Source organism: Lactuca serriola, chromosome 1 (assembly GCF_051521515.1).
Source record: "Lactuca serriola cultivar US96UC23 chromosome 1, Lser_US96UC23_V15, whole genome shotgun sequence".
Classification (NCBI taxonomy): domain Eukaryota; kingdom Viridiplantae; phylum Streptophyta; class Magnoliopsida; order Asterales; family Asteraceae; genus Lactuca; species Lactuca serriola.
The window spans coordinates 209,783,247-209,855,335 of record NC_136408.1 but is presented as its reverse complement, the minus strand read 5'-3'; the positions used below and the strand labels follow the sequence as shown (position 1 = coordinate 209,855,335).

Genomic DNA, 72,089 nt, shown 5'->3' with positions numbered 1-72,089 from the left:
TCGGTTTTTTCTTTTCTAACATGCAAATTCTGATGTCGAAAAACAGCAAGGTGGCGATGGTTGTGGTGATTTGAAAGGTTTTTTTGGAGGAGGTTTAAGGAGGGTTTTTGGAGGGTGTTTGGAGCGTATTTTGAGGTTGGAAGGAGGTTAATATAAGAGAGGTGTTTGGTGGTAAATGGTGTGATGAACAAACATAGTGAAGATGAAGAACCTTGAGTTTCAATGAAGAAGATGAAGATGGTTGATGGTGTTCTTCATTTAGCTTGTTGATGATCTTGGTGTTCTTCACTTCATTGTTGTTTGATCTTGGTGTTCTTCATTTTCTCCAGGGATTTGTCTTTGTTCTTGAAGAAAATGAAGATTGGTGATGTTCTTGGGAGTGTTTGTAGTTTGTAGGAAGTGTTACAAGATTACAAAATGAACACACACACTTACATACACAAACTCATGTATACATATATGCATGAAACAAATATCTTCTAGTGCACTTGAGTATATGGAGAGTTGGCTGCAAGTTGATGTAGAGTAGGAGGCAAAAACGTGGGGTATTCATTTGCAACTTCATTTCCTTGACTTATTGACACTTCTTTGTTGACTTTTCCAATTGTTTGACTTTTCCATATACAACATATATATATATATATATATATATATATATATATATATATATATATATATAATACATAAATACATATATAATACATAAATATACATATATATACGTATATATATATATATATATATATATATATATATATATATATATTGTTGAAACTGTTTAGTCACACAACTAATTTTCTCGTCTATGCGTTTTCGGTCATTCGCGTGTTTTCGTATTTTCCGTTTGATCACGCATTCATGCAACCTGAAATAACTGATAATATTTGTTAGATTGTATAAAAACAGTTCATCTTATTTCAGTGATGGTCACATACAAGGTTACATAAGAACATTTTTGAACAGGATCTCAGGTCCATTTCTGAAGTAATTCTTTCCCTGTGGTTGCTCAATCGGTTCTTCTAAGCGAGGCAGAGATAACGATTTCTAAAGGAATCTAAACGAAGTCTCTGGTCGTCGAGGTACATATGACGCACTCCGTCGACTTGTGGTAAGAATAAGACCGGAGCTCTCAAGGGTGAGAAGCCTAGTCTTCTAATTCTATGGTTGAGTAGTTCGTTGTGTTGTCCGGGTTGTTCTTGTATCTTCCATAGGTGTTTAGACTGAAAGCGGTCTGGTTCTAAGAGTCATACTGATTCTAAGTTTGTTCCTATGCCAATGCAATTACTCGTACTCCTGGACAGTCTCCGTCCTGAAGTTCATATTAGAATTCACGCGTGATTCAATGATCACAAGTTCGTGTATACGAGTCGTATATAATTAAGACTGAAAAGGTAGTCGAATAACTGATTCTTCCTTAATCTCACATCCCATCGAGGGAAAAGAAGTTAAAGTGGAATCATCAATTCTAAACCTGAAGAACATTGATTATATATCACTCTCATGTATACATTCTTCGGTGATAGATCATCCGTATGAATCCTGGAATTGAACTTGATGTACTGCATGAGCAATAATGTGGAGATTCCTTCGGAAAGGAAAAGAACTATAAGGTATTCCATGTATGTGTACTTCGGTGTTCTGATATGACGGCTTTGCTAAAAGATGTTCACTGAGAAAGATATGTACTTATGAAGCTGGTATTGCGAGGATCGAATTGAATCGAGTCGTATGATAAAGTCGGAAACATATGAAAACTAAAGACATTAGATTTGAACATAAGGCGTTACAGACAAAACACAACAGTGCAACCATTAACAGAGTTACTGAACTTAGGATTTACTACAAGACTGTTGCTGCGAACTAGGTATACTACAAAAGACAAGTATACGCAGCACGAGCATCCTTAAACGAACGGGATCTCACAAAAGATAAGATTCTGGTTGCACTAGTTTTGGGATGGTGCATAAGTCTGTTACAACGAAATGCCTAAGTTACATAAAATAATATGGGCGGTGGTTGGTAGTAGACTCTCGTCTGTGCCAGCAATTTCTGCCGTTGGGCAGTTCCTTTTGTAGTGACCTACCTTGCTACAACCATAGCAAACCTGGTCCACACTGGTGTTTGGCACTTGAGTGACCTGAGCTGTCGGCGTCTTGTAGTAACGGGCTGTATGCCCCTTCCTGTGGCAGTGTGAGCACTGCATCTCCTTACAATTTCCATAGTGGTGAAAACAGCATTTAATGCATTTTGGGAGAATTCCAGCATAGAGTTTGGCTAGTTTGGGGACCATTGGGACACCCAAAGGAATGGTCATAGGAGGTGCAGATGTCGTAGTTGTGTTCTTACTCGCCCCTCGAAGCGATTTGTTCTTCCTTTTGGCCTAAAACTTCCGGCTGTTACTCTTGGCCTCGGCACTCAGGGTACCGTGGTAGTTTGTTGGTCGTTGCGGGGCTGGGTTGTTACTTGGATTGGAATGATTGATAGCGATCCTGCTAACACTTGCATTGTTAGCGTTCAGGTGGGGAATAACAGCTGACACGGCAGCCTAGACTGCAGCTTGAAAGGTAGCTGCATCAATCTGAAGAGTTGGTGTTTGGTTGATGGGCTGATCGTTTTTCTTGGGATTCATGATTCTGATACACCAAAAGAAAGATGAATTTGTTAGCGAAAATGGTTGAATCTAAACGTAGTTCGATTGCTCATGTAAAGAATATAAGTATGTTCTCTAAGGTTCGACCTACATCCCTATGATGCAGTCCTAGTAAAGATCGGAAGTAAGTTCATGCAATGGTCTCAAGATGTTTGTCGTTCTTTCTGAGGTATCGGTGGTTAGTGAATAACGTGATCCAATCATTGAAAGAGACTTGGATATGTCTCCGGAGTTAAATTGCTATAGTCCGATGACTTTGACTAGGGCATGTTTCAAATAGACTCTAATGAAAGTACTATAAGAGTATCCGAATAGAGAACGACACAGAAGTTAGCCGACTGTCAAAACCTTTGATATTCATGACGTACAAGTTCGGGAAAATGACCTTATAAAAAGGTCTTACATCATAACCAGAGAAGGTAGTTCCTGGCAGTAAAAAGACTTAACTAAAGTACTTAAAGTACAAGATAGTTTCATAGAAAATGCCACATCGGGCATAGACAAAAAGACGATTCCTTTCTAACAAGGAATATAAAGTAAAGTGTCTACTATTAGCGACGGTGATCCCTCTGGTGAACTCTCAGTTCAGCCAGTTGGCGTTCTACATCAAGTAGGTGCCTTTCGTACACTCTCTGGCGTACCCGAAGTTCCATGAATTCAGCTCGTGATTCAGCCAGTGCTTGCAGCAGGGTTTCATGGTCTCTTTCAGACCTCTCACGAGCATGTTCAAGGCGACTGGTGCGAAGCATATGCATTCCTCCATTCGTATCGACTTCTGCGACGCGTTCTAGAGTTGTCATGCCCTGAATTTCGTTTCGGGCAACTCTTCGGATCAGAATTGGCATGATCCTGTCTGCTGAGCCCCCATTGCTCAGGTCATAGAAGCTTCGGTCACCGTTAAATGGCATGGGCTGATCTTGTCCTTGACTCCAAGTTTCCAAACATTCCACCCACTCAGGCGTCGGACCATGAAAAGCCGGACGAGGGCTAGGAATTGGAAAGGGAGCTGCCTGGGGTAGGTTGTCCACCTCGGGTTCGGAGATGGCATCGTCTGAAAGGTCGTCAGCATGGTGATCATTCAGAGGGATTGGATGATCATCATCTGGTTCTTCTCCAAACCATCCAGCAATCACTTCGTTCGGAAGGAACAGGTTGTCGTGGGGATGGAATCCAGCCATGTTATCTACGGGAGAAAAGGGGTGTAAGAAATAGCTAAAATAGACGAACTAACTAAGCTAATTACAGTAAGATCAAATACCCATATGGTATTTCTTTGTGTTGGTAAGTTTTTAGACTTGTTGCCATATCACAACCATTCTTGGGCATATTCTAATCACTCCTCGGACCAGCATAGTTGATCAGGCTATGCCATTCCCAAGACTAACCATATATCCCCAGGCTTACTTGTGATATTCAACAATCGTAATACTTTTGTTCTTGTCGTTGTGACACTGATTTTAATATGAATGCAGGCACGCATACTTTGTTAAATATTTTATTGTTTAAAGGTATAACTCTTAGACAGAGTGTTTTAATCCCAATGTGTTTATAGTTAGTATATCTCTTATGGGTTGATATACTTAATTCACTATGAACAATGCTCTGATACCAATCTGTCACACCCCAAAACCACGAACGGCGGAAACATTCAGGGGTGGAGGACGTCATGTACAGTATCACAACAGTGTAATATAATAAACAAGCAACAACATCATCCATTGCATTATAAGTAAAGTTTAATACATGTGTGTTCTTTCATTGTAATAAGACACCAAAAATATACAATCAAAATAAAAGACGAGACTTGTCTGCTCCGTCTTCTCAAAACCTAGCCTCCGTACCTGTCTACTGACGACCTGAGAATACAAGTTATTTTGAAAGCGAGTATCAGCTTTAAAGCTGATACTCGCTTTCAAAATAACTTGTATTCTCAGGTCGTTAGTAGACAGGTACGGAGGCCAGGTTTTGAGAAGACGGAGCAGACAAGTCTCGTCTTTTATTTTGATTGTATATTTTTGGTGTCTTATTACAATGAAAGAACACACATGTATTAAACTTTACTTATAATGCAATGGATGATGTTGTTGCTTGTTTATTATATTACACTATTGTGATACTGTACATGACGTCCTCCACCCCTGAACGTTTCCGCCGTTCGTGGTTTTGGGGTGTGACAGCTGTTAATATTCATCTTTAGCCTGATTAAATTCGGCTACCCGATACCTGTAATCGTTAATCTTGCGAGAACTAGGAAGATATGTATAGATCTATACGGGGATAGAAACCCCTACTTGCAATTTCTAGCTCCAATCCTAGTAGGATAACTTTCTTAGAAATCACTATTTCACGTCCAATGAAGCGTCAATGCAGGGTAATTACTAGTCAAACATCGTTGATTATGGGGAATCATGGTAATACATTGCAAACACATTAGAGATATGACTACCATTAAGTATGCCTTATAGTGGTAGCTAAAATATGTTAGGATTTGTTAAATTGCGTACAAAGATAGTAAAGTTCGATTAATAAAATATCCCAAAAAGATAATATGATAGGATCGTTAGATATCCGCAAAAGATAGAAACCTAGGGTTGATAAAAACTTTAATAAAGGTTTTTTCTAAAAGAACAATGATTCTTAATTTAATACAACCAAATAAAGCTATTAAATTTTATGCACTCACCGACATTGTGTTGACGTTTTCCTAAATACAAGTATGCTAAGGGAGAAGAGTGTGGAGGATCGTCATGCAGTTAAGGAGATTTTCAAGGAAGCTAGTTAGAGTTTGATTCCATTTGTTTATCATTTATAGTAATCTTTAGGATGTGTTCCTCACTTTTAAACAATGTGTTCCCAAATAATTTATAATGAATAAAAGAATTGTTTGTGATATGCTTTTTTGTTATGTTCTATATATATATATATATATATATATATATATATATATATATATATATATATATATATATATATATATATATATATATATATATATATATATATGCCTCAACCCAATTTTCCCACCTTCGCGCCGCCCGACATTTCTACCACCGGTTGGGGGTGTGACAGCATCTTCTTCCCAATCTTTGAACATTCCCTTCTCCATGGTACTTTCACTTTTCTCCAAACTATGTGTTGCATCTCTATCAAAGAGATCCACATATACATCACTGTAATTATCGTTAAAATGTACCAGGGTCTTTTATGCACACCAATCAAGTCCAGGTTCACTTTATTTTATTCATTAAAAAATCAGTCGTATTGGAGAAAGTGGGAGAAAAGTGTAACATGTACTCAAAACTACATTTAGATGTGTACACTTTGGACACTCCCAAGGCTTGCAATCATTAACACTAAGACTATCAACAACAGCTGAGTCTACTCTACGAAAAAATTTCCCAATTGCAACATGAAACCAATGTTTCTCCTTATGAGTAGTTGTGATGTTCCCAACCCACACCAAATTTGTTTTCTAGGAACAATAATAAAATCTTACACTGGCAATCATTAATAACTAATGTCAAACAATACAAATTTAATACATGTCGGAAAGAATGTCCTACATTATTAATATTAGTAATATTTCTATTAGTAGAATGGTCGCTTTTGGTTGCCCTCATAACCTATTTGGGCAATAAAAATTTAGGAGAAATAAGTTTATTAATTTAATATGGCTAAATAAATTAATCAACAATTATGTTGGAATTAACTAAATAATTTTAATTAAACAAATAGTTTGAATGCTAAGGGGTTTAATTGTTTTAGAACATTCCAGAATGATATAGATAAGGGCTTGGACAAATTTGAGTGGGATAAAGATAAGCTTTAATAGGTTTTGAGTTGCTTTAGGAGTAAACAAATAGAGCCTATAAATAGGGAGATAGGGATCAAGCCCTAGGAGCTCCTTAACTCTCCAGAAATTGTTCCCTTTCCTCCCTACCCCTTTTTAGACGAAAACTAATAACCCTCTTATGGTTATTGGAGTTTTCATAAAATCATCCTCTCTCCTAGGGTTTCTCTTTGTTGCACGTTTGTTTCTTGGGTGTCAAGCATATGAAGGATTTATATAATGGGTCCTCTCATACATGAAAGATATTTGTAACATGCATACCTTCATGCTGATCAAGAAGATCAAGAAGTTAGTTTCTATTGTTTTTCCAAGTTGGTTGCTATAATAGAATAAACCTAGATCTATTATGTTGCATGTACACATAGGGTAATTTTGATGATTCTGTTGCCTAAATAGTGTGTATAGATTGACAAAAATCTTATCAGTGCTATCTACGTCATTATGATATTGTTATATCCACTACAAATGAAACAAAAATTTGAAACCTCGAAAGATGCGACATCCCCTTCTTTAGCACGACACGTCCTATCATATTTTATTTTTCATGACCCTTTCTTGGTTGACAAGTTTCCTAACTTGTACAACAACAAATGCAAATACATTGAAATTTGGAATTTTGGATAATGCCAATTAATTTAAAATATTATTTATATATAGATCTAAATTTGAATATTTAGATTAAATTATATTTTAAATATTATTCAATAGATATTCAAATTTGAATATTTAAAATAAATCTAAATTGATAAACATCTTGAATTTAAATATTAATTCAATAAGATTTAAATTGAATTATATATTTTAGAATCAAATATATATATATATATATATATATATACAAATATATATATATATATATATATATATATATATATATATATATATATATATATATATATATATATATATATATATATATATATGAGAAAATTACAACATGTGTTCTAACATGATTCAATAAAACATTATTAGTCTTACCGCGACTAGGCTCACTTACTCTAATGCTATAATAGAGGTTTAAAAAGTATTCTCTAAATCCTAATGAGTTTGATTATAAACAACTCATATATTACAATCCTGACTGTCTCTTTGTATTTTTTGGGTGGAGTTATCGAAAGGGTTTGATAGATGATGTTCAGGTTAAAAGCATTAGCTAAAAGTATTCAAAAACTCTCATTTTATACAATAAAAATGTGGGTCATCTGCTGCCCATGAAAAACACAAATTTCCTTTATAATATATTAAGGGACCACGTGCAGTTAGCATGCATATCAATTTGAGTATTGTAGTTCGAAATCATGTGAAACTCACGAACTCAAGCATAAATTAAGTCAAGCATCATGTGTTTTTTGCATCGTTAATTCACTGTTTGTTATATGATCTACGACATCCCCATCAAAGAATTGAGATGAGCATAACCTTAGATGAACATGACATTGATAGTCAATGAATCTCAACAGACATAGAAGGGTTATAGTGATTGAAAATGGTGAATATTATTGCCTAAATAAATTGCTTTGTGTGTATGTGAGTGTGTATGAAGGGGGGGGGGGGGGGGGTTAGTATTGGAATAGTGTCTAAGGCTGCAACTATATTAGGCAAGTAATTGACCCGGTTGTGCATGGTCCTTTTGGGTTGCCTTCACCATAGCAACATAATAGGATGATTTATTAAGAGAGAGTAAATATTATTAGTATATTATGAGAATAATATAAAGAATAATATATTGTTATTTGATTAATATAAGTTATAGAATTAATTGGAATTAATTTGGTGACTTAAAGAGATTAATTAAATAAGAGGGTATAAACTGTCAATTGTTTGATAGTTAAACTTTAGACTGTAAATCCATATAGATATGGATTGGACGGATTCTAGAAGCTAAAGGATAGCTTGAATCATCCATTGCTTATCTAAGGAATGGATTTGGATAGCCTTAAGAGAAGATTATCCAATTAGGGTTTAGGTTGTAACCCTTAAGGAGTCTACAAGTATAAATAGACCCTATGGCAAAGGGAAATCGGAACTTCAACAAAAGTAAGAAAACCCTGGCCGATTTCCTCCCCTCTCCTCTCTCCCAAATCATCCTCCTTGCTATTTGGTGTTTGTAAGCCATTAAAGGAGTGACAATTGTGAATCTAGAAGCTCCAAGACAACAAGATCAACAAGGAATTCAAAGGTATGATTCTAGATCTGTTTCAATATTGTTATTACACCTAAATAGTTATTAGAAGTCTTGGATTCAAAGCATGTTTAATTAGAAAGCCTAGATCCAAGCATTAGGGTTTTGCATGCGCACATAGGAAAGTTCTTATGGCTAAAACCGATCAGTTACAACATCCCTCTTCAAATCATGGAGTGAATTATGCATCATATCCTTATTTAAATAAATTAAGTAATTATTAATAATAATAAATAAGAAAAACCAAAACAAAAATAATATTTAATGAGGTCTATAATTTTGTCCACAAAAATCAACTGCTATAAAACCTCTGAAAGGATTAGAGGACATGATGATCAATATTCTCCAAATTCATCATTTGAGAATAATTCACCTAAACGAAAAGAAACATCATGCCTTAGATAAAAGCGCTTCTTGAGGTTCCTCCAACCACTACATTCTAAACTACAAGAAAGAGCAATTATGAAATATACATTGTATATTGACATATTGAAGTGAAAGGGAATTTCATTACGTTAGAAGTTAACTATGATTATAGTTATCAACTAGCTGACAAGTACATATAATCAGTTTTCTTTATTTTTCATATGAACAACTTGGAATATGCATGAAGGAGTTGGACGGCATGTTGGGGGCTTTCAGAACTAACATATCCATTTATATAAACTCAATCATCAAATGCTCCTACATTCGCTATCATGAATGAAAGTGTAAAGAAGAATAACACCAATTGCCCATAGGTAAAAGGGTGATTGGTGTTGCATACCTATTTCCATGGCAAATGATTATGTCAAAAAGAATCTTATTCAGAGACATATTCTGATATTCTATTTATCCCCAGAACAAGAAAAAGGACTAAGAAATCATACATGCCCAATATATATCTAAAAGGGAGAAAAATATTGAAACATATGGAAGATAATTTGATCATGGATAACGAGTCGCTACTACTATGCATATAATGAATAGACAACTCGTGCTCCTTTGGATATTTTACTAAGGATAAATTACTGCCATTCGCTAGAATGTGTAGTGAGAAAAAGAAGTAATACGAATGTAAGTCCCCAAATCTGCTTGTGTATCAATCAGATCCGTTTGATGGTGCGGAATCCCAATCAAACGGATGATGCCAGATCAAAATTGAAGAGAAGGAGAAGAAGAATAAGATGAATCTAATGTATTGATGATATGAATGAAGATCCTTACAAGAGATTCACATACACACTATTCTTCTCTCTAGTTTCTCTCTATACAATATGCTCTCCTTCTCTAGCCCCTTGCTCTTAAGCACTCCTTACCTTATATATATGAGACAGTTGGTCGTACACGGGTTTACGGCCGTAAACCTGTGTACGGCCGTACACACAACCGTAATCACATCTTAGAATACAGAAAAGTATAGTTGTTTAGAAAAGCAAAGGATAAACCATAATTTTAGACCCAACAACGAATTAAACAAGAAGAAGATACTTGATCATGAATACGATTAGTTTCTACTATTCATAGGATCAAATGAAAACTCTTTCTCCATAAATGTTTTTATGGTCTTATGATTCAAATTCTTTATACAATGTTTCATGAGATTGTTCTAGTTTATTTAAAGGTTTAAAATGTTTATAAGAAATTCATGAAATTTGTGAAACTAGTATAGTAAAAATAGTTCATAGATGATTATAATATTTAACTAAAATGTATTATTGTGGAATCATCTTCTTGGACATGAGAATTGCATTACCATATATCCACTTGGATAGGATTTTGGAATTCATCTAACCACAAGCCTTATGATAAATGCAACTCTTATTCGTCAAAGTAGCTGAAATAAGCATTGTGATAATGTGAATATATGTTGAAGTTAGTTTAACTAATGGGTTGTTTAGATTAACCACAATACATACTGATTTAAATACATCAAAATTTTTTAGGTCAAATGTATTTATGGAATCATATTCTTGGACACATAAACAAGAAAATACATTAACAAGTATATAATTGGAACAAATTATGGATATCATTTGACCGCAAGTCTTATGAGAAATCTAAATCTTGTTTATCAGGGATACAAGATGAATACATCACTTACTAAGGTGAATATTTGTTAGAATTTGTTCACACTAGTTGATTGTTCAGATTGACCACAATACATGGTAAGCACAAATTCTTATGAACATGTTTATAAACATAAGTGCGGAACCTTTCAAGTGTTCAAAGCTCTCATAAAATGAAGTTAAGAATCGACTAGGCAATAAAATGACATAGTTAGATACAATCGGGATAATGGGTATCTCAGTCAAAACTTTATCTATCATCTAAGGTATAGTGAAAGACTTTCAGGATCTGTCTCCACTGAAAACACTGCCAAAAACAATGTTAGGTGGAAATAGAAAATAAATAATAGTTTGATTTGGTACTGGATGATTTTTAGTATGTTTATCAATAGTTCATAGATTATAACATAAATAGTGTTACAAGAATCCTTAGTCTTGCACCAACTAAAAAGGTTTTGAGACACTCTTTGAGATATGCAGTAGGGTTGATCCGATATTATCACATATAAAAGTCTACTATTATGATGCTTACACTTGTCGTGAAGAGCTTGACAATGTACAACTTAGAACAAATATATGTTATCTCGTTGTAATTCCCAACAAGGCTTTTGCGTAATTGTTTAAACAAACTCTCTTAGAACAAAGTGTCTATTTCTGGATGGTAAGTCTTCCAAGAAAGGGATCTTGTATCCAAAAGGGATGATGAGAGTCATATTGACCTTGATAAGTTTCAATAGTCAAACAATGAAGAACCTAAACTTAGCCCAAACATTCAATGTGAAGTTAAAAGAACTATTAGGGAAACCGACTGTGACAACCCGAAACTTTTATTTTGTACACTTAGCCAATTCTATCAATGTTAAACTCGATTCAACTATCTTTTAGCATTGTTTTGAGTTGTTTGGATGATCCAAAGCCTTGTACAACCATAGCTTGAATTAGGGATGGGTTGGTTTAAGATTTAGGGTTGCAAATAGGCCAAACACTCCATCAAAAGGAGTGTGTGGCCGCACACCCGAGTGTATGGCTGCACACATGAGTGTGTGGCCGCACACTCGAGTGTATGGTCGCACACATGAGTTTGTGGCCGCTCATCCGAGTGTGTGGCCGCGCACCCACTATCTATATATAGATGAGGCTCATTTTCACTTCATTTCCCCTCTCCTCAGCCGTACACACCTTTCTCTCTCTCTCTCTCTCTCTCTCTACTTGAATCAACCACAAACTCTTCTAAGGCTTCAAAAACATAAGTATTCCATCCGTTTTAGCATGCTATACTTGAAAGACGTCATGATTTGAGCCTTGATTCACCTTAAAGTCGACCACACACTCTGACCACACACTCCGACCACACACTCTTTTGTCTGGCCTTACACTCCCTTCATATAATCATATGTGATTGTAACACTTGTCCCAAGTGTTTCCTAGTCCCGTAGGGTGTCGCTTATCATGACTAGTTGTATTATACACTAATTATGTCCATACATCGTTATATGTTAAATAGGGTCCGTTTGTGCTCGAGGTTGTACTTGACACTCAACACCCCTAACAATCTTACATTCGAATCACACGTCAAACGGTGAGTTCATACCCCTATGATTTTCCGAGCTTTTCATGTTTTCAGGGGGGAATACAAGCAAAAGTACAAGGAAACTTGTGCTCAAAATATTATTTTGATTAAGTTAATAATATTTTTAGTATGCTTTTAACATTAAAAACGTTTTTACCAAACGATTAAGAAATTAACTCGTAGAAACGGTTTTCAAAACTAGGATAATGAACTTGTGAATCATGAATTAAAATGTATTATTTTATAAAGGATTCATTCAAATCATAAATAGGATTTTCAGTATTATTACTTGTAAATTTGTTAGGCTAAGTTGGAGACATGTCCTTGGTAACACTCCCACAAAATCAGAGTGTAGGACTAGAACTTGTAACCAGAATCTATTGTAGGGAGAGTGTGACTATTGTGTATACATCTATACAGGACTGACAATCCTGCACCTCGCTGCTAGCTACAGCCGGACCAGCAGGTCTACGGGTGACAAAGTCATTAAGGATACCGGACGTTGCGGGCCATATCCAGTCAGTCATGGTTATAAAACTCACAACCTAGATAACAAATATTTACTATTGTAATAATGAATCAAGTGAACTAACCTCAAAGTAATAACCGATTTGATTACCAGAGGGTATTAATAGTACCTTCAAGATTTAGTTCAAAACATTTTCTTTTATTAGTTTTGTTTATAAAATAGGGCTAATATACCTCACTGGAAGTAAACAGGGTTTTTAAAAGAAAACTACGTTTACCGATATAAGTATGGTAGATACTTGTACACCTCAGTTTAGAACGGATAACTAACCATCAACTTTATGGAAAATATAGGATCTTCTCAGGATAACGCGTCTATTCATAAACGGATTGTTTTTACATATAACTAACGGATATTCATATTCATTCCACGACTCCTTGGATTGTAAATACCTTGTATGAATATGGATGTCATGGAAGGAATGGTTTTTCAAACATGCCTTTCGTAAGAAAATATAGGATTTTCTTGAGGAACACTTTTCAAAAGGATTCAAGGAAACATTTTACATCAAAACTAAAAGCTTATAAACTCACCAGCTTTATGTTCATATTCTTTCAAAACTACTTGTATTCTCATGGATTAGTAGACAGGTACTTCCAGGACTTTTGGAGAAGTCGACGCGTTAGAGTCATGTCTTTCGATTTTAATTTTGTCATGAACAAAACTATGTACTAAGACAATGTAAACATTATTCATATATGTATTCAATGTTTGGTTGTGTTTACTATGCTTGCTATGATACAACTATTGTGATACTACGCATGACGTCAACCACCCCCGAATGTTTCCGCCGTTCCGGTTTTGGGGTGTGACAGATTGGTATCAAAGCTCTTGTTTATAGGGAACTAAGTGTACCAAACCATATATGGTATACAACTATAAACACTAAGGGGCCTAAGTGCTCTAAACTAGAAGTATACATTCAAAAGTATAAGTATTTTTATAAAAAGTATACAAGTATACCTAAGTACTCGAACCATTGTCATAAGTAGAACAAAACAAAAGTATTTGGATGTTGGGCATCGTGGTTAAACCTGGGCAATTATGTAATCATATCTAGGGTCAATATAGCCTGATCAACTATATTCATTCGATACATGACCAACATGTGCTTGGGAGTGACTGTGGTTTCGCAACAATTCTAAAACTTACCTAGGTACAAGAAAAGTTCTAGAGTCAAACATAAGGGTTAAAATACTATAGGAGTGTTTTAGGATGCTATAACGACCGAACCGGAAACTTACCCAGGAATCCATCCCTCGAGAATCAGTCATGAAACTATAATACATTGGATGTATTATTAAAATCGATGCCTAATAACTATCCCTTTACCCTTTACCTCGCGTATATAGCATGGCCAGATTCCATCTCCCTGGCGGCCCGTACTTTCCCAACCAAGGAGATGATGGATGGATTGAACCAGCGCCAGAAGAGAACCATGATATCCCTTTGGATGATGACTTCGCCAACCCATTTCCGGAAGAGACTGACTCAGAACCCGAAGTCGAGAACCTACCTCAAGTATCCCCAATACCAATTCCTAACCCCCAACCTGAGTTTGAAGGCCCAACGCCTATGTGGGTCGGAAGCCTGGATAGGTGAAGTCACGAACAAGGCCAACCCCGCCCGTACAATGGGGATCGCCACTTCTACAATGTGAATGAGGGAGGCGCCGTAGACAGAGCCCTTCCAATCATAGTCCGCCGAGTGGCCCGCAACGTTGAACTAATCGTGGTGGCCATTCAGACTCGGATGCCAACATAAACCGCATTTGCAATCTTGAAGTTGCTCACGGGAGTACTATGAGGGATAATGAAACTCTGCAATAAGAGCTACCTACCACTCGAGCTAAGGTCGTAGAGCTCCGAGCACGCCATACAGTATACAAGAGTCGCCTGCTTGACATGGAGTGCCAGCTGGCTAACTTAAGGATCCGTCAGAAGAGTGCCCGTCGCCGATAGGAGAATACTCTACTCATCCTTCCTTTTCAGTCTAAGGAATAACTTGCATATCTATGTGTTGAGTAGTTCTTTTCTGTAAACATCTCTGTCTTTTATGTTACCAAGATTTTTCTCTTTATTAGTATGACTTAGACCTACTTTTAGGTCAAGAGTCCTGAAAAATGTGTAATATCAGTTTCAGTTATAGTGGCAACAAGCATATATCAGTTAAAGATCATCATTGTCAAAAGTATGTCTTAGATCAATAGCATGCAATTAAGCAACTTTATGAAGGTCCTATCACTGTTTTGTACTCAAAACATGCATTCTAGGATGTACTTAGACCATCATCACTCTCCAAGAAAAGCCTCGATGTCATAATCGGCATGAGATGGTTGAGCCCCAAATCGTGCTAATGTCCTTTGCACTCGAAAGGGCGACTCGTCTCATTCTTTTCCCCTGACAAATCCCTCACTGGTTATAGTTGTAACACCGTAAATTTCAAAACAATTTTTCTTTTGAAAACATATATTTCTCAATGCATATTTCATAAAAACATCATTTATTAAAATCACAAAACATAGCTCCTTGTTTAATTAAATGGTAATCCAGGATCCTTAAAGCATAATTCTTCTCTGGTGTGTACAATCAAGTCGGTGTCGTCCCGCGATCCTAAGAAAAACCTGAAATGCATAACTCATAACATGGTAAGCACGAAGCTTAGTGAGTTCCCCAAAATACCATATACAACATATATCAGACACTCGAGGCTACAACTCTGTGGACCCTCTGGTCCTAACTCTATGGACCTTCCGGTCCTAACTCTGTGGACCCTCTGGTACTAACTTTGTGGACTTTCTGGTCATAAGCTCGTTGGACCCTCCGGTCTGGTCTGTTGGAGCCTTCTGGCCTCATGAATCGTTGGACCCTCTGGTCCGGTCTATAACTCCACATAGCATAAATTACAAAGACATAATGCATAGCATGTCATATACAACATGATAACATAATACTCAATGTAAGCACATAAGACCTTTCGGTCACACATAACTACCACTCAAGGTAAAGTATAGTGAGAAGACTCACCTCGGCTAGCAGGTGAGCAAATAACCTCGCGCTCGGATCTCGAACTAGCCTCCTCCTAACACAAAGGATGAATATATCATATTAATACTCTTTGAACGAATTAGATAATCAAAGGCGGTTCTTTCTCTAATTAACTCTTTTCAAGTGGATAAAAGACCATTTTACCTCTCCATGGTCCTTACTACTCATGTTGACCAAAACCCCAAAGTTAGCAGAAGTCAAACTCGAGTCAACAGTCCAATTTTGACCAGACTCGTCGAGTGCACTCTTGTGACTCGTCGAGTCCCCTCGTATTCTCATAAGTCTCAAAATTCGAGTTCAACTCGTCGAGTTTACCTCCAACTCGCCGAGTTATTGCACAATCAATCCATTGGGACAAACCCCTGCCGACTCGTCGAGTCAGGACATGGACTCGGCGTGTCCCTTTGATCTGATTTCTCATTCAGACGATTTCAACCAGATCTATCACTCTAAACTATAGACCTATCTTCCCAAGGCTTAATAATTACGTAAAGCTTCGAACTTTACGTTCACACATGATGCTATAGCTTCAAAATGCCAATACAGGCTCTTCATGAAGGTTTTTTCTCATCAACACTTATTTAGACCACTAAAGTTGAGGCACCTAGCCTCTAAAGACCTCACAAGGTTTAGATCATAGGTTTCCCATCTCAGATCATGTCTCACCTAGCTCATAAGCACTCTCACCTAGCTCATAAGCACTAAAGAAAGGGAGTTAAACCCTAAAACTCCCAAGATCATGAGGTCCAACCAAAATATAGAAAAGATGCAAGATTATACCTCCTACAGTAGTCCCACATGAAGAAATGCTAGATCCACAGCCCCCATCTCGCTTCTTGATTGAATCATGCTCTTTTCCTTCCATAAAACCCACCAAAATACTTGATTTCATCATCAGAACTCTCCCACGTCTCCAATGGCGATTTAGGGTTTCTCACAGGAGATATGAGGCGCATCCAAGGTCATAAGTTCCTTTAAATAGGCTCCAACCCCAGAACATAGGGTTTTCTCTGCCCAGTACCTACTCGGCGAGTCCCTACTTGGACTCCTCGAGTCCGCTCATTAAATCCATGTGATCACTCGACGTGACTCGGCGAGTCAGACCTTCGACTCGTCAAGCCTCTCCTAAATCTTCAAAAAAATGAAACTCTAACTATCATACCCGAAATTCCAGATGTTACAATAGTGATAAGATTTGTTCGAACCTTCATATCATTTCCTGCGCCAAGGCCCAGAAGTATCTGCGAAAGGGATGCCATGCATTCCTGGCTCATGTGGTTGATGAGACGCAAAAAGTTAAAGACCTCGAGAGCATCCCCGAAGTCTGCATCTTTCCTGATGTCTTCCCCAAAGACATTCCAGGGAATTCTTCTAAGTGTCAAGTTGAATCCCGTATCAACTTGATCCCCGGAACTACCCTTATAGCTAGATCTCCATAGCATCTAGAGCCGATGAAAATGTGAGAGTTATCCAGCCAGTGCAATAAGCTGAACACATCATGGGGATGTGGGTCGAATCAATGAGACATGTGAACTTGATTGCATTCAAAAATTTCTATTCTTGATAAGACCACATCATGGGGATGTGGGTCAAATCAATGAGAGTCAGATAGCAAAACGGGAAATCCAAATGCATAGATAAACATTTAAGATACATCCAGAGGCAACCATAGTTGCTCACAAGCTTCTTTTCTTGACATGTAGCAGAATCATGCCTCCGAAGGAACGTAACCAACCCACCAGTAAGATACCAGTCCTCCAGATGGACTCAGCTACGTTCCAAGCTATTGTCTCAGCAGCTGTAGCAGCCGCCCTAGCTGTTCTTAATGCTAACAACCCAAATGGGAATGGGAACAGTGTCCACACCTCGAAGCGTAGCAACTCACCAGGAAACCAACAAGGGCTTATCCAGTAGGACACTCGAACTCCCAATCCTAAGAGCGGCAAATGAAAATTTTGGAGCAAGATGAAGTACAAATCGTCTCAGAAACTTGTCAAGGGACGACAATCCGAGATAACTCCTATAGCCACCACATCCACCCAACCAGTGCCAACGCCAGTGCAGCCATATGCTGGAAAAATTCCAAATTGCGAAAAATTCAACTTCCACCACGTAGGAAAGTGCTGCAAACTTCGATGTAAGAACTGCAACAAGCAAGGACACACCACATGGACTTGCAGGATACCTGCACAGCCAAAGACCTCGATTTCTGGTGTAAAGATGGGTCAGGTTTGCTACAATTATGGTGAACCCTGACATTTCGAAAGAAATTGTCCAAGGGTTAAGGATGGCCAGGAAGCTTGTTTCGCAAAGACCCCGACTCAACACATCACTTCCACTACCGATGCTAGCATAGTTCAAGTGTGTTGCACGTGTGGAGAAATGGGACATTTCAAAACAGACTGCCCAACAGAGAAGAACAATGAGGAAAAAGGAGGAGTCTAAGCTCAGGGAATGAGGAAGCATCAAAGAACCCTACTATGTTTTGGTACGTTTTCGAAAACCCCTATAATTAAATCACGAAATCCTTATAAGATTTAAAGCCCCAATGAGTAAGTTATGACACCTTAATGAATACATTAATTTCAGTTGTAATTATACATGGCTTGTGTACACCAAACAATCATAGAGAGATCTTGTAAGAACCATTTCATGAAATTCATAGTTTCAAGACATCAGAACCCTCGTGTTAGTTGTACCTGTTAACTTCGAATCAAACAAAGCAAACAGCGGATCTTCAATGTGCTAACGAAACGATCTTTCCGGAAGAACATAACGCGCAATTCTACGACGTCATATTGTTTAGTCCGACTGAGTCTATGTTATACCAAACCCATTTATCTTAGATCGTTCGATCACAAAACTCCCGTTACTCGTAACGAAAATTGGATGTGAACTTCGAAAATTCATCTCTCTTCGAAACCCGAAGGTATTCATGCGAAGAGTATGAATCAGAACATGCAGATACGACAGTGAAGATCCGCTGAAACATCCAGCGAGAGCCCGAGTACAAAAAGGAGAGAATCTCCTATGTATACCTTTGAGAAGCAATCCGTTTTCATGGGATACCTATAATCATTGCTTCCGACCGGGTTAGCAAGGTTACCTCGAGAACTAAGCAACGCACATCCCGTCTTTCATGTGTCAAACCTAAATAAGTGTATGTCCGATGAGACACTTGAGATTCCCCTCGACAATATCGAGTTAAATGAGAGTCTACACTTCATGTAGGAATCATTTTAACTCATGGACCAGGAAGTCCAGTGCACAAGACGAACGTTGTATCCAGATAGTGAAAGTTCACTAGGATACCAAACGAGAACTTGAATTCACTTAGGAGCAAGAGAATCCAAGGAAACAAAAGTACCCCATCTTTTCCAAGTCCACGAGTTAAAAATTTATTCTTGAATTTCGGGACGAAATTCCCTCTAACGGGGGGATGATGTGACAACCCGAAACTTTTATCTTGTAAACTTAGCCAATTCTATCAATGTTAAACTCGTTTCAGCTATCTTTTAGCATTGTTTTCAGCCTGTTTGGATGATCCAAAGCCTTGTACAACCATAGTTTGATTTAGGGTTGAAAATATGCCAAACACTCCATCAAAAGGAGTGTGTGGCCACACACATGAGTGTGTGGTTGCACACCCGAGTGTATGGCCGCACACATGAGTGTGTGGCCGCACACCCGAGTGTATGGCCGCACACATGAGTGTGTGGCTGCACACCCGAGTGTATGGCCACACACATGAGTGTGTGGCATCACACCCAAGTGTATGACTGCACACATGAGTGTGTGGCCGCACACACAAGTGTATGGTCGCACACATGAGTGTGTAGCCACACACTCGAGTGTATGGTCGCACACATGAGTGTGTGGCCGTACACCCATTATCTATATATAGATGAGGCTCATTTTCACTTCATTTCCTCTCTCCTCAATTATACACACCTCTCTCTCTCTCTCTCTACTTGAATCAACCACAAACACTTCTAAGGCTTCAAAAACGTAAGTATTCCATCCTTTTTAGCTTGCTATACTTGATAGGCTTCATTATTTGAGCCTTGATTCACCTTAAAGTCGACCACACACTCTGACCATACACTCCGACCACACACTCTGACCACACACTCCGACCACACACTCTGACCACACACTCCGACCACACACTCTTTTGTGTGGCCTTACACTCCCATCATACAATCATATGTGATTGTAACACTTGTCCCAAGTGTTTCCTAGTCCCGTAGGGTGTCGCTTATCATGATGAGTTGTATTATACACTAATTATGTCCATACATCGTTATATGTTAAATAGGGTCCATTTGTGCTCGAGGTTGCACTTGACACTCAACATCCCTAACGATCTTACATTCGAATCACACGTCAAATGGTGAGTTCATACCCCTATGCTTTTCCGAGTTTTTCATGTTTTCAGGGGGGGATACAAGCAAAAGTAAAATGAAACTTGTGCTCAAAATATATTATTTTTTTTAAGTTAATAATATTTAGTCTTATATTAAGTATAGATTTTTATCATTTATTAACTAATTAATTGCATATCATGGACAAAAGATACCTAAAAGTGTTTGAATTATGTTTTCAGTCTAAAAGCGAAGTCGGCTCAAGAAAGGAAGTAGGAGAAGCGGTTGGGAGCTTGGGAGTTGAGCAAAGAAGAAAAATGCTAAAAACACAAGGTAGTCGGCTAGTCGGGTCGGCTACTCGGCGAGTCGCATCGAAGATTCGAGAAGATAAAGACTCCTTGACTTACCGTGTACGGGAATTAAGGGATGGACTCGACGAGTCAGTCATGGACTCGGCGAGTCGGGGCGAATCTAAAAAACGACTTTTTAGATCGACACAAATTATTCTAGAACCCTTGGGAGAAGCAAGCTGCGATTTAAAGTCAGAAGAGATCTGGAGAATGAAGATACAACCCTAAACCTAATCCTGAAGGAGAATTGAGGCAAATTTTCATCATTCTTACTTCAATCTATTGTTCTTCATCATGTTTGGACTTTTAGATTTCGTTTTTGTGCTGTTAATTACCTCAATCATGAGCTAAAACCTTTTAACTTCTGTTTGGGGAGACAATATTAAGACTATGGTTTGATTTATGGTAGGATTGATTTAATATTGGTGATTTTGTTGATTTTAGCTGGTTAAAGAACCTTATGTGTGAATGATAACTATTGTTATGTTAATAGGAAGATAATTAAGCTGCATGAACATCTCTTAATTGTTTACCTCATATGATTTATGTGAACACTTTATTATATGACTAGGATTAGCGAATGTGAAACTAGAATTAATAATAAAAATAGGTAAATTCATGTGTGAGCTTGTGTGATGACCATCAACAAGAGCTTAACTAAAGGACCAATTTAGTTAACCGTTACAAGTCTTAATAAACCCGAATAAATAATCTAGTGAATTGAATTAAATTAGACAACCGGCCATTGTTTGAGTTAGTTTGTTCTCTAAGGATTACTGCAGCGAACGTGAATCTAATCACTTGAATCGGTAGCCAATAGAAAAATCAATGCATTGCACTATTGCCATAATATCAACCGTAGGATCAATTGAGTTGAACTAAATAGAAGTTCCTTTCATTATTGAATTTAGTTGAATCTTTGCTTATCTAGTTTTTAGTTAATTAGTCTAAGTATTAGTTGGTAAGTTTCTAGTCTTGTAAAACTAGAGAAAACCCCTTTATTACTTAATTTTAGATAAAATTAGTTTTTAGTTTTAATTCTCCACTCCCTATGTTCGATACCCTAGTTATTTATCTTTCCAACAATTGATAGCTCCACTGCCTTTGTGTGTTTATTTTATAATTAAAAGTATGATTAAAACTAGTTGAGTCACACACATCAAGTTTTTGGCGACGTTGCCGGGGAACGGTTCAAAAATTCAATCTAATTCCTAATTTTATCAATCCTTTATGTGAGTTTTTCTTGCGCAAAGTTATTTTTAGTAAGTAGGTTAGGTTTTACTATTTATTTGTTTTTAATCATTTTATTTAATTCTGTCTAAATTTTAATGTTTCATACAGCCTACTCGCCGAGTGCACTCGAAGCTACTCGGCGAGTTCACTGCTGTTTGACAGTTTTAGTTTTTATTTTATTTTTGTTCTTTTTACGTGTTTTTCTTGTTTTGTTTGTAGTTGTTTCATGACCAGAGGATCTAACACTCCACTGGTTCCTCCACTTGATGATCCGGAGTCTGCTTTAAAGAAGAACAAAGGAAAAATCGTTGGCGAGACCACTTCTTCAAGAAGCTCGCCTTTGAAGAATCATAAAGCCGTTTTCAACAAGAAGAAGAGCAGCAAATCAGGAGCTTCCAACGCCTCTATAGCAATAGAAGACCCGATCAAAGAGGACACCGAATACTAAACCGAAGAAGAGGAAGAACCTACATTCGGGCACGAATCCGATTCCGGCGACGAATTAGCCATTATCATGGCTAACATCGATGAAGTCCCCATGGGGGAATGGAAGAAGAAGTTGCATGACGATACCGGCCCGGGACTTGTGCAACCCGCAATTCCCGCTACTGCTACTTTCGAACTAAAGGGTCACATACTTGCTCAACTAAAGGAGATTCCCTTCTATGGGAAACACCACGAAGATGCCTATAAACACTTGGATGAAGTCAATGATGTAGCTGATTACTTTAATGTTCCAAATGTGCCTCGCGAGAACCAACTACTTCGCATGCTTCCAGTTACATTCAAGGGTGCTGCAAAAGATTGGCTCAAGTCACTCCCCCTCCCGGATCCATCACCACATGGGCTAAGATGAAAGAAGAATTCATTGACCCTTTTTGCACACCTTCTAAAATAGCCAAGCTGAAGAAAGCTATTGCTAACTTTGAACAACAATCCAGAGAGTCCCTTTATGAGGCATGGGAAAGGTACAAAAGTCTACAAAAGTCTACTTGACTCGCAAGGCCCACTCACAAACAAGGCACCCCCGGTGATCAAAGAATTAATTGAAGAGTTCTCTAAACATTCTAGAGAATACCATAACCCGCGAAATGAAGTAAGTAGGGGGTAGTGAACATGGTTAACGATGGCATGGCGGCAATGATGGCTAAAGTAGACAGTTTAGATAGGAGAATGACAAAGATGGATCAAACAATCCATGCTATTCGGGTAGGATATGAAAATTGTAGGGGACTTCACCTAACTAAAGATTGTGACTTGGATGAGAATGGAAACAAGAAGGCGCAAGTATTCTATTCAAGTGGCGACAGATACGATGAAAGTTGGCGGAAACCCAAGAAGGAATGGCTCCTATATGAAGAATACAAAAAGTCAAAGGAAGAGAAATACAAGCAAAAAGAGAGGGGTTTTTATGAAAAGGAAGAACCGGCTGTGGAAAGGAAAGTTGATTTGGAAGAAATGTTTACTAGATTTCTAGCTGCGTCCGAGAAGAGACACAATGACCATGATGCTGCCATACAAGAGACCAGAACAATACTTAGGAATCAGCAAGCATCTATTCTCAACATTGAGAAACAGCTAGGGCACCATGCACAACAAGTGAACGAGAGAAGATCGGGTGAACTTCCAAGTAAAACCAAGAATAATCCACGAATGGAGAACGTGAAGGCCATAACAACTAGTTTTGGGGAAATTATCACTCCTCTGACCCCTGCACAAAAGGTCTCAACTAAGGTGCATGCAGAAAAGACAGAAGATTCAAGATTAGCTAAACCCGACACGGCTCGCTGAGTCTCTCTAATGGACTCGACGAGTCCAAGGTCTGATGGCAAAACTGTTGTTTCCTTAAAGCCTTATAGGCCACCTTTGTCATTCCCAATTCGAGCCATACCTGACGAAAAGGCTAAAGCGTACAGAACTTTCATGGAACATGTTAAAGCCCTTCAAGTCAACATCCCATTTGCTGAAACGATGCTTCAAATACCTAAATATTTAAACTTGCTTAAGGGTCTCTTTGCTGCTAGAAAAGATACGGCTGAAGTAGTGGAGTTAGTATTAGATGAGCTACCAGAAAAGAAGGGCGATCCAGGAAGCATCTCGATTCCTTGTCAATTTGAAAATATACTTGCTACTCAGGCATTGATCAATTCGGGTGCAAGTATTAATCTAATGTCATACTTTTTCTTCAAGAAGCTGAATTTACCGGAGCCAAAGTCGATTAATATGAAGATCCATCTAGCAGATAAGACAATCATTCATCCAAGAGGTGTTTGTGAAGATCTTCTCATAAAAGTTGACAAATTTGTATTCCTCGTGGACTTTGTAGTGCTTGACATGGAAGAAGACCCCAAAATTCCAATTATTGTGGGAGACCATTTTTTAAATACCGCATGTACATTGATAGATGTATGCGAGTCCACACTAACATTGAGGGTAGGAGATGAATCGGCGGTGTTTAAGGCTATACAAGAGATTAAGCAAGAAGAAACAAGAAAAGAAGAAGTTTCCTCTATTGATTTTGGTGATGAATTGCTACAAAAAGAACTTGCACTCTTACAAGAAGAAGATCCAAATAAATTTCTACTGCCTTCTGGAGAAAATTTTGATGCTGAAAAAGACTTAGAAGAAATAGAGAAGTTGTTAGAGGGAACTGATCCAAAAGAATCAATGGAATGTGTGGAATACGCATCGACTCGTCGAGTCGCATCGACAGACTCGACGAGTCCAGTCGAAAAGTTCAAAAGTGTGGGCAACCTTGACCTGCTATTTACAAGTTCTTTCCCTGTTCTTGACATGAAGATTTTTCCAGATCCTTTGGAAGGTCCAGCAGCAAAAGTTGAAAGTGTTAAAAATTATTGTAACTTCCAAAATGTTCAAGTAGCTTGCCATGATACGATGATACAAAGAGATGATGAAAGGCGACTTGATAAGGAGGCAAGCTTGGGAGAAAAGGAGAATGCAAAGGCTGGGAGTGATGATGCTAATAACTCATCCAATGAGGCACATGCAACCAAACCTCGAGCCCGAGTCTTTTCCAAATATGAAGTAATTACGTTTGAAGAAGGAGAAGTACAAAAGATGGGGCCAAAGAATGGGGTGAAGAAAAAGAAGGCTGGGAAGCGGATCAAGCAGGCAATTGAAGAAGATGCCACAAGAAAAAGGAGAGAAGAATTGAGACGGGCATATAAGAGGAAGATACACGCCTACAAGACAAAGTATAAACCGCAAAAGATTAGGCGTGCATTCCCGATGCAGGAAAATGAAGAAACGTAGATGGGAGGGAGTCCAGCTAAAGACTCCTCAAAAAGAAGCGCTTGGCGGGAGGCAACCCGTTATGAGAGTTTGCTTTCTTTTATCTTTCTCGTTTTAGTTTTTGTTTGATTTTCTTAGGACTTTTCTGTTTTCATCTTATAATTCATCAAAAATGTTTGCTTGAGGGTACACATGGTCTGAGTGTGGGGTGGATGGAACATTTTTATTAATAGATGACAAAATGATGTAATTTTTGAAATGTTTGCAAGTGACTCTGCGAGTTGGTACCCTGACTCGACGAGTCTATTCAGAATCCAGATAACCTTCATTCGCGACTCGACTCACCGAGTCTGACCCTGACTCTACGAGTCGACTTTATTTACTGAAAAAATAATAATTATTATATTTTTTACATATGGTAAAACTAGGTTTTTTACCCTAATTTGAACATATCTCATCCATACTCACCGTGCGCCTCTTCTTGTTCTCTCTAAAGCACTCATCAAGTTCTTCCAATTTTCTTCAAATTTCTCAAATTTCATCAAGCAAGGTACTTAAATTCTTCAATATTACTGTTAAAGTCATGATTTTTAGATGATTAGAATAGTCGATTTAATAGAACACCCATTTTTGAAATTTTGTGAATTTTTAGGGTTTTGATTTTGGTTTAATTATGGTGTTTTGGATGGATGTTCTTGCACTAATACACCTTATGCACATTCCTGGACAAACCATTGGACCAATTTTGATTTTTTATGGGTGAAATTTCACCGACCCGTCGACTGACTCACGCAGTTCATCAGACTCGCCGAGTCGGTCATGAACTCGACGAGTCCAGTCGGGAACCCAGATAGATTCTGTTTTAAAGTGTTTCTGTGTTTTCTGGATTGTTTGTTATTTGTTTTGCAGAAACATGTTTTGACGGGGTCAAAGCTCTCGAGGAAGTCAAGGAGATTTTCCTTGGTTGCATTTTCCACGAATCGACTCAAATTCAACAAGGATTAAGTGGAAGAAGAAGCTTGCGGAACTTCAGAAAAAAGAGATTTGTGCTCCCAATATAATTGATTGGGAATGGTTGGGGAGAGTTCGTTATGAAGAGGAGTTGGCTCCTTATATAATCAAGATGTTTGTACACAATGGAGTATCCATTACGTGTGATGGATGGCGTCGCGTCTTCCGTATTCAGGAACCGGTCTATCGTGAGATGTGCTTAGAATTCTTTTCCACAATACATTTCCAGGGTGTGAATGATTATTATAACCCCGGAAGTATTACTTTTTGTCTTGGGGGCGAGGTTCGTCATTGTTCTATGGTTGAATTGGCTTGGAGATTGGGAATATATGACCAACAAGTGGTCAACACGGGTGCATTTCGTACCTTTTTGGAGCATTACCATAAAGCATTTCCGGATGGGATCACAAGTTCAAGTTGGTGGAACACCATTGCCAAGAAGGTTTACATTCCGAAGTCGGCTCAAGAAGGGAGCATACGATCACCTACGCACCGCCTTATTCACCGTCTTATTTCAACCACCATTAACCAAAGGAAAGATGATGACAAGGTTTCTAACCTTGATGTTTTCTTTCTTTGGAGCATCATTACACCTAATACTTTTTGCAACATTCCATGGTGCATAGCTTCGTACTTGGCGGAGGGAGCGGTCAAGGACCGCAAAACTGCAAAAATAAATGGTGGCATGTTCGTGACACGCTTAGCCCATTCTTATGGGTTAATGACTAGTGGTGCTTGGAACTTGATGAAGGAGATCCCGACATCTCCCTTTAATCCTGTTCTTTTTCGTAGGGCTCGCATTATTGAGGATTATGGAGGGGTTCATTACGTTATCCCACATGACGATGCCGTGATCGGACCCGAGGAACCAGGAAGGCGCGTTCGACTAAGACACGACCAAGCACGCCATGATCCCCCGATTATTCCGGTCGAGGACAATGTTCCCCAGGAGTGGTATAATGAGGAAGGGAGGAGATACTTGGATGATTTGGCTCGGACTTCAAATTTTACAAACCAATCTTTCATCCAATTATTTGAACATTTCCACATTCAACATGTGGACGGGGGACAATTTCCGTATGTTCCAAGTTGGGATGAAAGGACAAGCACAAGGCAAGGAGGAGCCGGTGGAAGTGGAGCTATGCATGATGGCAATGATGAGGAAGCAGATGAAGACTAGTTTCTTTTTATTTGTGTTTTGAACAATATTTTTTTTTTATTTTGTTTGTTTGGTGTGTTTTAAACTTTTAATTAGGACTTAAACTTATGTGCTCAATGTTCTATTTGCCTTGGTTTCTTTCAGAATTTGGGTTAGGAAATGCTTGCATAAGGAGTCTAGAGAATGTGAGAAAAACATGGAAATGAGTCAAGAAAGGTCGACGTATTGAGGCTAAGTGTCGAGTCCGATCCTAGAGGGTTTATGAGTGAATCGTTACTGAAGAAATGGGAAGTTTTTGAAGTCCACTAAAAGTTGGATTCAGGATAGAGTTTATTAATTTTCCACCCAACAATGACTCGCCGAGTGCAGTTGTCCTACTCGACGAGTCGCAGTATATTTTCACGATTTCAATATTATCACGCTATGACTCGACGAGTCGTTCATATGACTCGACGATTTTTCATTTATCGCCCACAAGGGCTGCTGATTTGATGTTGTTAGCTACACCATTTGACCACTTTATCTTTCTAATCAATTCCTGAAGATTTTACAGTATCTTTTTGCACATTTGGAGCTACCCACATTCGATTTGATGCCCAAGACATGGATGAGCTGTTCCCATGTCTAAAGTCGATTGAAGTAGGAGCTTAATACGAGATGATCAGTCTAGCGAATGCTACCCCATGGCAGTTTGTTCTAATTCCCTCTATATTTTATTTTTATTTTTCTTTTCATGCATTACATGAAATGAGGACATTGCATGAATTAAGTGTGGGGTAGGGGGTTGGTTACATCTTAGTAAATTTAGAATCCTAATATCCTAATTTAGGTATATTTTGAAAAAATTCTGCATACCAAAAAAGTTGCTTAGGACTTAATTTAGAAATTTTGGTAAAAGTAATTAGTACTCCATGTTGGAATTATGTTGATAATTGCATGAAGACCCAAATATTTAGTTGAGCCTATATACGTTCTAGTGCATTTGTGGCTTCCTTATTCCAGTGAAATCATGGGATAAAAAAAGACCTCGCTTAGCCCGAAGGATGCAATATGTTTAGCATCGTGTACCAGAAATGTATCGAGGAAAATTATTATCTTTAGCCAATAAAGGTTGAAGTTGAGCGCCCTTGCTTAAGTACGTAGGTTTTGAGTGAAAAAAAAGAGTGAGTTACATGTGAAAAAAAAAAAGAAAAAAAAGAAAGAAAGAGAGAATTACAAGAAAAGTTGTGAGAATTTTGGAGCAATCAAGGTGAAGATCGAAAGATCAAATTTCCAAAAGTTCAAAAGTACAAGATACCAAAAATCAAATCAAAGAAGGTGGTGAATTCAAAGAAATCAAGATCAAATTATCAAAGAAGTTAAGAATTCCAATAGCTCCATAGTGGTATCGAAAAGTTGTAATTTTCTAGATTATGTATGCTTGCGTTGCTCAACCAAAAATACCTTGAGGATAGGAGGTTTTATGCGGATGGATTCGGAGGGATGCACAAAATGAGCATTGTTCGGGATAAGTGGGTGAATGTTTATGATGATTGTAAGTATTTGGAATATTGGCAGGTTTTAGGGAAATTTTAGACACAAATGCACGCGTTGCGGTTTTGGCGTAATGTATGGGTTTGATTGGAGTTGTCCTATGTGATTCTAATGTACTAAAATTCAGTTTTGCTTGGGGGCAAGCAAAAGTCAAGTGTGAGGTATTTTGATATTTTCATATTATAGTAAGTATAGATTTTTATCATTTATTAACTAATTAATTGCATATCATGGAAAAAAGATACCTAAAAGTGTTTGAATTGTGTTTTCAGTCTAAAAGCGAAGTCGGCTCAAGAAAGGAAGCAGGAGAAGCGGTTGGGAGCTTGGGAGTTGAGCAAAGAAGAAAAATGCTAAAAACACAAGGTAATCGGCGAGTCGCATCAAATATTTAAGAAGATAAAGACTCCTTGACTTACTGTGTACAGGAATTAAGGGATGGAATCGATGAGTCAGTCATGGACTCAGCGAGTCGGGGCGAATCTATAAAGACGACTTTTCAGATCGACACAAATTATTTTGGAACCCTTGGGAGAAGCAAGTTTCGATTTAGAGTCAAAAGAGATCTGGAGAACGCAGATACAACCCTAAACCTAATCCCGAAGAAGAATTGAGCCAAATTTTCATCATTCTTACTTCAATCTATTGTTCTTCATCATGTTTGGACTTTTAGATTTCGTTTTTGTGCTGTTAATTACCTCAATCATGAGCTAAAACCTTTTAATTTCTATTTGGGGAGACAATATTGAGACAATGGTTTGAGTTATGGTAGGATTGATTTAATATTGGTGATTTTGTTGATTTTAGCTTGTTAAAGAACCTTATGTGTGAATGATAACTACTTTTCTATTAATAGGAAGATAATTAAGCCGCATGAACATCTCTTAATTGTTTACCTCATATGTTTTATGTTAATACTTTATTATATGACTAGGATTAGCGAATGTGAAACTAGAATTAATAAGAAAAATAGGTAAATTCATGTGTAAGCTTGTGTGATGACCATCAACAAGAGCTTAACTAAAGGACCAATTTAGTTGACCATTACAAGTCTTAATTAACCCGAATAAATAATCTAGTGAATTGAATTAAATTAGATAACTGGCCACTGTTTGAGTTAGTTTGTTCTCTAAAGATTACTACATCGAATGTGAATCTAATCGCTTGAATCGGTAGCCAATAGAAAAATCAATCCATTGCACTATTGCCATAATAACAACCATAGGATCAATTGAGTTGAACTAAACAGAAGTTCCTTTCATTATTGAATTTAGTTGAATCTTTTCTTATCTAGTTTTTAGTTAATTAGTCTATGTATTAGTTTAGTCTTGTAAAACTAGAGAAAACCCCTTTATTACTTAATTTTAGATAAAATTAGTTTTTAGTTTTAATTATCCGTTCCCTATGTTCGATACCCTACTTATTTAGCTTTACCACAATTGATAGGTCCACTGCGTTTGTGTGTTTATTTTATAATTAAAAGTAGGATTAAAACTAGTAGAGTCACACACATCAAGTTTTTACCAAACGATTAAGAAATCAACTCATAAACAGTTTTCAAAACTAGGATAACGAAGTTGTGAATCATTAAGTAAAATGTATTATTTTATAAAGGATTCATGCAAATCATAAACAATATTTTCAGTATTATTACTTGTAAATTTCTTAGGCTAAGTTGGAGACACGTCTGTGGTAACACTCCCACAGAATCAGAGTGTAGGACTAGCACTTGTAACAAGAATCTCTTGTAGGGAGAGTGTGATTGTTGTGTATAGATCTATATGGGACTGACAACCCCGCACCTCACTACTAGCTATAGTCGGACCAGCAGGTCTATAGTTGACAAAGCCATTAAGGATACCGGCCGTTGCGGGCCATATCCAGTCAGTTATGGTTATAAAACTCACAACCTACATAACAGATATTTACTTTTGTAATAATGAATCCAGTGAACTAACCTCAAAATAATAACTGATTTGATTACTAGAGGGTATTAATAGTACCTTCAGGATTTAGTTCAAAACGTTTTCTTTTACTAGTTTTATTTATAAAATAGGGCTAATATACCTCACTGGGAGTAACCAGGGTTTTTAAAAGAAAACTACGTTTACCGATATAAGTATGGTAGATACTTGTACACCTCAGTTTAGAACGGATAACCAACCATCAACTTTTAGGGAAATATAGGATTTTCCTGGGATAACTCGGCTATTCATAAACGGATTGGTTTTACATATAACTAACATATGTTCATCTTCATTCCATGACTCCTTGGATTGCACATACCTTGTATGAATTTGGATGTCATGGAAGGAATGGTTTTTCAAACATGCTTTTCATAAGAAAATATAGGATTTTCTTGAGGAACGCTTTTCAAAATGATTCAAGGAAACATTTTCCATCAAAACTAAATGCTTATGAACTCACCAGCTTTATGCTGTGACAACCCGAAATTTCCATTCTGTACGAACATTATCAAGTCAATAGAAGTTAGACCAGTTGCAGTGAATTTCAGACTATTCCGAATAAGTTTGAGTATTTCACGGTTTCATTTAAGGAGATATCAGGAGAGTGGATGCACATAGGTTTGCGCAACTCGGGTATTTCAAAACCTTATGATATTAGAGTTCATTTCTTGAATAAAAATATTTTCTGCCAAAAATCCCAGGACTATATATATGATTCTTAACCAAATTATTTCATTAGTTACATTTCCAACTAGAGAAAAGCCATTTTCTCTCTTTCGGATCATCGGTTTTTCATCCTAAATCGTGAGTACCTCTCTCTAGTTGTATTTTATGGCTTATAATGTGCTTAATAACATAAATTTCATAGCAAAACATCAAGATTCGAGAGTTTACCGCCCAAGAACATCTTGGGGAGTAAACTCTTTTATAAGGGTAAATTGATGTCTAGTCCCTTCCCCTTGTTAAGTAACGACCTTAGACTTGTATGTAGGTGTATTTAAGACTAGAAATCATCCAATAACACCAAGATTTAGGTGTTCACGGCCCAAGACGTTCTTGGACCGTGAACTCCAAACTCAAAGGCCAAAGAGTGCCTTAATCACTCCTAAAGCCTTGGAACAATAGCCTTGATTTACATCTAGTTAGTTAGGGACTTTAAAACATCAAAAACCCATCCCCATGAAAGATTACGGCTGTAATCTCTAAGGGAAATGGTCCCAGGGCCGTGAACTCCTCAAAGGAGTCTTTAATGCCCTAAACTCTTCCAAGGATTAAACCACCAAGTAGAATTGCTTCTAGGGATCATGTAACACTTCAAAACACAAAATGCCATTACGGTTGGGAGCTTACGGCCGTAAACTCAAGGGTTTATGACCATAACTCCTTGTGTGGGGTTTATTGAAGAGTAAACTCATGTATAGGGTCCTTTGGAACCCTAAACCCATTAGCCTTGTCCCACAACAACCTAGATGCAACCCTTAAAACTTATAACACTTATACAAAGTGTTTTCATGTTCAAGAGTGTCCTAACTTAAATTATTAGTTATAATTTGGCTAATTAGTTATATAAATGTTCATTATATGATAACTAGGCTCGTGCGTGTGTACCAGTCTCCATTTGCCACCTAGCACCGTATCCGACACTTCAATCCAATCCACTAACTACAAGTGAGTTCATACCCCTTAACTAACCCTTGAAATACTTTTAAATGTTTTAAATGCTTTAATGGGGGGGGGGAATACAAGTTGAATACTTATAGTTATTACATCAATCACATGTGATTAATAACTACAAAACCAATGATTTTATTACTGTTCAAACTGTTTATCAAACTGGTTTACAAACTCTTTTACTTATCAAATACTTTTACTTAAACTTTGTTATACTTATTATAAATTACATGCCCGTATATGTATAGTTATATAAGCAATGTTTAAAAGGCATAGGAAGGCCATCCGCCCTATTTCCTTTTCGCGCTTGAGATGTGGTCTGGTGGGATATCGGGTAGCCGTCAGAAGGTCGTTTCAATATTAATTATATACCATGTATACATATATAGTCATAAAAGTTCTTCCATATTCATGCGTACTAGTTACATCATTAGTAAGTTACCATCAAGGTAGCACCGGATCACACTTATACTATTGTTAGATCAATGAGTCAGTTCATTCATGAGTCAGTACTTATTACTATGAGAACATATACATTACATTACTATGAGAACATGTAGAAATATACTAGAAGGAGAACATATAAAACTATACTAGAAGGAGAACATATACAACTATACTAGAAGAAGAACATATACAACTATACTAGAAAGAGAACATATACAACGATACTAGAACGAGTAACAATACATTACATATACATGAATATGTTGACAAAATTGTGATCCACTGTATCGGAGCATGCCTTAAATGTCATGGCCCGAGTTGTAGCCAGAGTCTCTTGGAGGGAGAGCATGAGTTTGCGTATAGATCTATACTAGATTGACTATCCTACACCTTGCTGCTAGCTATAGCCGGACCTGCAGGTCTGCGGGTGCCAAACGTCATACCTTTTTCCGACCTACATTTTTTGTTGTTACCTAGTCGATAGTATGGTACAATTAATCACATGATACCTTAATATAAATCCGGTTTAAGGTAGTTAGTACAGCAGTAGTTCCTATAATACAACACTACAGTACTACAATAATTTACCCTTTACATACATTTAGTGATCATTTCACTTAAACATTAATGTACAAACTATATTTTGTTAATGATAGTTACACTTGGGAAAATTACACACTTTCACGATAAACGAACATACAAAACAGTTACGCCTTGGTAGAAGGCTACTTTTAAATAGAAAATATAGGTTTTTCTGAGAGATTTAAACTTTTACAAACACTTACAAACATTTACATACTTTTATCACCAATGTTTACAAACTCATGCTTAAAACTACGTTGAAACGTTTTAATACAAACACTGACACTAAAATACTTATGAACTCACTAGCTTAATGTTGATACTCAGGTCGTCAGTAGACAGGTACCGAGGCCAGCTTTGGAGAAGATGGAGCGCATCCAAGACTCATCTTATTATTTTGATTGACTTTTTGGTGTCTATAACTATACAAAACACGCTTTTATTAAAATTATATATTTAATGCAATGGATGATGTTGTTTGCTTATTTACTGTTATACTGTGTTGTGATACTTTACATGACGTCCTCCGCCCCAGAACGTTTCCGCCGTTCTCGGTTTTGGGGTGTGACAGATTGGTATCAGAGCATTGTTTATAGTGAATTGAGTATATCAACCCATAAAAGATATACTAACTATAAACCCATTTGGGATTAAAACACTCTGACCAAGAGTCTATACTTTAAATATTAAAATATTTAATTAAGTATACTAGTCTGCATTCATACTAAACTCAGTGTCACAATGACAAGAACAAAAGTATTACGATTGTTAAATATCACAAGTGAGCTCGGGGATGTATGGTCAGTCCTAGGAATGGCATAGCCTAATCAACTATGCTGGTCCGAGGAGTGATTAGCATATTCCCTAGAATGGTTGTGATATGTTAACAAGTCTAAAAACTTACCAACAATACCGGAAGGAGAACAGTAGAACCTAAACTTAAAATACCATAGGGGTATTTTGTGCTACTACAAGCCATTTAAACACTAGATTCTTATACCTCTCTTTTCGCGTAGATTTAAATGGCTGGATTCCATCATAGTGACCCGTACTTCCCAAATGAAGGCAACGGTGGGTGGATCGAAGAAGAGCCTGAAGATGAGCATCCAATCCCTTTGGATGATCACCTCGCAGAAGGCTTTTCTGATAGATCTGACTCTGAGCCTGAAGTCAACAACCTACCGCCAGTAGGTCAAGCCCCAAACAACAATCCCCAACCAGCATTCCCAGGCCCCACTCCCTTGTGGGCAACCAACTTGAATCACTGGAGTGACGAACAGGGTCAACCCTTACCTTACTTTGGGGATCGAAGCTTTTACAATGTCAGCGAAGGTGGCTCTGCGGATCGAGCTCTGCCCATCATTATCTGCAGAATAGCTTGTAATGTTGAGAAAGGTTGAGCAACCATTGACCGGGTCATGGAGATTGATGCCAACTCCGGTCTCAACACAGTCCGCATCTGTCGTCTTGAAGAAGAAATGAAACGGACCAGGAAAACCAATGAAACCCTGCAGCAACAGTTGGCTGCCTCCCGAGCCGAAGTCCTGGAACTTCGAGCCCGTCAGAGGGCTCATGAGCGACACCTTCAAGAAGTGTTTCGTCAAGTGGCAGATCTTAGGGTTCGCCCGAGGAATTCCCATCACCGCTAGAAGATGGCTAGCACATCTTTGTCTTTTGGTTAAGGAATAGCCTTTCGTATATGTGCTCTAAGTAGCACTTTCCTGTAAAATATTCCTAACTTTCAGTACTCTAACTATGAATCTAGGAACTCTCAAACTTTCCGCATGGTATGATGTAGGACCTACTGTTAGGTCGATTCCCTGAACTTATTATGTCAGTAATACCAGTATTATTGACAACTACCTAATCTGTGGGAAAAATATGTACACTTGTGTTTTCCTACTAATCTTCTTTGTTGTGATCTCAAACACTCATTCAATTGTTGGGCTATGGTTGGTTAGTCCATGTGTCACTCCCACCCCACTTACAATTGATTCTTACCATTGTGTTTATCTTTATAAACTTATAGCTGAAAGATGTCTCCTCGCAAATCTCCTAGGAATAACCCTGCACCTCCACCACCTCCTCCTCCTCCGGTCATCGATACTGCAGCCCTAAATGCTGCCGTAGCTGCAACAGTGGCAACTGTCATGGCTCAGTATCACTCTACTGAGGCCAGCAGAGGTGGAACCCCTGTTGACTCCATTCCTGCTGAAATCCCTGTGAGCTCGAGAGAGTGCTCCTACAAGGATTTCATCAACTGCAAGCCGAAGTCCTTTCAGGGAACCGGCGGAGTCATTGCCCTCTCGCAATGGTTCGAGAAGACTGAATCAGTCTTCGAAATTTGTTCGTGCCCTGCTGCGAGCAAAGTCAAATATGCCGCATGCACCTTTGAAGAAAAAGCCCTGATGTGGTGGAACAGCCACGTTAAAGTGCTAACTCTCGTAGTGGAGAATGACATGGGGTGGGAAACCATGAAGGACCTCATGATAGAGGAATACTGCCCAAGGGGCGAAATTCAGAAATTGAAACAGGATCTATGGAGCCTAACCATGAAGGGATCCGACGTAGTCTCATATACCGCCAGGTTCAGCGAACTGGTGGCCCTCTGCCCCAATATGGTTCCCACTGAAGGGAAAAAGATCGAGAGGTACATATGGGGGCTAGTGCCTCCGTATCAGGGGAATGTCCTATCATCAAACCCTGTTACCTTCGACAGTGCCAAGCGACTGGCACAGTGACTCATTGACCATGGAGTCAAAGCCCCAACAGCAACAACAACCCTAGCCATCTCGGAACCCTCCAAGCCCGTTGACACTGAGCGGATGTTCTGGGAGGAGAAGAAGAAGAAACAACGAGCTGCCAAAAAGCAGCAAATTGTGGCAGTGCATGCCGCAATAACCCCTGTTGCTGCTATTGCTCCGATAGGGCAGTATGCTGGAAGTTTGCCTAAGTGCAACAAATGCAACTACCACCACAACGGCCCCTTCCGTGAAATGCAGTGCTCTAACTACAACAGGAAAGGACACACAGTTCGTTTCTGTAAATCTCCGGCGAGGCCGATCGCCCAAGTCCCCGGCTCTGGCGTGAGCCCGACCTGCTATGGATGTGGTGAAGCAGGCCACTATAAGAGGGACTGCCCAAATCGAAGAATGCTGGTGGAGCAGGGAGGGTACTAGCAATAGGCCATGGGGAAGCAGTTGCTGACCCGACAGTGGTGACTGGTACATTCCTCCTCGATAACTCCTATGAATGCATTTTGTTCGATACTGGAGCGGAGCAAAGCTTCGTGAACCACAAATTTGCTCACATGCTTAAACAACAACCTTACACACTTAAAGAACAATTCATAGTAGAAATGGCTAATGGAAAAACTGAAAGCACGAATAGCATATACTTAGGATATACCCTAACTCTAGATAACCATTCATTCCCAATCGACCTTATGCCGGTCTCGATTAAAAGCCTCGACGTTATCATCGGCATGGATTGGTTAAGTCTTCATCGTGCCGACATCATGTGCTACGAGAAAGCAGTCTGTCTAAACCTCCTGTCTAACAAAACTCTTATCGTCTACGAAGACAAACCCGGTGCAAGCCTTCGTATTATATTAAGTATTCAAGCACAGAAGTATCTACGTAAAGAATACCATGCATTCCTTGCTCACGTTGTCGATACAAGCCTCGAAACGAAAGAACTAAAGAACATACCAGTAGTGAGCGACTTTCCCGACATCTTCCCAGAAGAGCTACTAGGATTACCTCTGCAATGACAGGTCGAGTTCAGAATCGACTTAGTCCCAGGAGCTACCCTAGTAGCCAAGTCGCCCTACCGATTAGCACCAGCAGAGATGTAGGAACTATCTGGTCAACTTAACGAAATGCTCAGCAAGGGCTTTATAAGACCAAGTTTCTCGCCTTGGGGAACACCGGTCTTGTTCGTTAAGAAGAAAGACAGATCATTCTGTATGTGTATCGACTACAGAGAACTCAAAAAACTAACGGTAAACAATCAATACCCTCCGCCTCGCATAGACGATCTATTTGATCAACTGCAAGGGGCGAACTACTTTTCCAAAATTGATCTAAGATCCGGATATCACCAGTTACGAGTGCTAGAGGAGGATGTTCCGAAGACAGCCTTCTGAACTCATTACGGACACTACGAGCGCGTGGTGATGCCGTTCGGATTGACCAATGCGGCCGCAGTTTTCATGGATCTGATGAATAGAGTATGCCGACCTTACTTGGATCAGTTCGTTATTGTCTTCATCGATGACATCCTGATCTACTCCCGAAGTAAGAAAGAGCATGGCGATCACCTGCGACAAGTTCTAGGAACTTTATGAACGGAGAAGCTCTATGCGAAGTTCTCTAAATGTGAATTTTGGATCCGAAGAGTCGAATTCTTCGGATACGTAGTAAGCGAAGAAGGAATCCACGCGGACAAATCCAAAATTAAGGCCATTGAGAACTGGTAAGCACCAAAGACGCCTACTGAAATTCGTCAATTTCTAGGTCTCGCTGGCTACTACCGCAGGTTCATACAGAACTTCTCCCGGATTGCAAAACCTCTTAAAACACTAACCCAGAAAGGCGTTGCCTTTGACTGGGAAGAGAAACAGGAGAGAGCATTCCAAACGCTCAAGCAAGCCTTGTGCACCGCACCAATACTATCCCTCCCCGAAGGGATAGAAGGCTTCGTTGTCTATTGCGACGCATCAAATCAAGGGCTCGGATGTGTTCTGATGCAACGGGGTAAGGTCATCGCCTATGCCTCGAGACAGCTGAAGACACACGAAGTTAACTACACCACACACGATCTTGAGCTAGGAGCAGTTCTGTTTGCTCTAAAGATCTGGAGACATTACTTGTACGGAACGAAAAGCACTATCTTTACCGACCACAAGAGTTTACAACACATATTCGATCAGAAGGCGCTCAACATGAGACAACGACGGTGGGTCGAGTTACTTAGTGACTACGAATGCGATATTCGTTATCATCCTTGTAAAGCCAACGTAGTAGCAGACGCCCTAAGTGGGAAGGAATATTCTGGTCGAAGGGTCAAGTCGTTGACAATGACTATCCATTCACACTTTTCTAAGCAAATTCAGGCGGCCCAGCTTGAAGCCATGAAACCTGAAAATGTGACGAGTGAATCCCTTAGAGGAATGGATAAAAATTTAGAAGCCAAGGGGGGCGGAGCCTTATATTTCATGAACCGGATCTCGACACCGAAACACGGTGGTTTCCGAGACTTGGTCATGACCGAGGCGCACAACACTCGATATTCCGTCCACCCAGGTTCAGATAAGATGTATCTGGATCTTAAAAAGTTATACTGGTGCCTAATATGAAAGCAGAGATTGCTACCTTCGTAAGTAAATGCCTTACTTGCGCAAAGGTTAAGGTCGAGTACCAGAAGCCCTCCGGTTTACTACAACAACCAGAGATTCCAGAATGGAAGTGGGAGCGGATCACTATTGTTTAGTGCTCGTTTATCGATCACTAAATGAACTAAAAAGCTTATTTTTGTCCCCGGAGTTTACAATTTACATCATTTTTTTGAGCTTAAAAAGATAAATTTATGTTAATGAATATAATAGACCTAATATTTCCCGGTTGGTATTTTTGTGCCTATTCAGTTGGGTTTTTGACCTGTCTTGCATGGGTTCCCCTCCTCCTATTCTACAGGTTGGTGGGAGATGGTTTTCTTGCACGAAATCCATAATATAGCACCACGTGCTTCTCATTTGAATTGACAGCTTTCATCACCACTTGTCATCACAAGTGCAACTCGAGTTTCTAGAGTTCCCCTCCTCCTATTCTACAGGTTGGTGGGAGATGGTTTTCTTGCACGAAATCCATAATATAGCACATTGTGCTTTGCATCGGAATTGACGGTATTTATTTTACTTGTTAATGCAAGTGCAACCTGTGTTTCATGGGTTCCCTACCGCCTAGTCTACGGGTCATGGTGGGAGTTTGACTTCCTCTTATGAAGTTCAAAAATCTAAAAGGAATTAACGAATTTTATCTTGTAAATACAAGATTGCCTAAGCTTCTTAGGCCCCCACCACTTATTCAATGAGTTTTGGTGGGAGTTAGACTCATATTATAATGTCCAAATGGTTTCTGCAAGGAATTGACGGATTTGAAAGAAGGTAAATTCATCACGAGAAAATAAGGCGAATAAAAGATGTTTGGCAGATTGACCAAGTCTCAGTGTTTTCATCATATCCGGCTCCTCGGGACTCCGACTTAGGCGATTCAGGATGTTTCGGAAACTAGACACAATTATCTACAAGTTTCGTGTTTTGAGTTTTCACTAATTCAGTCGTTTTCCAGTTCAAAACCGACTTGGAAGTTGAAGTTAGTTTGCTGGACGAAAATCAAAAGCTAAAGTAAATTTTGAAATAAAGTTGAAAGATAAAGGGCTAAAGTTGTAACATGCTGAAAGTTGAAAGCAAAGGGATAAAGTTGTGCAATGCTTGAAGGTTGGAGGACCATTCATGTAATTATGATCTATATAATAATTCTTAGGCGATCAAATGGGGGTGGCACGAATAAAAAAAATATGCACGGAAAATACCTACGAAGATAAGATGGCCGCCATTCCTTCAGCCCCCACGATTGTTGCGATTGAAGAGGACATATGATTTCGTTCTTAAGGCTGCATATGCAGCAATCATATATACCAAATAAATCAATTTGGTCCTCTATTTGACTTTCTAGTTATTTTGTTTATTTATTTACTTTTGTTTCTCTTGCTACGTAACTTGCTTTTGGTTCATAACTTGCTTTTCATTGTGTTAGTTTTATGGTTGTTTTAAATATGATGTTTAAACTTTGTTTATCCACTGTTATATATTTTAATTTTATGGAGTAATAATCTTTAGGGTTTGGTTGACTAGGGTGAGATGATAATTTTAATGTAGTTGATTTTGTTTGAACCAATTTTGTTGAAATCGAATAGCATATTCAAATGTGTTCTTATTTTAAAAATATAAATTTTGATGGGTAACTTTGATTTTGGCTAACACTTGATCAACGTTAGTTAGGGTTAATTTTTTTGGTTTAAATTTAATATTTACATGCTTATATTGACTTCGACAGAGGCTTTATTTGTGATGTCGTTTGAATATGAATGTGCGGTTTCGTTATCTCGCTTAAACTTAACATAGACATGTGTTAGGGAATTTTTAACAAAACCATTGGATTTAATGTTTTTTTTTTAAATCATAAACTACATAGAGATATGAGTGAATGTTTTTTTTTTAAATCGAATCATGAGACCGAGAGGTAATTGATAACTTTTGTTGGTGTTAAGTTATTCGTTTCTATATAATTGGTTTGACAAATTAATTGCATTAGAAGAATCATTGAACCCGTATAAGTCAACCGAATCCCGTTTTTCTCATAATTGTTAAATTGTTCAATTGTTTTCTTTGTTTGTTCGATTATTTTAGTTTTCATTTTTACCTTTGTAAATTTAGTTTAATTTTATTTTAATTATTTCTTTAGTTTAATAAAATCAATCACTTTTGCAATCAATTGCCTGATTCACTCTTCCTTAGAATAGGATAGTCCATGTGGGTTCGATATCTGGTCTTACGACTATATTACTTGCACGACCTCGTATACTTGCGAGTACGCGTTTTCGTTAACAAGTTTTTGGCGCCGTTGCCGGGGACTATTTTTATTTTTAAGTTATAACATTAGGTAGTCGTTAGACTCTTAAACATCTTGAGGGTATTTTACTCTGGCCGGTCGAAGATTCAGACCACCTGAATTTGCGCTTGATTGGGAGATTGAAAGAACTTTGAGAGGGTTGAGGAGACTTCAGAATCAAGAAGAGACGGGAGATAACGGAAACGAAAACAATAATGGAAATAGAGGTTTCGAAGGAACAAACCCGCCAATTGTTGGTGTAACAATTAATGCTGACAATTTTGAATTCAAACCTGTGATGTTTTAGATGATCAATAACAATGGTCTCTTTGGAGGTATGCCTAGTGATGAGCCCTTGTCCCGTCTGCGTTCCTTTAACCAGATGTGCGATAATTTCAAACAAAGAGGCATGACGTCTGATGCATTTAGGCTAAGATTATTTCCCTACACACTACAAGGGAAAGCTAGAGACTGGTTTGAGTCTTTGCCTTCTGATTCCATCACCACTTGGGAGGAATTAAGAGAAAAATTCCTAAAAAGATTTTTCCCACCCACGCGAAATGCAAATCTAAGAAATGCCATCACATCATTCCGACAAATGGATGGTGAATCGTTATGGGAAGTGTGGGAGAGATGGAACAATTTGCTGAGACAATGTCCGACACATCGACTCCCTGATGATGTGAAACTTGAGACATTTTACCAAGGTTTGGATGCTCAAAGACGCATACTAGTAGATACATCAGCTGGAGTAGCTTTGCTCACAAAGAGCTATGAGGAGAGCGTGGAGATATAGGATAGAATAGCAACCAATAATTTCCAGTGGCCCACAGATAGGGTACATGCAAGTGGTTCGAAAGGAAGTACACTGGCTGAAGTTCGTCTTGCAGCTCAAAATGATGCATTAGCAGCAGAGTTGGCCACAATCAAGAGCATGATGAAGAATATGATGTCAAGCAATGGGATGAAAGAGAAGAAGGTTGACCTCTGTGCGGTTTGTCAAGGTGTCCATGATTATAGTGAGTGCCCACAGAATCTTGAATTTGTATTTTTCATGGGAAGTCAAAATTTCCCACGACAAAACAATCCATACTCTGAAACATACAATCCAGGAGGGAGAAATCATCCTAATTTCTCATGGGGTGGACAACAACAACAAATGCATCCTCAGCAAGAGCAGTTTCAGCAAAGCCCTCAAAACCCACCGGGGTTTTATCAAATGCCAAATCAGCAAGTGAGACCACAAGGAGGTGCATTCCACCAGGCATCAGGAAGTAGTTCAAAACCAGCAGCGCCTTCATCAAATCAAGAGATGTCACCTTTCTAGAAAACAATGATGGAGTTTATGATCAAACAAGATCAAAAGACCGAGGCACGTGAAAAGAATCAAGCAATTGCTATGAGAAATTTAGAAAATCAATTAGGGAAATTAGCACAAGCATTGAACTCACGAGAACCTGGAACGTTGCCAAGTAACACCCAAAATCCAATTAATGTCAATGATAAGAGGCAATGTAATACCATCACACTTAGATCGGGAAAGGAGTTAGCTCTAAAGAATCATGACTTACCAGTCACCGATGATGAGCAACACCCGGTAAGTGTTGAGACTCATAAGAAGAAGCAAGAATAGAAAGATGATGAAAAAGAGTATGTCGAGATTGAGGACATAACCGATGAGGAGTACGGGCAGAAGAAACTAAACAACGAAGGTCTAACAAGTTCAAGTCCAAGTATTGGAAATGAAAAGAAAGCCCAAGAAAAAGAAGCTCGAACTGGTGCGACAGTTGCACCAACAACCTTACCTTTCCCACCTAGGAAAAGTAAATCCAACGAAGATGATGGGCAATTTAAAGAAGTTTCTAGAGATCCTTTCTCAACTTCATATTAACATCCCTTTTGTTGAAGCTTTAAAACAAATGCCCATATATGCAAAGTTCATGAAGGAAGTTCTTACAAGGAAAAGAGTTTGGAGAGAGTTTGAGACTGTTACAATGACAAAAAGTTGCACATCAATAATCAAAAACAGATTACCTGTGAAGAAGGATGATCCAGGTAGTTTCATTCTACCGTGCAAAATTGGAAAATTTGACAAGATAGGTTTGTGTGACCTGGGTGCAAGTATCAATTTAATGCCTTTGTCAATTTTTCGAAAATTAGGACTTGGAGAAGCAAGACCGACCACAGTTTCACTCCAGCTAGCAGACCGATCTATGGTATATCCAGAAGGTAAAATAGAGGATATCATTATAAAGGTTGATAATCTTTTCATTCCAGCTGATTTTATCATTTCGGATTATGAAGCTGAAGATGATTGTGGAATAATTTTAGGGAGGCCATTTTTGGCAACTACTGAAGCTTTAATTGATGTCAAAAAGGGAGAGGTTACATTGAGAGTAAATGACGACCAAAAGACTTTTAATATGTTTAAGGCTATCAAAAAACCTTCTAATGTGGAAGAATGCTCATTCATACGAGTTACAAATGGATTGGTAGATTAAAAGGAGGCTCACTTGAACAAGGTGACCCGTATCTTTGAGGAAAATAGAGAGTCAACAGTTAAAAGCGTAGTGATTTGGGTCAAGGAGAAGCATGACTTGAATGATAGTGTGACAACCCAAATTTATTTCCGTTACATAACCCCTTTTCATTAACGAAATTCATCGTTATATATATATTTTCGTAATATGTGGAGTCGTCAATAAATAAATAACTATTCATTTATATTTTCTTGACATTATCATTTTATTATAAGTAAATATAACTTGAAAGTGTTAACCCCCGTTGAACAAAATAAAGTTATATTACTTTTCAACAACTTCACCCGGGTAAAAAGTTTAAACCCCATTAAACTTGAGCATCGGGTAGTCGGGTACCGGGTGCAATACCCGAGGCATATTTAAGGAAATTGAATGCCACTCTACACCCTTTTACCACACCAAACATACACTCTCTCACTACTTTCTCTCTCTAGACCCAATTCCGACTCCAAAACCGCGAATTTCGGCTTCCAAACGTAAGAGTTCCTTCCCTAACTTGTTCTAAACATGCATCAATGTGTTTATTGCTCAAAAATCATGTGAATGCGTCATGATCAAGGAGTTTACGGCCTAAGAAGCTCCTTAGGCTGTAAACACCCTAAAGATGGCCAAAAGTCCCCATTTTTCTTCTTTTAATCTTGGATACTAGTTAGGGTTATACCTAGGAGCCTTTGATCATAAAAACCATAAGTTTTAGGGCACTAAAAGGGGTTTACAGCCCAAGCACATGCTTAGGCCGTAAACACCCTTTTTCCATGTTAAAAGTCCCAAAAACCCTTCCAAAGCATGTTTGGACTTACGATGCAACCTAGGGGACTTCCAATTCGAGTTTAGGCCAAGTAAAACACCATGTTTGAGGGGTAAACTAGAGTTTACGGTCCAAGCATATGCTTAGACCGTAAACTCCCCCAAACCTACCCAAAATGATGGTTTAAGCCCCTAAACACCCTTATACCTTCACTAGAAATCAATGGAAATGGAATAAGGGCCTTAACATCATGAAATGGGGAGTGAACAAGAGTTCACGGCCAAGCCATGAGGCTTATGGCTGTAAACTCCCAAGGAGTGGCCTTTGGGCCGTAAACTCCAAGGGAGTAAACTCATGAGCCCCTTGTTACCCCCTTTGGCCTTGTAAAATGCCCTAGAACCACCACCTCTTGCATGTGAGACTAGATAGCATTCAAAAATACCCCTCCCATGAGTTTACGGTCGTAAACTCATGGGGGATAAGGCCTCCCAACCGTAAACTCACATAGGGTGGGTTTTAGGAGAGTAAACTCCATTGTGAGGTCACACACTCGTTCCCTACAACTCATTGACCTTCTAATACTCAACCATTAGGCCTTTAATCAAGCTTGAATGTTTAAATGCTTTAAATAGAATATAAGTCACTAATTACTTTCAAAACACTTATCCTACATGTTAATAGGGTCTTAAAGGGTGTACAAGTCCTTAATTGACATCAAACGCTCAACCGACACTTTCACCCGATTTACCTGATTTACTCGGTTTCAGGTGAGTTCATACCCCTTAAATGAACCGTTCAAATGTTTTTATATGTTTTAGGGGGGGATACAAGTCAAATATACATGTTTATGAGAATTAGTCACATGTGATTCACTACTCGTAGTTCAAATCACATGTGATTTACCACTATGCCTTATAAAAGAACTTTGCGTTTTCAAAACTACTTTGGATAAATAAACTATTTTCTAAATGTTTTCTTTGGATAAGATTTTTATTAAATAAGTTTTCTTATAAAATTTAACCACACTAATATATTTATATAAGTAAGACTTGAAGGACTTAGGACTGATATCTCGCCTTATTTCCTGTTCTTGTTTGATTGTGGGCTTAGGGTCGTTGTTATCCATCCGACTGTCGTTGATTTCTTAGTTATACATCATGTATATTAGTGTTGGATATGAGCTTTTTCATTCCATTCGATGCCTACATTACTTAATGGTCAAGAATCATACACACTAGAATTAACTATAATAGGTATAGTTAAGGCCACTACTACTCGTTACTACCACTACTTTACATACTATAAATACATACTATTATAAGACGAAACACTAATAAGAGAACACACTACGAGTTATACAAAAGACTACTACACTATAATACAAGAGAAAGCACTAATCAGGAGATAATGCACTAACTCACTATGAGATACGTTATTCGCTACATACTATGCCCAGAGTTTTCTGACAGGAAGACGACGCTACATGTATAGATCTATACATGAGGAGTCAGACGATGAGCACCTGATCCCTTTAGAAGATCATCATGATGAGGGCTTCTCGGATAGCTCCAACTCCGAACCAGAAGTTAACAACCAACCTCCTGAAGCTCCGAACCCCAACCCCCGTCCGGCATTTCAGGGTCCCACTCCTATGTGGGCCATATCCTTGCACCGATGGTGCGAGAAGCAGGGCCAGCCTTTACCTTACAATGGAGACCGAAGCTTCTACAACATAAGCGAAGGAGGATCAGCGGATCGGGTTCTGCCCATCATGACCCGAAGGATTGCCAGGAATGTCGAGCAAGGTCAAGCAGCTATTGGTCGAGTTGTAGAAGTGGATGCCAACTCGACTCTCAACACTGTTCGCATCCGCCAACTCGAAGAAGCTATGGACAGAACGAGGAGGACCAACGAGGCTCTGCAGCATCAGCTAGCTGCATCCCGAGCCGAAGTTAGGGAACTTCGAGCACGTCAGAGGACTCATGATCGACACCTTCAGGAAGTTATGCGACAGATAGCGGATCTGAGGGTTCGCCCAACAAGTAACCCTCGCCAGTAGAAGACGTCTAGTACCTCACTCTTTTGTTTAAAGGACTAGCCTTTCCTCTCTATGTTCCGTAGATCTCTTGTCTGTAAACATTCCTAGCTTAAAAGTACCTTAACTAGACCTCTAAACTTCCAACATTTTCCTGATGGTTGATGTAAGACCTACTGTTAGGTTAATTTTCATGAACTTGTATTACATCATTTATACCAGTATATTGGTAGTTGACTACTCTATTGCTATAACTCTCATTCTGATCTTGGATTATGTTGATTTGGTCTATGAAACACTCTATTCATATTCGCAATAGACTCTTACTATTGCTATCATTTCTATGGTCTTCCATTGAAAGATGCCTCCTCAAAAGCGTCCAAGTCGAGGAAGTCCAGCAACTCAAACCCCTCCTCCACCACCTCCTTCTCCACAGTTCGATCCAGTGCTGTTCCAAACGACTGTGACTGCGGCTGTAACAGCAGCCATGGCTCAAATGAACTCCAGTGATGCAAGCGGTGGTAACTCTAGATTTGGTGAAGTCCACCAAAGAGTGCAGGGATGCACTTATAAGGACTTCATGAACTGTAAACCCACCTTCATCGATGGTACCGGAGGAATTCTGGCATTGTCCCAATCGTTCGAAAGAACCGAAGCCGTATTTGAAATGTGCTCTTGCCCCGAAGAGAGCAAAATCAAGTTCGCTACTGCCACCCTCACTAACAGAGCCTTGACATGGTGGAACGGCCATGTCAGTGCACTCTCCTTGGTAACAGCCAATGCCATGGGCTGGGACACTCTGAAAGACCTCATGAGAGGGGAGTACTGCCCTAGGGGCAAAGTTCAGAAACTTGAGGAGGAACTCTGGAACCTCAAGATGAAAGGGACTGACATAACAGCTTACACGGCTAAGTTCTGCGACTTGGCGGCTATGTGTCCCAACATGATCCCATCCGAAAGCAAGAAGATTGAACGATACATCCGGGGTTTAGTGCCCCCATATCAAGGAAATGTTCTAGCCTCACGCCCTACCACCTTCGACAGCACCAAGGAATTGGCCCAGAGTCTGATCAACCATGAAGTCTCTTCCACCCCAGCAACAGCAACCCCAACCACCACTGCACCACCCGATTCATCTGACAGAAAGAGGAAGCGATGGGATAAGAAGAAAGGCAAGACAACTCAAACCTCCTCCAAGGACCAGCAAATTGTGGTGGTCCATGCTGCCACTACTCCAGCCACTCCTGCACCACCAAAAGCTTATAGTAGGAATCTGCCCAAGTGTCCCAAGTGCCCTTTCTACCACAACGGCCCCTTCCGTGAATTGCAGTGTTCCAAATGTGGCCGGAAGGGCCATACTGTCCGATTTTGCAGAGCCCCACCCAAACCTATCACACAGGTTCCCGGTACGGGAGTGACCTCGACTTGTTATGGTTGTGGTAAAGCTGGTCATTTCAAGAAGAACTGTCCGAAGGCTACAAATGCTGGGGTAACTGGAAGGTTACTCGCTATCGGTCACATTGAAGCGGTAGCGGATCCACAGTAGTCACGGGTACGTTTCTTCTCAACAACTCTTATACCTGTGTCTTATTCGATAGTGGTGCAGAAAGAAGCTTCATAAATCAAAACTTTAAACACTTACTCAAACAATCCCCTCAACCACTAAAAGAAACATTCTTCGTAGAGATGGCTAACGGGAAGACCGAAAGCTCTAACAAAATCTACATAGGTTGTACCCTCACATTAGACGATCACTCATTTCCAATCGATCTCATACCAGACTCTATCAAGAGTTTCGATGTCATTGTCGGTATGGACTGGTTGAGTCTTCATCGTGCTGATATCCTACGCTACGACAAAGCCATTCGCCTAAATCTTCCGAACCACGAAACTCTGTTGATCTATGGAGATAAACCCGGTACGAGCCTTCGTATCATCTCTAGTATCCAGGCTCAGAAATACTTGCGCAAGGAATATCGCGCCTTTCTTTCTCACGTTTTTGACACTAGCCAGAAAGCGAAGGATCCGAAGGACATCCCTGTTGTATGCAATTTCCCCGATGTCTTTCCGGAGGACCTTCCGGATCTACCTCCCAAACGTCAGGTTGAGTTTAGAATCGACCTAGTCCCAGGAGCTACGCCCGTAGCAAAGTCTCCTTATCGTATAGCGCCTGCCGAGATGCAAGAACTATCTGGTCAACTCAACGAGCTGCTCAGCAAGGACTTTATAAGACCGGGCTTCTCACATTGGGGAGCTCCGGTCTTGTTCGTGAAGAAGAAAGACGGATCGTTCCGTATGTGCATCGATTATAGGGAACTCAATAAACTCATGGTCAAAAATCGCTACCCTCTCCCTCGTATCGACAACCTATTCGACCAATTACAAGGAGCAAGTTACTTCTCCAAGATTGATCTTAGGTCCGAGTATCACCAGTTACGAGTACTTGAGGAAGATGTTCCGAAAACAGCTTTCCGAACCCGATACGGGCACTTCGAGTTCGTAGTGATGCCCTTTGGACTGACTAATGCCCCCGCAGTATTCATGGACTTGATGAATAGGGTATGTCGTCCATATCTAGATCATTTCGTCATCGTCTTTATTGACGATATACTCGTCTACTCTCAAAGCGAGGAAGAACACAAGGATCACCTGAGACGAGTCCTGGAAATGCTGCGATCAGAGAAGTTATATGCGAAGTTCTCTAAGTGCGAGTTTTGGATCCGAAGAGTTGAATTCTTAGGACACGTGGTTAGTGAAGAAGGAATCCACGTGGATCCCTCCAAAATTAAAGCTATTGAGAACTGGTCAGCATCGAAGACGCCTACAGAGATTCGTCAATTTCTAGGCCTTGCTGGCTACTACCGCAGATTCTTCCAAAACTTCTCTCGGATTGCGAAGCCTCTCACCATGTTGACACAGAAGGGTGTATCATTCGACTGGGAAGAGAAACAGGAGAAGGCATTCCAGACCCAGGAGCTACGCCCGTAGCAAAGTCTCCTTGTCGTCTAGCTCCTGCCGAGATGCAAGAACTATCTGGTCAACTCAACGATCTGCTCAGCAAGGGCTTTATAAGACCGAGCTTCTCACATTGGGGAGCTCCGGTCTTGTTCGTGAAGAAGAAAGACGGATCGTTCCGTATGTGCATCGATTATAGGGAACTCAATAAACTCATGGTCAAAAATCGCTACCCTCTCCCTCGTATCGACAACCTATTCGACCAATTACAAGGAGCAAGTTACTTCTCCAAGATTGATCTTAGGTCCGAGTATCACCAGTTACGAGTACTTGAGGAAGATGTTCCGAAAACAGCTTTCCGAACCCGATACGGGCACTTCGAGTTCGTAGTGATGCCCTTTGGACTGACTAATGCCCCCGCAGTATTCATGGACTTGATGAATAGGGTATGTCGTCCATATCTAGATCATTTCGTCATCGTCTTTATTGACGATATACTCATCTACTCTCGAAGCGAGGAAGAACACAAGGATCACCTGAGACGAGTCCTGGAAATGCTGCGATCAGAGAAGTTATATGCGAAGTTCTCTAAGTGCGAGTTTTGGATCCGAAGAGTTGAATTCTTAGGACACGTGGTTAGTGAAGAAGGAATCCACGTGGATCCCTCCAAAATTAAAGCTATTGAGAACTGGTCAGCACCGAAGACGCCTACGGAGATTCGTCAATTTCTAGGCCTTGCTGGCTACTACCGTAGATTCTTCCAAAACTTCTCTCGGATTGCGAAGCCTCTCACCATGTTGACACAGAAGGGTGTATCATTCGACTAGGAAGAGAAACAGGAGAAGGCATTCCAGACCCTGAAGCGAGCCCTATGCACCGCACCGGTATTATCTCTTCCCGAAGGGACAGAAGATTTTGTGATATACTGCGATGCATCAAATCAGGGGCTCGGTTGTGTCTTGATGCAACGAGGTAAGGTCATCGCCTACGCCTCAAGAGAGCTAAAGACGCATGAGGTGAACTAAAATACTCACGACCTCGAGTTAGGAGCGGTCGTCTTCGCACTAAAAATCTGGAGACACTACTTGTATGGGACGAAGAGCATGGTATACACTGATCACAAAAGCCTCCAACACATACTGAACCAGAAAGAGCTCAATATGAGACAACGCCGATGGGTCAAACTACTTAACGATTACGATTGCGAAATTTGATATCACCCGGGGAAAGCCAACGTGGTAACAGACGCCCTGAGTAGGAAGGAGTATTCTGGTCGGAGAACCAAGTCATTGACAATAACTATCAATTCGCATCTATCCACGCAGATCAAGGAGGCTCAGCTGGAAGCCTTAAAGCCCGAGAATGTGACGGGAGAATCCCTACGAGGAATGGAGAAAATTTTGGAGGTCAAGGGTGACGGAGCTTACTATCTCATGGACCAAATCTGGACTCCGCGCCATGGAGGTTTCAGAGATCTGATCATGAAGGAAGCACACAACACTCGATACTCCATCCACCAGGGTTCGGATAAGATGTATCTGGATCTCAAAAAGCTATACTGGTGGCCTAACATGAAAGAGGAGATCGCTACCTTTGTGAGTAAGTGCCTTACTTGCGCGAAGGTCAAGGTCGAATATCAAAAGCCATCGGGACTCCTCCAACAACCGGAGATACCGGAATGGAAGTGGTTACGGATCACAATGGATTTCATAACCAAGCTGCCCAAGACAGCGGGTGGGTTAAATACCATTTGGGTCATCGTCGACAGATTGACCAAGTCTGCACACTTCCTGCCCATCAAAGAAACGGATAAGATGGAGAAACTCACAAGAACATACATAAAGGAAATAGTGTGGCTGCATGGCGTCCCCGTATCTATTATCTCGGATAGAGATATTAGGTTTACTTCGAGATTTTGGCAATCACTACAAAAAGCATTGGGGACGAGGCTGGACATGAGTACAGCCTACCATCCATAGACTGACGGACAAAGTGAGAGGACGATCCAAACTCTAGAAGATATGTTGGGAGCTTGTGTCATCGACTTCGGTAAATCGTGGGATACACACTTGCCCCTTGTGGAATTTTCCTACAACAATATTTATCATACTACCATCAAGGCAGCTCCATTCGAAGCCCTCTACGGCAGGAAGTGCAGATTCCCTCTGTGCTGGGCTGAGGTGGGTAACACTCAGTTAGCTAAAGGACGAGTCCCTGACAGCGCCCTCACTGGTCCGAAGATCATTCGAGAAACGACCGAGAAGATTGTACAGATTCGTGAACGACTGAAAGCCACTAGGGATCGACAGAAAAGCTATGCCGACAAACGAAGAAAACCCTTGGAATTCCAGGTGGGAGACCGGGTTCTGTTAAAGGTCTCGCCCTGGAAGGGCACGATACACTTCGGAAAGCGTGGAAAGCTGAACCCAAGGTACATAGGGCCTTTTGAGATTCTCGCCAGAATCGGCCCTGTAGCTTACAAACTCAACTTACCCCACGAGCTAAGTAACATACATCCTACCTTCCACGTCTCAAACTTGAAGAAATGCATGTCCGACAAGACTCTCGTGATTCCCCACGACGAGATCAAGGTCAATGAGAGCCTCAACTTCGTGGAAGATCCTGCGGAGATTATGGATCGGGAAGTAAAACAAACGAAACAAAGCTGCATCCCAATTGTGAAGGTTCGGTGGAACGCCAAGCGGGGACCGGAATTCACTTGGGAGCGCGAGGATCAAATGAAACTCAAATATCCCCATCTCTGCGCTCAGTAGTGTTGTAATACTTATATGTATGAATTCTACATTTCGGGACGAAATTCCCCTAATGGGGGGATGATGTGACAACCCAAATTTATTTCCGTTACATAACCCTGTTTTCACTAACGGAATTCATCGTTATATATATATATTTTCATAATATTTGGAGTCGTCAATAAATAAATAACTATTCATTTATATTTTCTTGACATTATCATTTTAGTATAAGTAAATATAACTTGTAAGTGTTAACCCCCGTTGAACAAAATAAAGTTATATTACTTTTCAACCACTTCACCCGGGTAAAAAGTTTAAACCCCATTAAACTTGAGCATCGGGTAGTCGGGTACCGAGTGCAATACCCGAGGCATATTTAAGGAAATTGAATGCCACTCTACACCCTTTTACCACCCCAAACATACACTCTTTCACTACTTTCTCTCTCTAGACCCGATTCCGACTCCAAAACTGCGAATTCCGGCTTCCAAACGTAAGAGTTCCTTCCCTAACTTGTTCTAAACATGCATTAATGTGTTTATAGCTCAAAAATCATGTGAATGAGTCATGATCAATGAGTTTACGGCCTAAGAAGCTCCTTAGGCTGTAAACACCCTAAAGATGGCCAAAAGTCCCCATTTTTCTTCTTTTAATCTTGGATACTAGTTAGGGGTTATACCTAGGAGCCTTTGATCATCAAAACCATAAGTTTTACGGCACTAAAAAGGGTTTACAGCCCAGCACATGCTTAGGCCGTAAACACCCTTTTTCCATTTTAAAAGTCCCAAAAACCCTTCCAAAGCATGTTTGGACTTAAGATGCAACCTAGGGGACTTCCAATTCAAGTTTAGGCCAAGTAAAACACCATGTTTGAGGGGTAAACTAGAGTTTACGGTCCAAGCATATGCTTAGACCGTAAACTCCCCCAAACCTACCCAAAATGATGGTTTAAGCCCCTAAACACCCTTATACCTTCACTAGAAATCAATGGAAATGGAATAAGGGCCTTAACATCATGAAATGGGGAGTGAACAAGAGTTCACGGCCAAGCCATGAGGCTTACGGCTGTAAACTCCCAAGGAGTGGCCTTTGGGCCGTAAACTCCAAGTGAGTAAACTCATGAGCCCCTTGTTACCCCCTTTGGCCTTGTAAAATGCCCTAGAACCACCACCTCTTGCATGTGAGACTAGATAGCATTCAAAAATACCCCTCCCGTGAGTTTACGGCCGTAAACTCATGGGGGATAAGGCCTCCCAACCGTAAACTCACATAGGGTGGGTTTTAGGAGATTAAACTCCAATGTGAGGTCACACACTCCTTCCCTACAACTCATTGACCTTCTAATACTCAACCATTAGGCCTTTAATCAAGCTTGAATGTTTAAATGCTTTAAATAGAATATAAGTCTCTAATTACTTTCAAAACACTTATCCCACATGTTAATAGGGTCTTAAAGGGTGTACAAGTCCTTAATTGACACCAAACGCTCAACCGACACTTTCACCCGATTTACCCGATTTACTCGGTTTCAGGTGAGTTCATACCCCTTAAATGAACCTTTCAAATGTTTTTATATGTTTTAGGGGGGGGGGGGGGGGATACAAGTCAAATATACATGTTTATGAGAATTAATCACATGTGATTCACTACTCGTAGTTCAAATCACATGTGATTTACCACTATGCCTTATAAAAGAACTTTGCGTTTTTCAAAACTACTTTGGATAAATAAACTATTTTCTAAATGTTTTCTTTGGATAAGATTTTTATTAAATAAGTTTTCTTATAAAATGTAACCACACTAATATACTTATATAAGTAAGACTTGAAGGACTTAGGACTGATAGCTCGCCTTATTTCCTGTTCTTGTTTGATTGTGGGCTTAGGGTAGTTGTTATCCGTCCGACTATTATTGATTTCTTAGTTATATGTCATGTATATTAGTGTTGGATACAATCTTTTTCATTCCATTCGATGCCTACATTACTTAATGGTCAAGAATCGTACACACTAGAATTAACTATAATAGGTATAGTTAAGGCCACTACTACTCGTTACTGCCACTACTTTACATACTATAAATACACACTATTATAAGACGACACACTAATAAGAGAACACACTACGAGTTATACAAAAGACTACTACACTATAATACAAGAGAAATCACTTATCAGGAGATAACGCACTAACTCACTACGAGATACGCTATTCGCTACATACTATGCCCAGAGTTTTCCGACAGGAAGACGACGCTACATGTATAGATCTATACGGGGCAGACACTATTACATCCCGACTGTCAACTTCAGTCCGAGCCGTGCAGGCCCAGGGATGCCACTACTTCACTACACTATGCATGACCGGGAAGGTCATGGGGTCCTCTATTACTCACACTATCAGTAGCATATAAGGAATACACTACATCCATACTAAAATACTAACACTAAAGAATAAGTTAATATCCTGAAGTAAATAAGTATCTATTACTAATGGGAGTTTGCACCACTATTACTGATATCCGACATAACTTTTCTTATTAAACTACCTATTGGAGACTCACTAATATACCTTTACTATAAATGGTTTTCAATGATGATAATCACATGCAACTTAAAGGTTTTTACTTACAATGTATTTTCTGGAAAATATAGGATTTTCTAGAGTTTTCTACTACTTACAAATGTATACTGCAACTTTTCACACTATCTGTACTAATGCATTTTATACTAAAACTCACACTAAATTCCTTTGAACTCACCAGCTTTATGCTGATACTCGTTTTGAAAATAACTTGTATCCTCAGGTCAAAGATAGACAGGTACAGGTGCAGCATTTTGGAGAAGGTGGAGCTTGCAAGATCTATCTCTTATTTTTGTAATACTTTTGGTGTTTGTTGAACATTACAGAACACACTTGTAATTAAACTCACTATGTAAATGAAATGGTTGCATGTTTCTTGTTTTTACTATTATCCAATTGTGATGATACTGTACATGACATCCTCCACCCCGAAACGTAATCCGCCGTTATCGGTTTTGGGGTGTGACATGAGGCATAAAGAGTTCAAAATACAAAGTCATGAATTTACCAAAATTCAAAAGTTTGGGAATGAGAAATGGCAAGGCAAGGAGATGTTGAAAAGAGACAACGAGAGAAAGGATTTGGGTGATCAAACAACGAGAAAAATACCATTTTGGATAATGAAAAGAGGAAGTGATGGTGCTTCATTTGAAGCAGGTTAAAGAGTAATTTGTTTGATTTATTTTTTATTTTTTATTTTCATTTTTTTAATTTTTATTATTATTAGTTTTAGTATTATTATTTTTGTTTTATTTTTGCTTTTGTTTTTTTTTTTGTTTATTTCAATTATTTTTCATTTTTGCATTGTTGCTTATTTCATTTCTTATTATTTGTTTTATTCTAATAAATTTGTCGAGTGTGTAGACCTTGTTTGCTATCCAGGTAGTTGGTGATGAAGTCAGAGTCGTGGAAAACAAAAGGTTTAAGCTATACTTAGAGATCAGCCGTCACAATATACGTTCTTGGTTTATCCTATCATGTGAGATGACATGCCATCAGGGAGTATTTTTTTTATTCTATTTTTATTGCTCGGGACGAGCAATGTTTAAAGTTTGGGGATGTGTTTAGTGCTCGTTTTTCGATCACTAAATGAACTAAAAAGCTTATTTTTGTCCCCAGAGTTTACAATTTACATCATTTTTTTTAGCTTAAAAAGATAAATTTATGTTAACGAATATAATAGACCTAATATTTCCCGGTTGGTATTTTCGTGCCTATTCAGTTGGGTTTTTGACCTTTCTTGCATGGGTTCCCCTCCTCCTATTCTACAGGTTGGTGGGAGATGGTTTTCTTGCACGAAATCCATAATATAGCACCACGTGCTTCTCATTTGAATTGACGGCCTTCATCACCACTTGTCATCACAAGTGCAACTCGAGTTTCTTGAGTTCCCCTCCTCCTATTCTACATGTTGGTGGGAGATGGTTTTGTTGCACGAAATCCATAATATAGCACATTGTGCTTTGCATCAGAATTGACGGTATTTATTTTACTTGTTAATGCAAGTGCAACCTGTGTTTCATGGGTTCCCCACCGCCTAGTCTACGGGTCATGGTGGGAGTTTGACTTCCTCTTATGAAGTTCAAAAATCTAAACAGAATTAACGAATTTTATGTTGTAAATACAAGATTGCCTAAGCTTCTTAGGCCCCCACCACTTATTCAACGAGTTTTGGTGGGAGTTGGACTCATATTATAATGTCCAAATGGTTTCTGCAAGGAATTGACGGATTTGAAAGAAGATAAATTCATCACGAGAAAATAAGGCGAATAAAAGATGTTTGGCAGATTGACCAAGTCTCAGTGTTTTCATCATATCCGGCTCCTCGGGACTCCGACTTAGGCAATTCAAGATGTTTCGGAAACTAGACACAATTATCTACAAGTTTCGTGTTTTGAGTTTTCACTAATTCAAACGTTTTCTAGTTCAAAACCGACTTGGAAGTTGAAGTTAGTTTGTTGGACGAAAATCGAAAGCTAAAATAAATTTTGAAATAAAGTTGAAAGATAATGGGCTAAAGTTGTAACATGCTGAAAGTTGAAAGCAAAGGATAAAGTTGTGCAATGCTTGAAGGTTGGAGGATCATTCATGTAATTATGATCTATATAATAATTCTTAGGCGATCAAATGGGGGTGGCACGAATAAAAAAAAATACGCACGGAAAATACCTACGAAGATAAGATGGCCGCCATTCCTTCAGCCACCACGATTGTTGCGATTGAAGAGGACATATGACTTCGTTCTTGAGGCTACGTATGCAGCAATCATATATACGAAGTAAATCAATTTGGTCCTCTGTTTGACTTTCTAGTTATTTTGTTTATTTATTTACTTTTGTTTCTCTTGCTACGTAACTTGCTTTTGGTTCATAACTTGATTTTCATTGTGTGTTAGTTTTATGGTTGTTTTAAATATGATGTTTAAACTTTGTTTATCCACTTTTATCAATTTTAATTTTATGGAGTAATAATCTTTAGGGTTTGGTTGACTAGGGTGAGATGATAATTTTAATGTAGTTGATTTTGTTTGAACCAATTTTGTTGAAATCGAATAGCATATTCAAATATGTTCTTATTTTAAAAATATAAATTTTGATGGGTAACTTTGATTTTGGCTAACACTTGATCAATGTTAGTTAGGGTTAATTTTCTTGCTTTAAATTTAATATTTACATGCTTATATTGACTTCGAGAGAAGCTTTATTTGTGACGTCGTTTGAATATGAATGTGCGGTTTCGTTATCTCGCTTAAACTTAACATAGACGTGTGTTAGGGCATTTTTAACAAAACCATTGGATTAAATGTTTTTTTTTTAATCATAAACTACATAGAGATATGAGTTAATGTTTTTTTCAAATCGAATCATGAGACCGAGATGTAATTGATAACTTTTGTTGGTGTTAAGTTATTCGTTTCTCTATAATTGGTTTGACAAATTACTTCCATTAGAAGAATCATTGAACCCGTATAAGTCAACCGAATCCCGTTTTTCTCATAATTGTTAAATTGTTCAATTGTTTTCTTTGTTTGTTCGATTATTTTAGTTTTCATTTTTACCTTGGTAAATTTAGTTTAATTTTATTTTAATTATTTCTTTAGTTTAATAAAATCAATCACTTTTGCAATCAATTGCCTAATTCACTCTTCCTTAGAATAGGATAGTCCATGTGGGTTCGATATCTGGTCTTACGAATATATTACTTGCACGACCTCGTATACTTGCGAGTATGCGTTTTCGTTAACAACTATGGATTTCATAACCAAGTTGCCCAAGACAACGGGTGGACTTGATACCATATGGGTCATCGTCAATAGATTGACCAAGTCTGCACACTTCCTGTCTATCAAAGAAACTAACAAGATGGAGAAGCTTACGAGAACATACATAACGGAAATCGTACGACTGCATGGTGTACCTATATCCATTATCTCCGATAGAGATAGTAGGTTCACCTCAAGATTCTGGCAATCGCTACAACATTCCCTGGGAACAAGGCTGGACATGAGAACAACCTACCATCCACAGATCGACGGACAAAGTGAGAGGACCATCCAAACACTGGAAGATATGTTGAGAGCCTGTGTGATTGACTTTGGAAAGGCATGGGATACTCATTTACCCCTTGTCGAATTTTCCTACAATAACAATTATCACACAAGCATTAAGGCTGCTCCATTTGAAGCCCTCTATGGCCGAAAGTGCAGATTCCCTATGTGCTGGGCTGAAGTGGGTGATAGCCAATTAGCTAGGGGCAAGTCTCTGACAGTACTCTCACAGGCCCGAAAATCATTCGGGAAACGACATAGAAGATCGTTCAAATCCGTAAACGATTGAAAGCCTCTAGAGACCGATAGAAGAGCTACGCTGATAAGCGAAGGAAACCTTTGGAATTCCAGGTGGGAGACTGAGTCCTTCTTAAAGTCTCACCCTGGAAGGGCTTAATACGCTTCGGTAAGTATGGGAAGCTTAATCCGAGACATATAGGGCCCTTTGAGATTCTCGCAAGAATCGGCCCTGTAGCTTACAAACTCAATCTACCCGACAAACTTCATAACATACATTCTACATTCCACGTATCTAACTTGAAAAAGTGTATGTCCAACGAGACTCTCGTAATCCAACTTGACGAGATCGAGATCAACGAGAGCCTCAACTTCATGGAAGAACTAGTAGAGATCATGGAACGAGAAGTCAAGCAGACGAAGCAAAGCCGTATCCAGATTGTGAAGGTTTGCTGGAACGCCAAGCGAGGACCAGAATTCACTTGGGAGCGTGAGGATCAGATGAAACTAAAATATCCTCGTCTTTTTACTTAGTTATTTGTAACTATTTATTTGCTGAAATTCTAATTTCGGGACGAAATTCCTTCTAAAGAGGGGATGATGTGACAACCCAAAATTTCCATTATGTACAAACATTATCAAGTCAATAGAAGTTAGACCAGTTGCAGTGAATTTCAGACTTTTCCGAATAAGTTTTAGTATTTCAGGGTTTACATTTAAGGAGATATTAGGAGAGTGGATGCACATCGGTTTGTGTAACTCGGGTATTTCAAAACCTTATGATATTAGAGTTCATTTCTTGAATAAAAATATTTTCTGCCAAAAATCCCAGGACTATATATATGATTCTTAACCAAATTATTTTGTTAGTTACATTTCCAACTAGAGAAAAGCCATTTTCTCTCTCTCGGATCATCGGGTTTTCATCCTAAATCGTGAGTACCTCTATCTAGTTGTATTATATGGCTTACATTGTGCTTAACATAAATTTCATAGCAAAACATCAAGATTCGAGAGTTTACAGCCCAAGAACATCTTGGGGAGTAAACTCTTTTATAAGGGTAAATTGATGCCTAGTCCCTTCTTCTTGTTAAGTAACGACCTTAGACTTGTATGTAGGTGTATTTAAGACTAGAAATCATCCAATAACACCAAGATTTAGGTGTTCACGGCCCAAGAAGTTCTTGGACCGTGAACTCCAAACTCAAAGGCCAAAGAGTGCCTTAATCACTCATAAAGCCTTGGAACAATAGCCTTGATTTACTTCTAGTTAGTTAAGAACTTTAAAACATCAAAAACCCATCCCCATGAAAGATTACGGCCGTAATCTCTAAGGGAAATGGTCCCAGGGCCGTGAACTCCTCAAAGGAGTGTATTAATGCCCTAAACTCTTCCAAGGATTAAACCACCAAGTAGAATTGCTTCTAGGGATCATGTAACACTTCAAAACACAAAATGTCATTAAGCTTGGGAGCTTAAGGCCGTAAACTCAAGGGTTTATGACCATAACTCCTTGTGTGGGGTTTATTGAAGAGTAAACTCATGTATAGGGTCCTTTGGAACCCTAAACCCATTAGCCTTGTCCCACAACAACCTAGATGCAACCCTAAAGACTTATAACACTTATACAAAGTTTTTTCATGTTCAAGAGTGTCCTAACTTAAATTATTAGTTATAATTTGGCTAATTAGTTATATAAATGTTCATTATATGATAACTAGGCTCGTGCCTGTGTACAAGTCTCCATTTGCCACCTAGCACCGTATCCGACACTTCAATCCAATCCACTCACTACAATTGAGTTCATACCCCTTTAATTAACCTTTGAAATACTTCTAAATGTTTTAAATGCTTTAATGGGGGGAATACAAGTTGAATACTTATAGTTATTACATCAATCACATGTGATTAATAACTACAAAACCAATGATTTTATTACTGTTCAAACTGTTTATCAAACTGCTTTACAAACTCTTTTACTTATCAAATACTTTTACTTAAACTTTGTTATACTTATTATAAGTTGCATGCCCGTAAATGTATAGTTATATAAGCTGTCACACCCCCAAACCAGAACGGCGGAAACGTTCGGGGGCAGAGGACGTCATATTCAGTATCATAACAGTTCATAGAAAGGAAAGTACACACCACCATACATATATAAAGATTTTAAAAATGTTTACATCATTGTATTCATTACATGCTCAAAAGATAAATGCATAAACATCTTTCAAAAGAAATAATTAACGCCAGCGTGTTAATCCCCAAAAGTTGATTTCCAAATCTGCTTAACGGTTCCCTGAGAATACAAGTTATTTCAAAAAGAAAAAGTGTCAACAATTAAGTTGGTGAGTTCATAAGTGATTTAGAAACACTGAATGCCATTCCAAAATGAGTGTATATTTTCCAAGAAAATCCCTTATTTTCTTATAAAAGTGTGAAATGCATGAGAATATATGTATTGCATAATATAGCTAGTTGAATCAAGAAAATCCCTTATTTTCCTATTAGTCGTTTGTTTTGCATACAAGGAAAATCTCATATTTTCCTAAAGTAATAGTTAGCCTAATGTCCCAGACTAAAAACCGAAAGCAAAAGACATGCTTTAGAAAGTTGAAGCATAGATTTATATAATAAAACATATTAGAAGATTTCAGTTTATTAGATGAATAATAGTTTTAATAACTACTCATTCATAAATCAGAAGTACTATAATAATTGTATATCCGATGAGTTTTATAACCATACTAAACATAATATGCCTGTAGCGACGTTCTTCAGGCGTCGTAGCGTTATGACAAACTGTCACCCCAAAGGAAGGACTGTAGCTAACAGTCAGGGCGCCGGATCATGACTTCCCATATAGATCTATACACATTTGACACGTTCTCCGAACGGGAGACTCTGGTTATAGACAGGACTTGTAGCGATACCTTCTAATAAAAAGGCAGTATTTGAAGATGTACACGTCTCATGGATTCTCAACTAAGTCTGTATTAAAGTAATAGTTTTGTGTGCAGAGTTTATCCTTTTTCACAATGTTTGACAAAGCATAAATCATTAGTTTTTTAGAATGTATAAAACGGTTTAGCAACGAAGGATACTTTGGAATTACTAAATACTTTGTATAAATCTAGTGCATGCAAAGTATGACAAGAGTTTTCACATAGTAGAACTAAATCACAAGTGATTCATTTGATAAAAACAAGTAAAGTGAAATTTTATGAAATACACGATAATAACCGTATGTTTACTTGTATTCCCCCCCCCCCCCTAAAAGAGTATAAAAGCATTTAAAATGTATTTAAAGGATGTTTGAAGGGGGTATGAACTCACTTGAAAGTTTGAAGATAGCGAGATGGAAAACCGGGCAGAGTTTCGTCTCGGGAAATCTCGGGAGTAAAATCGACCTTCGGGACTTGAGCAAAATGATCAGGGCTTCGGGGTAGTGTGGGCACGGAAATCGAGGCAATATCGTGAGAGAAATGAGAGAAATGGGGTGAATTTTCCGGAACCCTCGCATCTCTATTTATAGTGGTCTGGGAAGCCTCGGTACGCGGGGCGTACTCGTGCGTCACCCGTGACCGAGTCCTCGACTGCTTCGCTTCGGATGGGACGGATCGCATAGACTCGCATAGGGGCGACGTGGACGGACCGAGACCAAGGCCTTCGTGTACGCAGGGCGTACGAGGCTACGCAGCGCGTAACTCGGATGAGGACGCTGACTCCTCCTTCGGATATTACCAGATTTTTTATTTAAATTTATATATAATTTATTTAATAAACTTCAAAAAATCATATCTTCTTCATACGAACTCCGTTTTCGATGGTCTTTATATCCACGCGTAGGTGAGACTATGATCTACAACTTTCGTTTAGACTCCGTTGGCAAATTATGAAATTATTTTTATTATTTATTTATAAAATGTCGTGATTAAGGAATTTCTTTAAAAATTCATAACTTCTTTATCTGACGTCGGTTTTTGCCAGACTTTTTACCGCTGAAATACCATTGTTGAGACCTTCGATTCTCGTTTAGGTCATTCCGGCCAAAAGTCGCTCGATCTCCGATTCGAGTTTTTAGCTGTCCGCTGCTAAGCCGAACTTGGAAAATCTTAACTTCAATATACGAAGCCGGATTTGGGCATTCTTTTTACGTACGATCCCAGTTTAATGATATTAAACATAGTAGGAATTTAAATAGATACTTTTTGGGCATTTTATTATCAAAGTTAATTTTATTAACTCCAAGGTGGTTACAATACTTGACTTTTTAGGTCATTACAAAGAGTTGAAATATCGGGTTGTTACATAAGCAATGTTTAAAATGCCTTGGAAGGCCGTCCGCCCTATTTCCATTTCGCGCTTGAGATGTGGTCTGGTGGGATATCGGGTAGCCATTTGAAGGTCGTTTCAATATTAATTATATATCATGTATACATATATAGTCATAAAAGTTATTCCATATTCATGCGTACTAGTTACATCATTAGTAAGTTACCATCGGGGTAGCAGCGGATCATACATATACTATTGCTAGATTAATGATTCAGTTCATTCAGTACTTATTACTATGAGAACATATACATTACATTACTATGAGAACATATACAACTATACTAGAAGAAGAATGTGACAACCCAAAATTTCCATTCTGTGCAAACCATTTGTAGCCAATAGAAGTAGAACAGTTACAGTGAACTTCCAGACTTTTGAGTATAAGTTTGACAGTTTTTCAAGATTTACACTTAAGGAGATATCAGGAGAATGGATGCACTTGGGTTTTGTGCAACACTGTTATTCCAAAACTCTAGGATATTAGGGTTCAATTCCGGAATAAAAATATTTTCTTCCAAAAAAATCCCAGGACTATATATAGAAATCTGAACCAAAATAATTCATTAGTTACATTTCCAATTAGAGAAAATCCAAATTCTCTCTCACGGATCTTCGGGTTTTCGTCCCAAATCGTGAGTACTCCTATCTAGTTGTATTATATAGCTTAGAGTGTGTTTAATAACATCAAAATCGGATCAAAACCCCAAGATTTGAGAGTTTACCGCCCAAGAACACTTGGAGAGTAAACTCTTTTATAAGGGCCAAAATGTGCCTAATGTCCCTCCAAACCTTGGAAATGAACCTTGAGAGTACTCATAGCTAGTTTAGACATCCAAAACATTAAGAATCAAGGCTAGAAGTGAGTTCACGGCCAAGGAAGTTCTTGGGCCGTGAACTCCATTTTTATGTGCCAAAATTCCCTTAAAGCCTTCCTTAAGCCAAGAGACTAATTTAGACAAGTACCCTAATGTGTTTAGGACTAGCAAACACCCTTAAAACACCAAGAGAAAGGTGTTCACGGCCCAAGAAGTTCTAGGGCTGTGAACTCCAAATAATATTGCCAAATGGTGCTATAAACTCTTTTAAAGCCTTGTACACTAGCATAAGTTTAGTTCCTAGTAAAATTAGGGACTTGAAAACACCACAAACACCCTCCCAAGGGAGATTACGACAGTAATCTCCAAGGGATATAGTCCCAAGGCCATGAACTCCGAAAAGGAGTTATATAATGCCCTAAACTCTTCCATGGACCAAGCCATTAAGTAGAAATGCTTCTTAGGACCTTATAGAGCAACAAACACCAAATGGACCCTATGTGCTATGTGTGAATATTATCTGTATAATTGCTATCTATGTTGGATGAATGATTTTATACATGTTTTAAATGATTTAAACTGTATATATTTATTTTATATCTACGATAATGTTGGGGTAAAACATGGGTAGATGTAATAAATGGAGTATGAGTTGGATGATGAGATGAGAGGTGAAATAGACCGTAAGTTGAGGGTGAGAGGTGGACGATGTGAGAAGCCTTTTTCTCAAATGATGGCCCCGTCATTCAGCAGAGTATGGATGACAACCACAGACTATTCTAGATAGTCCAGTGGAACACTAGCAGGCTCGCAACCTGTAGGTATTGTCAACAATGTGTTCACCGGTGTACTCTAAAAACCCATTGACATGTATTGCGAGTGGATATTGTCGATAAAAGAAATACCCTTGGCCGCAATGGATTTAGTGCCTGTTGAGTAAACCCTGGCAACGATGGATTTCGTGTTGATTCCTTAGGATGATCCTTAGGAATGAATTAACGAGGAGTAGCTGATTCTTTGGGTAGACCCTTAAGAGTAAAGAAGATAATAGGGATGGGTAATTGATTAAACATAATAATTATATTATTGTGGGTCGAAAACCCTATGTACTCACCAGTTTTCCCAACCTGACCCACTCAGTTTATTTATATCACAGGTGTTGTTATGAAGTCACATTATACTGAGAGATTAAGGAGATATAAATTACTAGTGATAATGAATGTAAGTTCTGTTTATGCTTATGTTTCTGTATTAACGATGACATCCCAAATGTTTAAAAATGAATAAAAATACTTTTCTTCGGAAATGCTTTGATAACGTATTTATCATGTTTTACTGGGAACAAATTCCGCAACATTTTTATTAAAAGAGGTACTCTGATTTTTATAAAGCATAAACAAAATCGGTCTTTTCCGGCCATGAAAATGGGGATGTCACAGTTGGTATCAGAGCATTAGTTTAAGCGAACTAGGAATATGGATTTATTTCTAGACTTAAAATTAGAATGCTAAGCAATTATTGTGAGGAGTGTATCTAATAGATTTAGGTAATACACCTAAATAGATACAAGAGCTAGCTTATTTTAGGAATGATGCCTAAATTGCTTTTACGTGCTAAATGATTTGTTATGCTTTATGCTATAGTTTGATCGGATCTATGGTTTGTTGCCGACCGGATCTGGAAACCTTATGTGTTTAGGATTCTAAGCGTACGAATATGATATTAGAACTAGCATGTAAATGTTTCGGGATGATAACGATGATTTATAACGTCAATCCTAAATTAACATCTAGATTCACCTTATTCGGTGTATAGATCAAAATGGCAAGAACCCGCAGTGGAGCTGGGAATGCAAATGGGAATAGGAATCAACCCCCGGTGATTCAGCAAATACCTGACGTAGTAGAAGATGTAGCCGATCCAATCACCATGGCTGGAGTACAAGCCATGATTCGGACTATGTTAGCTGAACAATGGGAAGAAATGAGGCGGATGTCGAATAGGGACGAACCTAGTATGCCCATTGAGCAACCCGAGCTGATTCCCGAGCAATCGAAGGAAGGGAATTTATAGCCGCCAAGTGAGTCAAGTGGGGACTCAAGGTGAACGAAGGGATGGCCTGGAGAGGAGAAACGACAAGGATGGGCGAATGTACAAGAATTTCTTGGGTGCGAAACCACCGAGTCTCTCAGGAATCCCGAAACCGGTTGAGATTAGGGATTGGATCTCCGAGATGGAGATGGTGTTTAAGAGCTGCAACTGTAGCGAGAAACAAAAGACTGTCTTCGCAGTAAGACAGTTGAAAACTGGAATCTTGAGCTGGTGGAAGCTATTGGCAGATACGATGCCACGAGGAGAAGCCCTAAGGATGTCATGGGAAGAGTTCTTGGAACAGTTGAAAATGCAGTACTGCTCAGAGATAGATCTGATAGACCTAAACAACGAGTTTCAGAACCTGAAGAAAGGGAAGATGAGTGTTGATGATTATGTCACCGTATTCACCGAGAGGATGAAGCTATTTCCCTACTTGGTTCCTACTAAGCTCTCCAAGATTGATAGGTTTGCTAACGGCTGCCCACAGACTTTGGCCCAATGGTCAAAATGGCAACTACTTTGAAAACAGCCGTTAGAGCAGCTAAGAACGTAGAGACCTAGATAAGAGAAAAGGGTCTAGAAAGAGATAAGGAAGGAGAAAAGTTGAAGTTTGAAGGATCTTCAAGGTCGAACAAGGAGATCAAATTCTCAAAGCTTGGAGGAGGAGAAAGAGGTGAAGCGAGATGGTGTGATAAATGCAAGAAGAAGCATTCTGGGAAGTGCAACGAAGAAGTGACTTGTTACAAGTGTGGAAGGATTGGTCACTATTCCAAGGACTGCACACATAATGATAAAGTATGCTACGAATGTGGAGGCAAGGGGCACATGTCCAGAGACTGCCCGAGGAAAATAAAGCAGCAAGACCAGAAACGCCACCAAGGCCAAGGGCATTTCACATGATCCTCGGCGAAGCAAAAAACCATGCGAGGAATCAAGGATGAGGACTTCATATCCGAAGATCAAGTTATGCAGTAGCCATAGTATCGTATGATGTAGCCTATTAGAGGCATAGTCTAGGGTGAACTTGAACACCTATGTAATAGTTTCAAGAAATAATAAAGCCTTCGTTTTGTTATCTGATGTGTTAAACTGTTATGTGATTTTCCTGTATGGTGACTTGGAAAAAAAACTGCGAGACAATACTTGGGACAAGTATAAGTAGGTGTGAATGGTAGTAGATGCATATACTACCGGAAGCATAGGACTCACGCTTGGATCAGGGAAAGTCACAAGGTTACTAAGAAGCTAATAATTGATACCGTTTTATTCAAATATGTCGTTACCATTGTTTCGGTAAAGACTAAGAAGATGATTGTTATTCCGACCCTAGTGGTCATATCGAATTGAGTCTGACTACAATAAGTATGTTACGTGGTTCAGAGAACCAAGTTCGATGTAGCACCCGACTTAAGCCGGAAGGATTAATCAAAGCGATCAGTAGAAGTATAGTGATGGTTGCTAGAAATGCTACATTTTAAGATGTGATTAGAACATGAAGGAAAGTATAATCTGTTCTGGAATTTGACTCTAAAAGACCTAAGCCCAAGCAATGCATAATACGATGAGAGGTCGTTAGAAGATGACCCATCGGTCTAATCAAAAGAAGAAACTTATCTCAAGTTTTTTAAATAAGGAGTATCCAATAAAGATCGATATCGTGACATGAAGATCATGAAATAGAGAGCGGGTCCAAGATCGGGCACTGCAGTCAGGAAGTCTTAGAGTTAGATACTCGTTCGAAGAAACATCAAAGTTACGGTTATTACTTAGGATGAAGAGGTGACGTATGGAGTCATCATTTGAGCCTTTTTTCGTTGATGATTCCGGTACGTAATCATCCTAAGGGGGAGATAATTGTAACGCTCGCAGATCCGGGCTAGTCAATTTAGAGATAATAAGGATCGAAAACGACTTTTCGACAAATTATTATTTAGAATAAATGATCTTAACCAAGTTGTAGAATATGTCTTAAGGGTTGCGCACATATAAAGAACGCCGAAATCCGAGTTACAACGAAGAAGTTATGGCCCGTCGAAGTTTTTCGGCAAAACCGGCACGGCACCAGGAGACGTAAATAGTGAATTTACGATAGAAGACTTTTTAGCCTTAGTGATCTAAACTAAAGTTTTAGTATACACTAAACCGAGAACATACAAAAAAAGAACGTCCAAATCTGACATCGTATGAGGAAGTTATGATTTTTCTAAGATTTGGCATAGCAGTGCACGGCCCAAAACTCGAATTTTAGTTCGAGCGGTTTTTGGCTTACGCAACCTTAATGAGAGTTGAAGATCTCATTAATAGGAACTCAACGGTAAAAAGATAGATGAAAACGGAGTCCGTATGAAGGAGTTACGAATTATTCGCGGTCATTTAGCAGTCTAATCTCCTCCTACTATTAAATTTAAGATCGGTCGAGAATTAGCCGACGGAGTCTAAATGAAAGTTGTAGATCTTGTTTTTACCTACGCGTGGATATAAAGAACGTCAAAAACAGAGCTCGTATGCGAAAGTTATAAATTTTTTTAAAATCGTCTAATTTCCACCCTATGTGCGATGCCACGTGTCAGGACCAGGCTGCGCCTGACTGTAGCCAGCCTGGCTCACGACATGAGAACCTTAAAACTCACGACGTGAGTGACCCTCCAGCCTCCTATAAATAAGAGGTGAAGCCCTCTTCATTCCTCACACCTACCCTCACTTCCGTCTCTCTCTAGAACTTCTCTCTAGCCCCGAAACCCCCCGAAAAGCCTAGGGAACCTCCCTAGCACGAGGCGAAAGCCCGGGAGCGCCCGCCGGCTCCGAGAAGAAAAGCCTTTCGGCTCGGGAATGCTGCTCCAACGGATCCCGATTTTCTTTAAAACCCGCTGTAAGTGAGCTATGCCTACGCTATTTTAAATATAGCTTTTAACTAATTATAGTAATGTTATTAGGTCCCTTAAAATAATTATTTGGGCTATTATTATGAGTTATATAGAGCGTTGTTTCACGCTTATATAATAATAATAATAATAATAATAATAATAATAGCTAGACTATTAATTAGTCGCGGTTAACGTTAGACTAAATCCTACTGATATTGATACTAGGTTTTTTCGAGGGAAAATTGTTTTGAGATAACGAAGTGTTGTTCGAGTACTGAGTCACCACCTAATTAGGTGAGTGCATAGTTACTTTCATCTTACACATAGATATGAAGTATTTTATATAAACTACGTGCTATGTGTGAATATTATCTGTATAATTGCTATCTATGCTGGATGAACGATTTTATACATGTTTTATATGATTTAAACTGTATATTTATTTTATATCTACGATAATGTTGGGGTAAAACATGGGTAGATGTAATAAATGGAGTATGAGTTGGATGATGAGATGAGAAGTGAAATAGACCGTGAGTTGAGGGTGAGAGGTGGACGATGTGAGAAGCCTTTTTCTCAAATGATGGCCCCGTCATTCAGCAGAGTATGGATGACAACCACAGACTATTCTAGACAGTCCAGTGGAACACTAGCAGACTCGCAACCTGTAGGTATTGTCAACAATGTGTTCACCGGTGTACTCTAACAACCCATTGACATGTATTGCGAGTGGATACTGTCGATAAAAGAAATACCCCTGGCCGCAATGGATTTAGTGCCTGTTGAGTAAACCCTGACAACGATGGATTTCGTGTTGATTCCTTAGGATGATCCTTAGGAATGAATTAACGAGGAGTAGCTGATTCTTTGTGTAGACCGTTAAGAGGAAAGAAGATAATGGGGATGGGTAATTGATTAAACATAATAATTATATTATTGTGGGTTGAAAACCCTATGTACTCACCAGGTTTCCCAACCTGACCCACTCAGTTTATTTATATCATAGGTGTTGTTATGAAGTCACATTACACTGAGAGATTAAGGAGATATAAATCACTAGTGATAATGAATGTAAGTTCTGTTTATGCTTATGTTTCTGTATTGACGATGACATCCCAAATGTTTAAAAATGAATAAAAATACTTTTCTTCAGAAATGCTTTGATAACGTATTTATCATGTTTTACTGGGAACAAATTCTGTAACATTTTTTTGAAAAGAGGTACTCTGATTTTTATAAAGCATAAACAAAATCGGTCTTTTCTGGCCGTGAAAATGGGGATGTCATAGTGAAGGGTGCTTTTCATTTTGAAAATAAAAAAATAAAAAAAAAATCGATATCTACTGTTTTCGGTTAAGCTTTGGGTTAGAAACCGCACCATGGTCACCCTTAGGTCGTATTATTGGTTAAATATAAAAGAATGTCCTATTATTATTAAAAAGAGAAAGAGAATTACATTGTTATTATTCATTTATTTAAGAAGTATTGTGCTATTATCCGTTAATAAGATAAGTATGTTGCCATTATTGGTAAACAGGAGAAGTATAGGGATCGGGTATTAACCATTACAAGGTGAATTTGGAGTCGAGAATTTCAGAGCAAGAACTGATATGATCGGGACCATTTCTTGTTCCAAAAAACTGGAACCGATTGGAGTCGGTTTTTGTTCCAGTTTCGGAACCAATAGCATTTGGATGCCCGATTTGTCATTACATAAACTAAAATAATGTTTTTATATTATTTTATACCTAGACAAATTTACGTACTTTCTATTTATATTAATTCAAGTTTTCAATTTCGAAGTATTAACGACTTCTCAAAATATAGTGTTGGGCTTTTACTAATGCCTATTCCCCTGTTAGATAAATTACTTTTTGTCATTCGTCATTTCACCATTCACGTGTATCATCCTCTATAGATAAATTTCTTTGGACCATATGATCCAAACATAAGTTCATCAATTACTTAACTTTTCCAATTCCACTTATCTTTCTAATCCAATTGTTAAAACATGTAGAGTTTTATGAAACATAATGAAAATTTCTATACATCTCTTTTTCATTTAAAAAGTTAATGTCGTAAAATAAAAGATCCATTTAAAACGAAAATGAAACCATTTTAGATTATATCCGAATCTTGAAAAGTTAAATCTCTTTGTAACATATCTTTCATCTCTTCGTTTCAGAAGAACACATATCCTATAATTAGCTATTACATTAAAATTCTTTGACATTAAACTGAGGTCTGCAATCCTACATAATCATTTGTCCTTTACCTCTTAATTCCTTTTCATAGTACCAGCTTTCTTCAACAAAACAAATAATATCATACAAAAAAGAGTTCATAAAATTATAAAACAATTAGTGTCAAGAATAAAAGACGACATTCCCTTTTAAAACCTTGCAAAAAATATCACATTCTCTTTTGAACCCCTTATTAGATTAAAGCATCATTTGAATGCCATCTGGAGACAATACGGCTTTTAGAAGTAAACATCACTGATATTTTCGTCCATCTTTATGCTAACCTTCTCACAGGAGCTAGTAATTTTATAAATTTGGCATGTGATAACAGTTAAACTGTTTGACTTGATTCAATATAAGAATTTGTGAGAATGTGAAAATACAAAGAGATCATAATATGACTTTATAAGTCCATTATCATCCTTGTACAATAAAACAAAATAAAAACAACCGTTAAGTCAAAACAAATTCAAAGAACATTAAAGTTCATTTCCTCGTATGAACCATCTTTATAAGCCAAAATGAAATTTAACACTACATTTCTCCACCTCTATAATTTTGAACTGAAATTATAGAAATGAAGCCAAATATTTACCCAAAATTTCTCCATTATTGAGCATAAGACTAAACATTTAATATCTACTAAACATTAATAGTTGAAAAAAGAACTAATAAATAGAGCATATATACTTAAGGTCCGACTGGAGCTCTTCAAACAATAGAAATCCTTGAATTGAGAATACAATTTACTAAATGTTAATAAATAATACTAATGAAAAGGTACACTTACGTGACCATGATTTTCTGGTTCACGTCATTTAAAAAACATAAGTTTGAATCACATCCACATATGCAAATTTCTAAAGATCCAAGAACATGTATAAGTAGATTATTAGCACTCAAAGATTAAAAAATCCACTTCCTAAAATGATGCTAAATTTAAAAAAAGAAAAGAAAAATGACAAATGAAAAACAAAAGAGGTTTACGGCTTGAAATCGAATGGAGATTGAGTTGCTCGCTCAAATTATTCATGGTCAGGGAACATGGGAGCTCTAAGGTAGGGCTTTTCATCAATATTACAGCGAGAGAGATGATGTTGTGTCTTACGCCAATACAGAAAATCGAAACGAAACTTATATATATATATATATATATATATATATATATATATATATATATATATATATATATATATATATATATATATATATATATATAT

The 72,089-nt window shown here is 38.6% G+C and overlaps 1 protein-coding gene and 1 non-coding gene across 2 annotated transcripts; one reads left to right on the top strand and one right to left on the bottom strand.

Moving 5' to 3' along the window:
• Positions 1 to 41,680: 41,680 nt before the first annotated feature.
• LOC145080824 (small nucleolar RNA R71) lies at positions 41,681 to 41,787 on the bottom strand. The gene has a single exon (XR_013695406.1). It is a non-coding gene; the product is annotated as a small nucleolar RNA R71 (small nucleolar RNA).
• Positions 41,788 to 42,857: 1,070 nt separating this feature from the next.
• On the top strand, positions 42,858 to 43,616 carry LOC145065761 (uncharacterized). The gene has a single exon (XM_079012834.1). The coding sequence runs from the start codon at positions 42,858 to 42,860 to the stop codon at positions 43,614 to 43,616; it is 759 nt and encodes a 252-aa protein (XP_078868960.1).
• Positions 43,617 to 72,089: the final 28,473 nt, after the last annotated feature.

What these genes read in the sequence shown, in the direction of transcription:
- LOC145065761 (XM_079012834.1), top strand. Translation starts at nt 42,858, where the DNA reads ATGAAAAGAAAGCCCAAGAAAAAGAAGCTCGAACTGGTGCGACAGTTG.